We start from the raw sequence: 72,089 nt of genomic DNA on the forward strand, positions 1-72,089 counted from the left end.
AAATGACCTGTGTAATACACTCTCCTGTCCCTTGTGGTGAGGAGTGGCTGGGGAGGCACATGGTGATTTACAAGAACCGTGAGATCAAAGCAAGCTGGAATTCTAAGGCTGGAGAACTGCCAAGATTCAGTTCTTGCCAAGGTCAAGAACTGCCAAGATTCAGTTCTCGCCAAGGTCAAGAACTGCTGAGATTCAACTGCCAAGGTCAGTAGACTGGGTGAAGACTGAGATTGGGGGTTCTTTGTAATCAAAGCATAGAAGCATGACCTAATCTATCTTGACCAATCTCTGTTTCAACTTCATTGTGCCTTTCTTTTTGACTGCACCGTGCAGGATCTTAGTTCCCTACTGCCACTGCTACTGCTAAGTCGCTTCAGTTGTGTCCGACTCTGTGTGGCCCCGTAGACGGCAGCCCACCAGGCTCCCCCGTCCCTGGGATTCTCCAGGCAACAACACTGGAGTGGGTTGCCATTTCCTTCTCCAATGCATGAAGTGAAAAGTGAAAGTGAAGTCGCTCAGTTGTGTCCGACCCTCAGCGACCCCATGGATTGCAGCCTACCAGGCTCCTCCATCCATGGGATTTTCCAGGCAAGAGTACTGGGGTGGGGTGCCATTGCCTTCTCCTCTTAGTTCCTTAACCAGGGATCAAATCCATGTCCTCCGCAGTGGAAACAGAAGTCTTAACCACTGAACCGCCAGGGAAGTCCCCATTTTACCTTAAATGGCTGCTTTGGGACAATAATTTTCCCTCATCAAGACCCATGCATGGCCTTCTCTGAAGCCTGCAGGATTAAGATATCAGATGTTCTAAACATAAGGTAAAAACTTAATATTTCTTAGGTTTGGGATCTCAGACATAGGTGTGTCTCTGTCACAGTGAAAAGAAAAAAAAGAGGAATGAGTTTTACTTTCTTTTCTTTCCCGAGAACAAAAAAAGATAAAGAGAACAGTGAGCAGACTTGGTCACTTCTAGTTTTTACTTTAACTATTCTTAATCTGTAGACTGTAACTAAATTTGCTTTTCTCAAAATTAACCTACTATGTAAATTACATCCGGCACCTATCACTCCCTAACTCTGCATGAGCTACGTTCTGTGCCTATTATTGACTCTATGCTAATTACATCCTGTACCTGGTGCTTACCTTTACCACAGACCACCCTTTGTAATTTTCTATTTGCATTTCAGAAAAAAGGCCATAGTACAATAAACCAGGACAAATGGACTCAATGACTGGGCTACTGGACTGCCAGGCCCAATTACCAGGCTACCTGATGCCTGTTTTGAAACAAAGCAGGAAGAATGCAAGACCTTTTTTTACTGTGAACCCTAAGACTATGAGACCCAGTTTATATAAAGTCTCTCGGTTCCCCTGGCAGGGGATTGGAGATGGGGGAGTTGGGGAGAGCAAGTTCTTGAGGCTCTAGCCTGCTGTTTCCCCTCAGGCTGGCTGAGGATTGAAGCCATTCTATTTCCTCTAAACTCTGTCTCCATATTTTTTATTCAGCTTCAGTGTACAGAGAAAGCCGATATCTTTGCAGCAACACCTCTGTTATATTTTACCTTATTTACTTCAATAACTATAACCTAAGTGATAAAGGTTAAGTCTTCCCAAACAATTCTGGGTTCCCAATATCTTTCACGATGTCACTCAGAAAACAGTCAATCAGAGATAATGCCCTTAAGACCTGTGTTTTGGCCTGTGCTTCTTGTGAAGAATCCAAAAAGCTTTCCTATGTTTTAGCATATTCTGAACTGGAGCTACGGCCACCCAAAGCTTAATATGTATTTAGCAGGGAAGAGGATACACAACATTCATCTTCATCTGGCTTTTTAAATTTCAGTGCAGCCCCTTGGAAGCAGAACCAATAATATAATTCCCATGGTGCTTAGCATTACCTTGACTTAAACCAGGATTTCTCAACCTCACTACTACTGACATTTTGGGCAGGGAAATTCTTGTTGTGAGGGACTGTCCCGTGTATCGTGGAACGTTGAGTAGCATCCGTGGCCTTGACCCACATCCTGGGCAATAGCACATCCCCGTTATGACAACCCCAAATGCCTTTAGACGTTGTCAAATGTTCCGAGAGGCACAATTGCCTCTGACCAGGAACTACTGGCCTAAACGAAGGTGTATTTCTGCGATATTGTTGAATGATGACAATTTAAAAATATCAGGTTTAAAAGCATGAAAAGGGTATTAAATGTAAAACATTATCAAGATCCGTATTTAAGAACAGTCACAGTAGAGGGCTTTCCTGGTGGCTCAGTGGTAAAGAATCTGCTTGCCCATGCAGAAGACGTAGGTTCAATCCCTGATCAGGGAAGATCCCACAAGCAGTGGAGCAACAAAACTCGTGCGCAACTATTAAGCTTGTGCTCTAGAGCCCGTGCTCTAAAAGAAGCCACCACAATGAGAAGAAATCTGTGCACTGCAACCAGACCCATGGACTGTAGCCTGCCAGGCTCTTCTGTCCATGAGATTTTCCAGGCAAGAATACTGGAGTGGGTTGCCATTTCCTTCTCCAGAGAATCTTCCCAACCCAGGTCTCCTGCCCTGCAGGGAGACTCTTTACCAACTGAGTTATCAGAGAAGCCCATAGAGTAGCTTGGCTCCCCATAACTAGAGAAAAGTCCTTAAAGCAATGAAGACCCAGCATAGCCAAAAAAAGAAAACGTACACTGTAGATATTTTAATGAAAGCAATGGTCCTGCCATTCTTTATTTCTCACAATAATACATATTTACAGAAGAAAAAGAATTGTATGTTTTAAATTCTGATCATTATACAGAGTTTTTGCAGTTGAATAAAAGGATGAATCTCTTAGTGACCTTTAAAAGTAACTTCAATGCTAATCGAAGGTACTAATTATATGTTAAACACGTTTAATAACTGTTGTTAAGCTCACTTGAAAACACAAGACATTTAGCACCCAGTAAAAGTAATAAAGCAATATCATTTGAGCTAAGACCTTTTCAGAGATCTGACTTAGAAGTATCTTCATCATAGACTCGCAATCCAATTTCTCAACATACATTTTAGAAACTTGGGAGAAAAAACACGTTAAAGGAAAATCTCCATAGCTTTTTGTAGGATTTAAAGACTTTAGCCTTTTAAGAATCACATGTGAATCAGTTTTTCCCTCAAAAGGCCTTGAAACATTAAAAAAAAAAAAAGGAACAAGATTTTTGTTATTAATCAAAAGCTTCAAATACTGGTTTTCATTTTTTAAAAACACTGTCTTATAAATTTTTTTAATAAAAGTTAAAGGCACAGTGAAACAATGAATAAGAGTTGCACATCACTATTTTAGAACTCAAAATAATGCAAAAGATAAAATAATTTTGGCGGCCAGCACCTCATTTGTCCTGTAGGGGGCAAACTTCAGAAAATAGTGAAGGAAGGGAAGCCTGGAGAACTGCACTCCATGGGGTGGCAGAGTCAGAGGTAAACCAGCGGCTGAACAAGGGGGTAAACTTATCATAAGAGGAACCAAAAGACAGGAGGCAGAATTGCTGTACTGAGGTTTAACAGTGGCAGGTGACTTAAAGCTTTACTCACAATACAGTTTTTAAGTTTGGAAGTTTTTTCATGTTTTACAGATTTAAGGATACCTTTGTATTGCTCAGAATTAACCAAAATTTATTTTCTGGTTAGTAAGTACTCATACTCGGAAATATATTCTTTTATTTTTCAGGGACGAGATTTTTTCAATCTAATGATTATCTCTGGGAAGTTCCTCTCCTTTTGTCTTTGTTGCCCAATAGGTTTTGCATTATTGGATAACCCATCCAAACTGCAGGAAGAGATGTCATGAAACTTCAAATCCGTTGTCAGTTGTTAGCAGCTGTGAAAAGCAAGCTTGGAGCCAGTATCTAAAATAGGAGGAAGTGACTTCCCTGGCGGTAGCTGAGACTCTGTGCTCTCAATGCAGAGGGCCCAGGTTTGATCCTTGGTCAGGGAGCTAGATCCCACATTCTGCAACTAAGAGTTCAAATGTTGCAACTAGAGAGTCTGTGTGCTGCCGCTAAGACCCAGTGCAGCCAAATAAGTTAAAGGAAAAAAGCAAAAGGGAGGAAAGCAAGCCTGTAGATTTCATCCAGGTTTATGCTTTTCTCATCATCTTGTTGTGGATGGCAGAACAGTAAACAAGGTTTTGAAGAAGTAATGGAAAATTTACTACAGAAAATTTAGGGGAACGTGACTATGACTACATTTATAAACAAAGAAGTTTATAAACAATTACAATTAAGAAACTAACTATAATCAAAGAATGTTTTATCCTCATGAGTTGAAATCACTAGTCTTTATAACTTCTTTGCTTGCTTTCAAGATGGAAATATTCCATATCCAGACTTGTTGTTAAAGAGCCAAATATGAAAAATGGAACCATCAAAGGAGTGGTGGCAAGCACTAAGCATATAGTTACTTGAAGAACTAAAGACTAGATGGAGGGTAGAAGGGAGAGAGTATTGTAGATTACACCAGCATATTCTGAGTTTTTTTTTTTTTGGCTGTGCCATGTGGCTTATGGGATTTTAGTTTCCCAAACAGGAACTGAACAAGGGTCCCTGGCAGTGGAAGCACAGAATCCTAAGCACTGGACCACCAGAGAATTGCCTGAAAACGTTAATATCATACAACTTTATTTATTTATTTTTTAGTACAACTTTAAAAATAGAAGATTGGGGAGAACAAATGAAAAACATTTTTAATTGTTCCGGCTATCATAATGGTGGTGGTTTATTAGTATTATTATTTTGAGACTGTTGCATTTGTAAGGCAGTTGAAGAAAACAATAATTGTGGTATATTCCTATGTCCTTGAAAATCTGGACTCTCAGTACAGAAAAATAAAAGACACAACTGTAATAGAAAGGATTAGGCAAAAACCTTGCAGTACTTAATTTGATTTGGAAATATCAAAATAACTCATAAAGTGTTCTTAGAGAAAAAAAGGTATTTCTTAGCTCTCTCCTAGAAACAATAACCAATCCAGCGACAACAAATCTGACAGTCCCAAATAAGGTGTTGAAGCACCGTTTCTCACTGAAGGAACCAGGCTTCTTAAGAGAAATGGCCGATTCCAGATCTGGTGCAAAAACATACAAGTTGAGCCTGGAGACTTGTCACAGGAGACTACAGGAAGCCATTAAAGACTGCTAGAGTAGTGTCGAAAGGACTCAGAGTCAACTTGATAAGGCTCCCACTGACCAAAAACAGGACAATTTGAGCTTTAATAGGGCAATACTCAACATGGATTAAAGTCCATCAAGTATGTTTAAATCCATGAGTTCACTACACTTAAAAAAGTGATGTACAGAAGATGATAGAAAACAAGTTTATAAGCCTGAAAATTGATAAATCAAGGAGAAGATTCAAGTATTTATTTTTCTTTTCCTCTATGAACTTGACCACTGGTTAAACAAACAGTAGACAGGGGGAACATCTCTTTATATATAAAAATCTTCCAACTAATAAATGAAAAAGAAATGACAGAAACTCTAACCCACAACAAATCAGTGGATCTAGGCATATCCATTTCAGCTGACATCAGAAAAAGAGCAAACCAGACATTCTCTGCCCTCTGTTGAAATAATACACCATGCTCTATATAGTCTGGTCAAAAGGTTGAACCTGAGTCTGCTCAAACCTCTGGATCCATGTATCATATCCAGATGACAGAAGAACATGCTGAATTGAGCCATGAGTATGCTATTAACAAAATACAGATAGTTGGGTATGTATAAGACCAGGTTCTTCAACAGATAAATTTTAAGGGAAAGAAAGAAGGGGGAACCCATAGATTAAAAACAGACATTAAGAGATATAGCTAACAAAGCAATTTTAAGTGAGTAAGATTAAAAGCTAGTATAGAGATACAGACTTGGGGGATGAACTAAGAAATACAAGGAAGTGAGTACTGTTAAAATCAATGTAGTGGTTACTTCTGCGGGGCTGGGGAAGAGGGTTATTAACTTTGACAGGACACACAGAGGACATCCAAGGTGACTGGCAGAGTTCTAAAACACTGTTTCCTTACGATAATGAAATAAGCTATACATCTTCTGTTTGGTTTTCAGTATTTGTTTAATTTTTCTAAAAGATAAAACTAAGAAAAAAAAATCAAAGCCCTTAGGATTTTCCACTAAAATTATGGATGGGAATACTTCTGCTGTAAATCTCAGCTGATGGTTCTTAAGAAGTTGCCTATATTATAGAAATATTTCTAAATAATAAGCTACAAATATTTGAAAAATATAATATTAAATTCTTATATGTGCATAGTTATAAAAAGTCAAAGCACTAAGTATACATTCCTAACATGAAATTACAGTATTGTTACAGTATTATGTTATAGATTTGGTTAAATGATCATTGTTGACTTCCAAAATTTTCCTTTCCTACTCCCATACAAGGTTATGGGTGTCATTCTATTAGTTGTTAGAACATGAGCACTGGAACAGATCTCACATTTCCTTGAGTATCCACACTTTGTTTCACTCTCCACAGAACAAAGATTAATTATCTTGTCCAATCATAAGAGTAGTTATCAGTATGTAACATTACACACAATGTCATCCGATTTGCAAATAAAGATCCTTCACCCACATACTCAGCCTTATATTCTCTTTCATGTATTAATGGCAGATGAAGACTTTTTTGCTGTTAAGTGTCTCAGAAACTAAAGAACATAAAACAGACCTAAGTCATCAAAGTGAAAGCAGTTTTAAAATGCAATACAACAATAAACATGGACAAACATATAATGTGTTGTACTCTTTTCTGCTCATCAGACATTGACAGCTCCCCTACAATTTTTCAAGCAGCATCTTAAAAAAAATGGTGCAATTGTACGATATCCTCTTTTCTTTTAATACAGTTATGCAGTATTCGAGTGATTCACGTATTCCAGAAGTGACCGGTCTAAGACCCTTTGGATAAGAGCTTCCTCAATTATATTGAAATCCTACAATAAAGAAAAAAAATTAGAAACATACAGTCAGACATGACAGTTTTCAGCAACTGGCAGACGAATGTTAAGACAATGCCTCATTTTGCCAAGTAAAGCCCTGAATTCAATCCCCAAGTTTCAATACACACGCAAAAAAAACTCATAGAACCCAAGACTTTTGCTCTGGGGCTTGTGCATTTTCTATTTCATTTCCACTGTCTATCAGTTAACTAGCTATCATTATTAATAAAATAATCTTGATCTGGAATTTAAAGTTTTTTATCTGATCTAACTATGATAGTTTTTAGCCAATATTACAAATCTGGGTCAGAGTGCTATGCTCCACATAAACATATAATATGGAGTGAAGTTAACACACTCTCATATGATTCACCATTCCCAGCAGTACTACTGAATATCTAGTTCTGAAAAAAAAAACTGTTGGAAACAAAACGCTCTTTCTCCTTGCCTCCTTAAGTCAAAACTGAATTCAAAACTTTAGGTCAGCACATTCTCTAAGTAAAACAAAAACTAAGAGCCCCATCTTCTGCAACCCATCTCCTCTTCACCAGTAAACTAAGAAAATAAAATCTTTATTGGAAGTTCACTCTAAAACACAAAAGCAAACAAATAAAGCCCACAAGAAAGTCATAAAACAGACCAGAGTACAATATTTGGACTTAATGCCAGGTTGCTGTTCAGTAGGTAAGTCATGTCCAACTCTTTGCAACCCCATGGACGACAGCATGCCCGGCTTTCCTGTCCTTCACTATCTCCTGGAGTCTGCTCAAACTCATGTCCATTGAGTTGGTGATGCCATCCAACCATTTCATTCTCTGTCTCCCTTTCTCCTCCTGCCTTCCATCTTTCCCAGCATCAGGGTCTTTTTCAATGCCAGGTGGTTCTGAGGCAATTTATTAACTTTTGAGCATCAGATACTTCATAGCTAAGTAAGGATAATCATAAAGTATGTATTTCACAGAAGTTGCTATAAGGAATGAAATGAGACAACTTGCATAAAATGCCTAGCATAGTAGTTGGTAGTTGAGGAAACACAAAAGTCAAAAGAACACTGTTTTGACCTCACTTCCACATCCAAGAATGTGATTTTGAGGGGGTGGACAGTATTCTCACCAAGGTGACCTCTTCCTGGCCAGCCCCAGGTCATACTGTAAATGATCTTGAAGAGAATGGATTGAACAATGAAGAATCAGAACAGGTATGGAACCAACCTGGCTTTTAGAACATCTCATGGAGCTATGATAAATACAGGAGCCCCTACGTTTTATGAAAAAATGATGACACGTGGCTCTCGCGAGGGCTTGTGTGCCTTAGTGGCCAGAAAAGACATTATTTGAGAGATGGAGGAGAGATTATGAAGCCTGTGGTGTGGTCTGTTCATTCTTCAAGTGGTCCTAATATTTCCATTTAGTCTCTTGCCATCTCCAGTTTGCTTAACATCCACGCCCAAACTGAGTAAATCACTTGACGTGCATCATCTCATTTAATCCCCATGAGAGCGTTTGGAAACAGTATGTACTTTGCATAGACCTTACTTTAACAAATGAACAAACAGAGACTCCAAAGTTAAATACATTGCCCAAGGTCACAAGCTGTGACAGGACTGTTACTGAAACCCAGCTTCCTTGTGTTGAATCTGGATAATCAGAATGCATGGAGAAAATTTCCAAATGATAGCCTTCAACAATTATTAAATTCCATTTAAACTGCATAAAAAGAAAATAGTCAAAATCATGTGAAAATTATATGCAAATTCAAATTTAACTTTTAACACTTCATGAATTTTAATAGACGTAACAATATAATGTACCATTTAGAACATGGCTATGAATGTCCCCATGATAAGCAATCCCATTTGCTGAAAGGGACTCATGGAACAATGCATCACTCTCACAGGAAAATGCATGGACCAAAGCAGAACAAAAGCTATGCTAAATGCAAAAAAGCAAAATGGCTGTCTAAGAGGCCTTACAAATAACTGAGAAAAGAAGAGAAGTGAAAAGCAAAGAAGAAAAGGAAAGATATAAGCATCTGAATGCAGAGTTCCAAAGAATACCAAGGAGAGATAAGAAAGCCTTCCTCAGTGATCAATGCAAAGAAATAGAGGAAAACAACAGAATGAGAAAGACTAGAAATCTCTTCAAGAAAATTAGAGATTCCAAGGGAACATTTCATGCAAAGATGGGCTCGATAAAGGACAGAAATGGTATGGACCTAACAGAAGCAGAAGTTATTAAGAAGAGGTGGCAAGAATACACAGAAGAACTGTACAAAAAAGATCTTCACGACCAAGATAATCATGATGGTGTGATCACTCACCTAGAGCCAGACATCCTGGAATGTGAAGTCAAGTGGGCCTTAGAAAGCATCACTACAAACAAAGCTAGTGGAGATGATGGAATTCCAGTTGAGCTATTTCAAATCCTGGAAGATGATGCTGTGAAAGTGCTGCACTCAATATGCCAGCACATTTGGAAAACTCAGCAGTGGCCACAGGACTGGAACAGGTCAGTTTTCATTCCAATCCCAAAGAAAGGCAATGTCAAAGAATGCTCAAAGTACTGCACAATTGCACTCATCTCACACGCTAGTAAAGTAATGCTCAAAATCCTCCAAGCCAGGCTTCAGCAATATGTGAACCGTAAACTTCCAGATGTTCAAGCTGGTTTTAGAAAAGGCAGAGGAACCAGAGATCAAATTGCCAGCATCTGCTGGATCATGGAAAAAGCAAGAGTTCCAGAAAAACATCTATTTCTGCTTTATTGACTATGCCAAAGCCTTTGACTGTGTGGATCACAATAAACTGGAAAATTCTGAAAGAGATGGGAATACCAGACCACCTGACTTGCCTCTTGAGAAACCTATATGCAGGTTAGGGAGCAACAGTTAGAACTGGACATGGAACAACAGACTGGTTCCAAATAGGAAAAGGAGTACATCCAGGCTGTATATTGTCACCCTGCTTATTTAACTTCTATGCAGAGTACATCATGAGAAATGCTGGGCTGGAAGAAGCACAAGCTGGAATCAAGATTGCCAGGAGAAATATCAATCACCTCAGATATGCAGATGACATCACCCTATGGCAGAAAGTGAAGAGGAACTAAAAAGGTTCTTGATGAAAGTGAAAGAAGAGAGTGGAAAAGTTGGCTTAAAGCTCAACATTCAGAAAACAAAGATCATGGCATCCGGTCCCATCAGTTCATGGGAAATAGACGGGGAAACAGTGTCAGACTTTATTTTGGGGGGCTCCAAAATCACTGCAGATGGTGATTGTAGCCATGAAATTAAAAGATGCTTACTCCTTGGAAGGAAAGTTATGACCAACCTAAATAGCATATTCAAAAGCAGAGACATTACTTTGCCAACAAAGGTCTGTCTAGTCAAGGCTATGGCTTTTCCAGTGGTCATGTATGGATATGAGAGTTGGACTGTGAAGAAAGCTGAGTGCCAAAGAATTGATGCTTTTGAACTGTGGTGTTGGAGAAGACTCTTGAGAGTCCCTTGGACTGCAAGGAGATCCAACCAGTCCATTCTAAAGGAGATTAGTCCTGGGTGTTCTTTGGAAGGAACGATGCTAAAGCTGAAACTCCAGTACTTTGGCCACCTCATGAGAAGAGTTGACTCATTGGAAAAGACTCTGATACTGGGAGGAATTGGGGGCAGGAGGAGAAGGGGATGACAGAGGATGAGATGGCTGAATGGCATCACTGACTCGACGGACGTGAGTTTGAGTGAACTCCGGGAGTTGGTCACGGACAGGGAGGCCTGGTATGCTGTGATTCATGGGGGTTGCAAAGAGTCGGACACGACGGAGCGACTGAACTGAAGTGAACCTTTAGCTTGTTTTATCATTTCTGATAATGGGAAATTGAGTCATAAGTATCAGAACTATCCATACTATATCAGATTTTTCTTTCATCTTAAAAAAAATTCTGACTATAATGAGAATGGCTATGAGTTGGCCATTATTAATGGGTAGCTGATCAGTATACAGAGGTTCATTATATAATTCTGTCTACTTCTGTATATGTCTAAAATTTGCTCATAATAATTTAAGTTGAAAACATTAAATAAACATGAGTTTTGTATTTTATAAAATTTAAATTAAAAATAGAGCCCATGTGTCTCACTACATTGATAATGTTGTATCTGTTATTGGCCATTCAGTGTATTATAAAATGACTGCAAATTCTCTGAGCCATTTCATTACTGATATGATCTTCTCTCAGTTAATATGTTTTTAACTTTATAAAAATTATAACTATTTAGTGGGCGGCATTTGGAGAAGGCAATGGCAACCCACTCTAGTACTCTTGCCTGGAAAATCCCATGGATGGAGGAGCCTGGTAGGCTGCAGTCCATGGGGTCGTGAAGAGTTCGGCACTACTGAGCAACTTCACTTTCAGTTTTCACTTTCACGCATTGGAGAAGGAAATGGCAACCCACTCCAGTATTCTTGCCTGGAGAATCCCAGGGATGGGGGAGCCTAGTGGGCTGCCGTCTATGGGGTCGCACAGAGTTGGACGCGACTGAAGCGACTTAGCAGCAGAGCAGCAGTGGGAGGCATTAAAGTAGAAATTAAAATAACTGGAAAGTGAAATCTGGGTCTTTATACAATGGCTAATTATTCACATCACAAAGAAAATGATTTTGTCTAAAGCAGGTAACTACTCTTAAAGTAGTTATATAAAATATATATATTTATAAAACACAATTTATAAAAGTTTTTATGTGTCTTCTTTAATACTAATACTTAACACTGCAGCTATATATGCATTTTTCCTCTATAATCTTATAGTAAGACTTCTTATATTAAGAAAGGTAAGCTTAATTCAGCATAAAAACACAATGTAGAAGAAAATATACTTACTAAGAAATCATCATAAAACAAAGTGTGACTGACTTGCAAATGTCTTATTAAGCTGCCACTGAAGCTGCTTCGATTCTCATTAGGTACTAAACGGCAAAGCGGACAGAACTGGAAATAAACAATATCAAGAGTTCAAGAAAGAATTTTAAATAATCATTAGTGTCAGTGATAAAAAATTAAATAACCATTCAACAAAGTTAATTTTAATTTTATGAATCTATTGGCCATACCTTGGTATTATGTTTTAGAATTATATAAATATTAAAGCAATATAAACAAATAAAATTGCACTTCTTTCTTTATACACATTTCTTGTATATAAAGAGTATAACTATTTGTTTCATACTTACCACTTTATTATTTAAATAATATTACAGTCAGGAGGTGTGCCATAATTTAATTAGTTACCTACCTCTTGCAATACTAAAGTTTTCCTAGGTATGTGGATATTTTGCTATTACAAATTACATTATCTACATTGCTATTGTTATTACAAATTATATTATCTATAGTTATATATCAAATTACATTTTTGAGGGGATTATTTTCTTAGGATAAATGACTATAAATGGAGATTAGAAGGTCAAAGTTATGAACATTCATGGTTCATAATATACACTACATATGATACATGATTATAGTTTTATATTACCACCAGCAATATAGATTATAATATACCAGCATCAGATATTAGTATTTACACATATTTTCCTAATTTAATAGCCATGAATGGCCATCTACAAAACCTTCTCATTTTGAAATATTTATAAGCTCAAAAGAAATGGCAAAATAATGCAGAGAGGTACATGTCACCATCACCCAGCTTCCCCAAAATGTTACTTCTTACATAACTATGGCATATTATCAAAACCAGGAAATTGGCAATTAACTAGACAACATCTGACTTAAGATTTCACCAGCTTTTGCATGAACTCATTTTCTGGGGTGTGTATATATATTCTATGAAATTTTATCATACATACAGTCATATAACTACCAACACAATCAAGAAGCAGAACTGTTCTCTCACTACAAGAAACTCCCTTGTACTATCCCTTAACTTCTCTCCTGAACCCTGGCAACCATGGATTTGTTCTCTAGATCGGCCTTTTTTTTCTCTCTTTGCCTTACTGCCTGTCATGCAGGATCTTAGCTCTCTACCAGTATCCAGAGCGTGCCCCTTGCAGTAAGCTGAGTCTTAACCACTCGACCCCTAGAGAAGTCCCACAAATGGATACCACTCTTATCACCTAAGCAGATACTGCCAGTACAGCATAGCAAGTGCTGTAATCAAGATCTGAACAGATAACTGTTAAAGACTGATAAGGGAATCATTATTTTTTTTCTGAGAAGTCAGGAAAGGATTCAGCCAAGTTGCATGCAGCTGGTGTGAATCTTGAAGAACGAGTCAGCCATAGCAGAGGAAAAGCACCACAGGCAGGGAAAGCAAAGTGGAAAAAGGCAGGAAACCCTAAAAGGACCGGGCCTGCTTAGGCAATGGGAAAATGCTCAGTGAAGCTGGAGACAGGGCATGTTGGGGGCAGCCGGGGGAGGAGAGTTTGGAACAGTAAGTTGGAACCAGTACTAATCGACATACACTCTTCTGAGCAGCTCATGTGATTTCTGTTCTCCCCGTATCGAGTCAGAGGAACAGAGATGACTAAGCCTTGGTCCCATGACTAAGGAGCTTTGAGCCCAGTGGACGGGAAATCTACAGAAAACCTGGAATTTCAAGCAAAGTAGTTTTTCTTTTCAGTCTGATGTTAAGAGAACTAGTGAAGGCATCAGACTTCAGGTGTATAGACAATTTAGTTGTGTGACTGAAGAGACTTTCACCAGAAAGACACTACAAAACAATGGGTGACAGTCTACACTACTTTAAAAATTTCTTCTGTTTCTTGAATTGGGGAATTTGACATAAGGAAGGAGAGAGTAAGAATAGGAAAGGGAAAGAAATGGTAAAGTGAGAGACTGATGATCATGACCTAAGTACTTAAGTGTTCACCTACACTCTCCCTAAGGTGGTTGTTGTTTAGTTGCTTGATTGTGTCTGACTCTTTGCAACCCCGTGGACTGCAGCACTCCAGGCTTCTCTGTCCTTCACCATCACTTGGAGCTTGCTCAAACTCATGTCCATTGAGTCGGTGATGCCATCCAACCATCTCATCTTCTGTCATCTCCTTCTCCTCCTGCCTTCAATCTTTCCCAGCATCAGGGTCTTTTCTAATGAGTCAGCTCTTCACATCAGGTAATCCAAGTATTGGAGCTCCAGCTTCAGCATCAGTCCTTCCAATGAATATTCAGAACTGCTTTTCTTTAGGATTGACTGGTTTGATCTCCTTGCAGTCCAAGAGACTCTCAAGAGTCTTCTCCAACACCACAGTTCGAAAGCATCAGTCCTTCGGTGCTCAGCCTTCTTTATGGACCAACTCTCACATCCATACATGACTGCTGGAAAAACCATAGCTCTGACTGTACAGACCTTTGTTGGCAAAGTAATCTCTCTGCTTTTTAATATGCTGTCTAGATTTGTCATAGCTTGTCTTCCAAGGAGCAAACGTCTCTTAATTTGATGGCTGCAGTCACCATCTGCAGTGATTTTGGAGCCCAAGAAAATAGAGTCTATCACTGTTTCCCCATCTATTTACCATGAAGTGATGGGACCAGATGCCATGATCTTCATTTTCTGAATGTTGAGTTTTAAGTCAACATTTTCACTCTCTTCTTTCACTTTCATCAAGAAGCTCTTTAGTTCCTCTTCACTTTCTGCCATAAGGGTGGTCATATGCATATCTGAGATTATTGGTATTTCTTCTGGCAATCTTGATTCCAGCTTGTGCTTCATCCAGTCTCGCATTTCGCATAATGTACTCTGCATAGAAGTTAAATAAGCAGGGTGACAATATACAGCCTTGACGTACTCCTTTCGCAATTTGTAACCAGTCCGTTGTTCCATGTCCAGTTCTAACTGTTGCTTCTTTACCTGCAAACAGATTTCTCAGGAGGCAGGTAAGGTGGTCTAGTATTCCCATCTCTTGAAGAATTTTCCAGTTTGTTGTGATCCACACAGTCAAAGGCATAGCCAATGAAGCAGAGATAGATATTTTTCTGGAACTCTCTTGCTTTTTCTATGATCCAACGGATGTTGGCAATTTGATCTCTGGTTCCTCTGCCTTTTCTAAATCCAGCCTGAACATTTGGAAGTTCTTGGTAAATGTACTGTTGAAGCCTGACTTGGAGAATTTTCAGCATTATTTTGCTAGCATAATAAATGAGTACAATTTTGTGGTAGTTTGAGCATTCTTTGGCATTGCCTTTCTTTGGGATGGAATGAAAACTGACCTTTTTCAGTCCTGTGGCCACTGCTGAGTTTTCCAAATTTGCTGGCATACAGATTGCAGGACTTCCACAGCATCATCTTTTAGGATGTGAAATAGCTCAGCTGAATACAATCACCTCCACTAGCTTTGTTCGTAGTGATGCTTCCTAAGGCCCACTTGACTTCGCATTCCAGGATGTCTGGCTCTAGGTGAGTGATCACACCATTGTGGTTATCTGGGTCATGAAGATCTTCTTTGTATAGTTCTTCTGTGTATTCTTGCCACCTCTTCTTAATATCTTCTGCTTCTGGTAGGTCCATACCATTTCTGTCCTTTACTGTGTCCATCTTTGCATGAAATATTCCCTTGGAATCTCTAATTTTCTTGAAGAGATCTCTAGTCTTTCCAATCTATTGTTTTCCTCTATTTCTTTGCATTGATCACTGAAGACGGCTTTCTTATCTCTCCTTGCAATTTTTTGGAACTCTGCATTCATATGGGTATATCTTTCCTTTTCTCCCTTGCCTTTCACTTCTTTTCTCTTGTAAAGCCTCCTTACAAGAAAGGAGGCTATTTGTAAGGCTACTTGTAAGGCCTCGTCAGACAACCATTGCCAATTTCCTAATGTCAGCTCATCCTTTACTATCTCTCTTTATTCAGATATGCTCCCAGACCATACTACCATTCAGTTCAGTTCAGTCGTTCAGTTGTGTCCGACTCTTTGCGACCCCATGAATTGCAGCACGCCAGGCCTCCCTCTCCATCACCAACTCCCAGAGTTCACTCAAACTCACGTCCATAGAGTTGGTGATGCCATCCAGCCGTCTCATCCTCTGTCGTCCCCTTCTCCTCCTGCCCCTAATCCCTCCCAGCATCAGAGTCTTTTCCAATGAATCAACTCTTCGCGTGAGGTGGCCAAAGTACTGGAGTTTCAGCTTTAGCATCATTCCTTCCAAAGAACACCCAGGGCTGATGTCCTTTAGAATGGACTGGTTGGACCTCCTTGCAGTCCAAGGGACTCTCCAGAGTCTTCTCCAACACCACAGTTCAAAAGCATCAATTCTTTGGCACTCAGCTTTCTTCACAGTCCAACTCTCACATCCATACATGACCATTGGAAAAACCATAGCCTTGACGAGACTGTCCTTCGTTGGCAAAGTAATGTCTGCTTTTCAATATGCTATCTAAGTTGGTCATAACTTTTCTTCTAAGGAGTAAGCGTCTTTTAATTTCATGGCTGCAGTCACCATCTGCAGTGATTTTGGAGCCCCCAAAAATAAAGTCTGACACTGTTTCCCCATCTATTTCCCATGAAGTGATGGGACCAGATGCCATGATCTTTGTTTTCTGAATGTTGAGCTTTAAGCCAACTTTTTCACTCTCCACTTTCACTTTCATCAAGAGGCTTTTTAGTTCCTCTTCACTTTCTGCCATAAGGGTGGTGTCATCTGCATATCTGAGGTTATTGATATTTCTCGCGGCAATCTTGATTCCAGCTTGTGCTTCTTGCAGACCAACAATTTTACAGCATACATCAAAAGATACTGGCCTCAAAAAAAATAGATTCATAGATAATAACTTACTGGTTACTAGTGGGGAGAAGGAAGCGGGGAGGGGCAACATAGAGGTAGGGGATTAAGAGATACAAACTATTATGTATGAAATAAGCTACAAGGATATATTGTATAACACAGGGAATATAGCTAATATTTTATAATAACTATAAATGGGTACAACCTTTACAAGTTGTGAATCACTATATTGTATACCTATACTTGTAACTTACATAACATTGTACAACAACTATACTTCAATTTAAAAAAAAAAAACAGACGTTGGCCTCATCTCAGTATGGACTTGATCTGATGGTGAACGCAATGGGTAAATAACAGCCACCATATTAGAAGCTACCACCAATTTCAGTCTTTTGGAACGTCTGTTATGATGGATACCCAGCTCTGTCTGTGGTTTAGATTAATCCCCATGGCAGCTCAGTCAATTGAAGAACACTTTTTATATAATGGTAAATACCATTTGAGGAAGAAATTAAAGATAACTGAATCCAATACCAAAAGAAAAGAGTCATGCATTGAAAATAATTATGGGCAAATGTTCCACCAAAATTAAGGTACCAGATTGAACACCTAATAATAGGAGTTTGGAAGCAAATCTAATGAAGATTTTCTTCCTTCCAAAACATTTATGCATGTATGTTCCCACTGCTCCATAAAGCTACAGATATTCTGAATACCCACGGAAATAAATTGCTGTGGGGATTAGGGCTCAGCTTCTGTCAATACAGTTTTTAATTTCAAACCAAATGAAGTCCTGTCCCTTCTCACAAAGAATGAATCTCAGGATCAAGGCAGAAAATAAAACTACCTTTGAACTTGGGTGGATGGAACTATGATTTTTACAATATCCTATTTTTCATATCACTATATCTATCCTACTGTAGCTAAGTTCTCCACCAAGAGCTGGGCCTGCAATGTTGAACTAAGAAATTATTAATAAGTTCTATGGCTTCATGAACCTATTAATTTGGAGGGAGAGACAGATACAAAATAAACACACAACATACAACTGTGATAAATGAGAAAAAAAAGCAAGAGCTGAAAATAATTTTGGTGTCAGGGAACTGAGATTTAAGGTGAGTTCTAAAGGATAAATAAGAACCAACCACTGAAAGAAAACACTGGACAAAGAGGATAGCCAGAAAGTCAGGTTCTTGCTGAAATATCTTCCCTTAATATGATAAAATACTAAATTTCTCTTGAGTGGTCTCATAATTCAATCTGAAGCATGCTGTATCATTTGCCTCTTTTAAGTCTAATATTATATAGATATACTTTAAAAAAATGCAGCAGAATATAGTTAATTACTGTACTATGAAAAGGACTTGTTGAAACTTCTTGATGTTCTTAACCTACTACCCTAGTTTGCTTGAGCAACTCAGAAATAAAGGATTAGTTGCTTGTGGCTTGATTTTTGAATTATCTAATTCTATCTGGAAGGCAGAATCCTTTGCTCAAATCTCTATCTAGAGACTACTTATATCTGTTAAGTCAGATGACATCACTGACCTTCTCTGCAGGCAAACCTAGCAATTCAGTCCTTTAAAGCAGTAATCCCTCACTACATTCCATGCCAATCCAGAGGCAGTCTTAGACTCAACCCTCCTTGTCCAAGGACTTCCTTGAGGTATTTTCACATATGTGTTCCCATTAGTGCTGCGTAAATGCTGCCACAGGATCTGCCTCCAGCCTTTTCATAACCACAGGTTTAATCTGACTTCTAGTGGCAAACTGAAAGTCACTCAGTCGTGTCCGACTCTTTGCGACCCCATGTGCGATAGCCCACCAGGCTCCTCCAAGCAAGAATACTGGAGTCGGTTGCCATTCCCTTCTCCAGGGGATTTTGCCAATCCAGGGATCAAACCTTCATGTCCCAACTGCAAGCAGATTCTCTACTGTCTGAGCCACCAGGGAGTGGGGCTTGTCTTAAGCTTGTACACTCAATCAAGCATGAAACACTAACGGAGGAAACCTGAAGATATTCTGTTCCAGTAACCACTTTTACACAGCCCTAGTGTTTTACAGAACCATGACTTTTCTGAACAATCTGCTCCTGCCTTAAGCCAAGACAGCATCCTTCCCAGCTTGGGTTCCCCAACTGTGAGAGTACGCAGCTTCCTCTAGGAAATGTGCTCTAGCCTTGATTTGATATGGCTGCAAACATCACCCAGTACCCAAGCATTACCACCTGATTCTTTTACTACCCTGCAATGCGGGATACCTGGGTTCAGTCCCTGGGTTGGGAAGATCCCCTGGAGAAGGGAATGGCTACCCACTCCAGTATTCTGGCCTGGAGAATTTTATGGACTGTATAGTCCATGGGGTCCACAAAGAGTTGGACACGACTGAGCGACTTTCACTTAGGCTTTTTAACTACTAAATTCCACAGGCAGTCTGATCCCATGATTCCTGATTTACTTCTATCCTTTTGGCAGTTTTCTTCAGTGACTTCTATGATCTCTAAATAATAGAAGACCCAGCTTCCACAGGTGACCTTCAATCTGATGGCCAAACTGAGCAGCACATGGACAGGATTTCTGCTGGAAATGTGCCAATGGATACATCCAGTACCAATGGATAGACACGTAAGGTGCCTGCCCTGGATGGATGCTATAGTGCTGCCCATAGTCCAGAATGCCTAGTGTTCCTCCAGCCAGACCAGCACCTGGGCACTACTAGTCACGGCTCAGGCTGCGTTGATGATATCTCCTTCATAGGGTTGCTGGGAGAAGTTAAAGAGGCACTTGGTCAGTTCTGTTCAGTCGCTCAGTCATGTCTGACTCTTTTTGACCCCAAGGACTGCAGAATGCCAGGCTTCCCTGTCCATCACCAACTCCCAGAGCGTATTCATGTCCATCAAGTCGGTGATGCCATCCAACCATCTCATCCGCTGTCGTCCCCTTCTCCTCCTGCCTTCAATCTTTCCCAGCATCAGGGTCTTTGGCACTCAGCTTTCTTTATAGTCCAAATCACATCCATACATGACTACTAGAAAAACCATAGCCTTGACTAGACGGACCTTTGTTGGCAAAGTACTGTCTCTGCTTTTTAATATACTGTCTAGGTTAATCATAGCTTTTCTTCCAAGGAGCAAGTGTCTTTTAATTTCATGGCTGCAGTCAACATCTGCAGTGATTCTGGAGCCCCCTAAAATAAAGTCTACCACTGTTTCCATTGTTTCCCCATCCATTTGCCATGAAGTGATGGGACCGGATGCCATGATCTTCATTTTCTGAATGTTGAGTTTTAAGCCAACTTTTTCACTCTCCTCTTTCACTTTCATCAAGAGGCTCTTGTAGAGTCTTCTCTTGTGTTGTTGGAGAGTGTGTTTGCTATGACCAGTGTGTTCTCTTAGCAAAACTCTGTTAGCCTTTGCCCTGCTTCATTTTGTGCTCCAAGGCCAAATTTGCCTGTTACTCCAGGTATCTCTTGACTTCCTACTTTCGCATTCCAGCCGCCTATAATGCAAAGGACATCTTTTGGGGGTGTTAGTTCTAGAAGGTCTTGTAGGTCTACATAGAATCGTTCAACTTCAGCTTCTTCAGGATTACTGGTTGGGGCATAGACTTGGACTACTGTGATATTGAATGGTTTGCCTTGGAAACAAACAGAGATCATTTTGTTGTTTTTGAGCTTGCATCCAAGTACTGCATTTTGGACTCTTTTGTTCACTATGAAGGCTATTCCATTTCTTCTAAGGGATTCTTGCCCACAGTAGTAGATATAATAGACATCTAAGTTAAATTTCACTGAGTTCAAGAGGCACCCAGAATTCAGTGTATCGGGAATCCCCCTGCAGTCCAGTGGTTATGACTCGGCACTTTCACTGCAGGGGCCCAGGTTTGTTCCCTGGTTGGAGAACTGAGATCCTGCAAGCTGTGCACGTGACCAAAACAAACCAAAAGACAAACCAAGAAAACTCAGTATGTGGTAGTCATTATTATGCCATCTTAATGTTTTCTTTCTTCTTTTTTTAAATATTTACTTATTTATTTGGCTGTACCAGCTCTTAGTTGTGGCATGTGGGACCTAGTTCCCTGACTAGGGATTGAACGTAGGTCCCCTACATTGGGAGCTCGGAGTCTTAGCCACTGGACCACCAGGGAAGTCCCCCAATGCTTTCTTCAAGCTTCCTCTAGGAAGGTACCCCAGGGACCAATCGTAAAACACTTCCTTACCTCAGTTCCTCCAAGGGCAACTTAAACAGGAAAAGCCCATGACAATCTCCGCTGCTCCCCCAACACATATCAAGCTCCTAGCTAGCCATTCCAAGAACCAAACCCCTGGATCATTAGGGTAAATAAAAAAAGACCTTTGACTGTGCTGTGGGGCTTTTCTCTTGAACTTGCTAGTAGAGCACAGGTGTTTATGCCCCAGAGCTAGACAGACACTGGGCTTCAAACTATAGCTCTGCTTACTTACCAGCTGTAAGACTTAACCTCTCTGAGTCTGAGTTTACCGTTGGTAAAATAATAATCATCTCTATCTCATAGTATTGTTGTAAGTGCTATCTATCAATCATCTAATAAACTTACATTTCAACCTCATCCACCTTCCAAAAGGATTTTATTAAAAAAAAAAAAAACTTTAAAACTCAAAAACCCCCCAAACTTTTACATATATGAAACACACACACACACACATACATATTTTAGTTCTGTTTCAGTTCAGTTCAGTTCAGTTCATAAAATCCAAAATAATCTTCAAGGTATCATTTTACATCTGTCAATTTAAAAATAAATGTAACCCAATTTTGGCCAGTTACGGTGAAAGCAGTTTACTCAACAATTGCTGACACAAATATAAACTGACTCAAACTTTTTAGAATACGTTTTGAGTGTTAATTAAAACTTGCACTCTTGGGCCCCAAAATATCAATTTATGGAATTTCCTCTTAAGAAAAAAACGATATAGAAAGTTTAAACCTACATGAACGTGAATGCAAATCCTAAAAACTGGCAGCAATCCAAATTTTAAAAACAAGTAAAATGGCCAAGTAGATGATGATGATCCATCATCACCCTGCCTTACCTCTCAACTATACAAAAATGAAAATTGTAAGAGCCACACTGCAAAGCAGAACTAAGAAAGGCAGCATTCACAATAGATCAAGGAAATAATAAACAATATGCATTTTAATCTGTGAGCCTATTGATGAATATTCAGACTCTGAAATAAATTAATGAATTGATTAATAAAGGTGAATGACTTCCTACTTTTCATGTCTAGTGTATTATTGCCTTGATAACCATATTTGCATTATTAAAAAATGTTTCTCACTTAGGATGTGAGCACAGTTAGCATACTAACATTAAATCTTAACTATGCATTTTTGATCTGCTTAGTTGATTACGCCCATGATTATCTGTAAGAGACAATGTTGTCTAATTCCATAAATGAAAGAGTAATTGCGCACTGGTAATTCTTGTCAGTTTCAACTAGACACTTTCACATGGTGTTCATAGTCATAGAATCACTGTAACCTTGACATAAATTATCCTTTATGATATATCCATAAATAGAAGCCCATAAATGGATTTTCTAATGTATATCAAATTTAGATACTGCAGGAATATATAGTAACATAATTTCTCACCACAGGTCTCCTTTCTGATCTGTGATGAGTAATGCAATGATCCAGCAAACTGTCTTCATCCAATTCCTTCTGACAAAAAGGACATACACACCTGGAAATTGCATAGAACACAAATATTACTGAAATTACTGATAATTAGACAGCAGTCACTTAACTAGAGATAAAAAACAGAATGTAGGTGGATCTAGTTTCTAGTGCTCATTCCTTCGATTTCATATTCATTTTCCTATCCTGATAATAATCTTGGTGCCTAAATTTTTTCTCATGAGCAATGCAAATGTGTAACCTCACAGGGGCAGGACAGAGACACAGTTATAGTGCATGTGAAGCACTTTATTTTCTTTGGAAGGAAAGTACACTCTGAGTGCTCCATTAACTGAGAAACAGAGGATCATACCACCCAGCTGTATCTATGTTACTTTTTCTGTCTCTTTTACTTCTTTTTCTAATTCAGGTAACATCTGAATTGGGTGTTACTTGTTCTCCAACCAGAATATCTGATGACACTGGCAAATATAACCACAGATGTCAACTCACAGTATTAGCATCCAGTGAAGAAAGAAAAACAGCCCACAACTATCTTGTTACTTCTTTATGCGCATCTAGGAGTACCTGTCCTTCACATCTGTGTTGTCCAGTGGAGTAGCTATTAGGTATGTGTCTACCAGGCACTTGAAATATGGTCAGTCCAAACTGAGATATGCTAGAAGTTTAAAATACACTCTGAAGTTTACAAGCTTTATATATAAAATGTCTCAATAATTTATATATTAATGACATGTTCAAAGGAGAATATTTTAACCAGTTGAATACATACATGAAAAATTAATTTCACTTGTTTTTACTTTTTGAATATTGCTACTAGAGAATTTAAAATTACATGTGTTCTGCATTATATTTCCATTGCATAGTGCTGCCTTAAATTCTTAGGGACAATACAGAGGCTTGGGATTTTTCACTCATTTTCCATTATAGATATAACTTCCTGTTCCCCAAGACATGTATTCTGGATAGTTTCCTTGCATAAGAACTTAAAAAATTTGAATTATGTTATAAGTTCTATAAAGCAAAGATTTCTATATTAAATGCAAATATTAATCTATCTTGTAAGACTAATTAATCAACAACCCTTCTCATTTTGGTTATTTTAACTCTTTGTTGTTTAATTCTAACTAGCAGGATAAATTAGTATTCATATACTTTAAAATTTTCATATCAACTTTCCAATCAAACCACATGCTTCTTTAGCTCGCTTGTTAGCCTTCCTTCCTACTGGTCCCTGGGGCCAGTCTAACAGAATTCAAAACTCTTCTTAGAGCTAAAATACTCACAATTTACAGGAGTATGGAATAAATCTAATCCTATAATGAAAGGTGCATTTGCAAAGTAATCTCTAGAGAAACATTTAGACTTCTGGATTATGAAATTTAAGATATATTGGAGTAGTATTTCTTAAAAAAATTTTTTTTGGCTGCATTGAACACTTATAGGATTTCAGCTCCCCAGTCAGGGATCAAACCTGGGCCCTTGGCAGTGAACGTGTAGAGTCCTAACCACTAGAGTGCTAGGGCATTCCCCTTTTTTATCTTTAAAAAATTTTTTTTATTGAAGTAGAGTAGATTTACACTGTCACGTTAGTTTCAGGCGTATCGCACAATAATTCAGTTGTATATACATGTATATACATTCTTTTTCAGATTCTTTTCCTTGATAGATTATTACAAAATATTAAGTATTTTGTCCTGTGCTAAAGTGAACAGGAATGAAAAAGCCTCTTGCTGGAAGTGAAAGTGGAGAGTGAAAAAGTTGGCTTAAAGCTCAACATTCAGAAAACGAAGATCATGGCATCTGGTCCCACCACTTCATGGGAAATAGATGGGGAAACAGTGGAAACAGTGTCAGACTTTATTTTTGGGGGCTCCAAATTAAAAGACACTTACTCCTTGGAAGGAAAGTTATGACCAACCTAGACAGCATATTCAAAAGCAGAGATATTACTTTGCCAACAAAGGTCCATCTAGTCAAGGCTATGGTTTTTCCAGTGGTCATGTATGGCTGTGAGAGTTGGACTGTGAAGAAAGCTGAGCGCCGAAGAATTGATGCTTTTGAACTGTGGTGTTGGAGAAGACTCCTGAGAGTCCCTTGGACTGCAAGGAGATCCAACCAGTCCATTCTAAAGGAGATCAGTCCTGGGTGTTCATTGAAAGGACTAATGCTAAAGCTGAAACTCTAATACTTTGGCCACCTCATGCAAAAAGTTGACTCATTGGAAAAGATCCTGATGCTGGGAGGGATTGGGGCAGGAGGAGAAGGGGATGACAGAGGATGAGATGGCTGGATGGCATCACTGACTCTATGGACATGAGTTTGAGTGAACTCCGGGAGTTGGTGATGGACAGGGAAGCCTGGCGTGCTGCGATTCACGGGGTCGCAAAGAGTCGGACAGGACTGAGCAACTAAACTGAACTGAACTGATACACGTAATTTCTTAAAATGAGCATAACTAACATTTATCTTCAGGAGAGGAAAATAAATTATACTGAATATCTCTACTGGATAGCTGAATTCATAGGAAGACTTAATGGTTTCAAAGCCATTATCTCCATTCAGTAGTACACAAAGCATTTATCTATTTCTTCAGCAGAGCCAAATGCCAAACTTTGTAATTCCTTTGCCATTCAGAATAGTTGTCCTTCAGTTGCTGAGTTGTATCCAACTCTTTTCCACCCTCTGAACTGCAGCATGCCAAGCTCCCCTATCCTCCACTATCTCCTGGAGTTTTAATGACCTAGATTTGTTTTCTTTTTTTTTTTTTAAGAAAAAATAATGATCAATATCCTCCATTACACCTACTAGCTGTCTCTATCCTTCCTCCAGCCCCACATAAGATTACCCAGCAAACAGGTTGTAGGATTCAGAATGCCTGCCCCATGCGTGTTCTTTCGTGTTAGAATATATACTGAAATGTCACTTTGTCCCTTCTAAAGAGTAAGCAGGAAAATGAGAGGGAATGAGCTGGGAGACTGAGCAGTGGTGATGGAAAACTAAAGACAGTAATCTCATAACCATCATCTCCTTCAGACTCTTAGTCACAACACAGAGCCTAACAGAAACTGAACAGTTCTGCTTTCTATTTTTGGATCTTCCTCCATATAAACTTGTCTGAGGAAGCTTCCTCAATCTCTCCAGGGTCCAGTTGGTTCTCCCAGAAGTTTTTAAAGCAGAGAGAGGAAAATTCTTTTGTAATTACTGCTATTAATCATTGAAAACAAATGTTTACTAATAAGAGGTATTATGATTAGGAGCCAAAACATAACCATATACATATTTTCATAATAAAAATGTTACGCTTTCCAGCCCATTAAATTCTTTATAAGCATGTCAGATTTAGCATTAAAGCAAAGTGTACAGAAGCAAACCTTGTTGTTGTCTCTCCAAGCTCTTGCAGTGGTCCGTACTTATCTATGTACTTCTGGCATGTTCTTATGTGTGCTCTCATTTCACTGAGGCAAACCTGTATGAAAGCAGATCAAAATAAGCTCACTGTTCAAAAGAGGCTCATTTCAATCAATGAAGTCTTCTGTGACCAACTTCACTGCTTTCTTTATTTCAAATAAGGTCATAGCGTGGGGTCAGTTGAGTAAAAGGATGCAGTCAAGGTAATAGTTCAATCAATTTAAGGCATTATCAAGAATAACACTGATTTAAAATTTCTTTATAGTTAGAAGATCCGGGAGCTGAGTTCTTGAATTTGATTCTTTTAGAAAGCATATGTTTTTCAAAGTGAAAAAATATATATTAAATCCAACTTACTTTTTTTGGATACTATTACCTAAATTAGTGATGGAAAGAAGGAAGAAAGAAAAAGAGCAAAAGGAAGGAAAGGGGGAAAAAAGTAAAAAGAAAGAGATAAAAAGAATAAATAAATGGATTTTAGAGATGTCAGGAGTAAGCAAAAAGAAATCCTGTGCTTCAGGGAAAGATATAAATACCATGGCTTTATAATACATCCAGTAGCATTACATGAATTCACAATACAGAGCATACTTAATGGCCCCATTAAGAGCAAATATAAAGGACAGCTCTTGCAGTCCATTTTTATGAAGGCAGAATAAAGAGCCCTTGTCCTTCCAGATATACATTCAGAGATCCTAACCATGAGGGATCTGTTGCTGCATAGCACATATTCTACTAAATGTGTCATTAGAAACTCTGATAAGATCTTGTGCTAAAGGAAGCTTTGTTAGGGTTGTGGTAAGGTAGCTGACCCACCCTGCTTCATTTTGCCCGAGCTACGGAAGTTCAACCTCAAACATGAAATCTGCCATCTCAAAGAAGCAGTCGTAACTGCTTCACAAAAGACAAAAATAAAAGCAAATGGAAACGTTAACAACAAATCCTTGCTTTATCCATCTAAAAAGATGTAAAAGCTAGGACTGATGTAGGCAGCTGTCTTAAAACAGACTGCTTTACAACATTTAACATCCAACTTTGCACATCAGTGCTCTCTCCTCTCCCTGTGACTTTCGTTAAGAACAGTCCTTGATCAACATTCCTCATATAAATGTAGCAATCTGGGGACTGTATCCTGACAAGTGAATTGATAAATTCATAGGGTGTCTACCCCAGACACAAAACTGAAATCAGTTGTCAGCGGTGGCAGGAGTATATAAGCCACTGCGCTTGCCTTAAAGGTGTTTATATTCTAATAGAGGAAAAACAAATGAACAAAGGATGTGAAGACAAGTAGATAGGAAACCGTTCAATACTGGGGACTGGGATACTCATGGAATGGAGATCTGGCCAGGACTCATAGGAAGCAGAGTTGAGAATGCCTAATATCCCAGCAAGAAGAGACAGATACAAAGAAATCTCCCAAAGGAAAGATCAAAATACTTGTGAATAATCAGAAATAAGTAGTGAAAAAAGGAAGCAGATTCTGACCCAGGATAATAGAGAGAATGCTCTTGTTTCTGACAGATACCAAAGAACTGAATAACAGAATAATACGCTGAGTTTGATTTTTTGCATGTTGAATTTTAAACGATGGCAAAATATCAAAATAAAAATAAGCAGTAATGATTACTAAGAATGTGAAAAGCTATTGATTTGAGCATTCATTTCCACAGTGCTAAAATGAATCCTATCCAGTGATGCTAGTGGTAAAGAACCGGCCTGCCAATGCAGGAGATGAAAGGGATGCAATTCAATCCCTGGGTCAGGAAGATTCCCTGGAGAAGGGAATGGCACCCCACTCCACTATTCTTGCCTGTAAAATCCCATGGACAGAGGAGCCTGGTGGGCTACCGTCGATGGGGTTGCAAGAGTCCGACACGACTGAGCATACAATGCTAAAAGCCACTTGTGGTTTGTCTTTCATCTTTACAACCACCCTGTGACACGAACATTATCTTTTCCTTCAATTTACAAAGACTCAAACAATAACTCAGATTAATAATTTGCCCCAAATCACAAACAGTAAGTGAGAGAATTAGTGCTCAACCCTAAGATGTCTGAATCCAAAGACCATGCATAGATTCCATAGTCTCACAGCCATGAACAGATTTAGGTCTTATATAAATATTCAAAAAATGCATTTGAGCATTTACTATGTTCCAGCCACCATTCAAAGTTCTTGATACAGAACCTAATAAAACAGACACAATCCTTACCCTCCTGAAATCTGGTGGGGATAATGGATAATGGACATTAAATTTAAGTCACAAATATGTAATTACAAATGGCGACAAGTTAAAGAGAAAGCACAGACTGCTAAGAGAAAGTGTTTAAGAGATTATAATTTAGATGAACAATCAGGAAAGGTCCTCTAAGAAATTGAGATCTTCAGTATAAGATCGCCCTTTTGATCTCTAGACAGGTAATATCTAGATATATTCCCCATCGCAGTTCAAATGTAATGTATGTAAAACTTAAAACTTAACTCTGTAGATTCTTCTCCAAATTTGCTCCCCAAATTAGCACTTTCACCTACTCATCTCATAAACTTGGAAGCCATCTTTGACACCTCACTCTTATGCACCCCACATCCAGTTACTCACCAGTTTTCTTCAATCCCTCTCTTAAATACACCCTGAAACAACCTCTTATTCCATATCTAATGCTCTTACGCTAACCCAGCTTCCTAACCACTTATCCTAAAGGCCAGTAAACTGACTCCACCACTTCTGCTTTTGCTCCCTCCAAACCATTCTCCGTGCGCATGCCTGAGTGAGAGCTTAAAACTATAAACCTGATCAAAAGCTTACACTTTTTCTATGACACCCTATGGCATTTAAGATAAAATCTAGAATCTTTGACACAGCTTCTAAGACCTCACATGATCTAACCAGACTAGTATAGTATCAACGGTAACAGGGAGGCAGCGGTCAACAGAGATAAAAACTGCCAAGCCCAGAGCACCAGAGATGGAATTACGCCACTGGGCTTGAAAATAAAGCTACTCACTGGGTGGGCTACAATAACATAATAGAGGCCACATAATAAGGGGTGAGGGGAGCAATGGGAAGGGAGGAAACGGAGCTGGTCGATGAAAGCACTTGTTTGAGAAATTAGGTGATGGTGGGCATCAGGTGACGGCTCTCCTGCAGTCCCTACTTATGAAACTGGAGGACAGGAAGAGGAGAGACTGAGACGATCCACTTTGAAATCCGAGTAGGATGAGGTCAAAGGCAGAGGTGAAATGACTAACTGTCTGACAATTTTCTCGGCGGTCTAAGCTGGTAACTATGAGCAAAGGCAGGGTGACGTACCAGAGTGTCACATTCGGTGCAATTCCGGAACTCAGATTTCATTCTCTTGGCGACATCAGCTGCTGGAACGCCTTCGGAAGGAAGGTAGGCCCGGCAGTAAGGACAGGTCCACTTATTGTTCTTTAGACTGGTAGCGATGCAAGAACGGCAGAATCTACAGGACACAAACCAAGAACACGTCACTCTCCTTGACAGGAATTAAGGAGCCACCACTGGGGGTTCATGTGTGGAAACTGTGTTTTAATGACACCTTGCATACTAAGAGCAGTTCTGCCAAGTGGAAGCTCCATCTACACTATTATAAAATAGATAACAGATGAGAACCTATTGAACAGCTCTGGGAACTCTACTCAGTGCTCTGTGGTGATCTAAATGGGAAGGAAATCCCAAAAAGAGGGGATACATGCATACAGATAGCTGATTTACTTTGCTGTATAGCAGAAACTAACATAACACTGTCAATCAACTGTACTCTAATAAAAATTATTAGAGAAAAAAAAGAGCTCCATTTGCATCCTACACTTGCTGGAGAGTCTCTTTCTCTTCCCTGTGGGTCACAGGTTCTCACCACATGTACTAGACACATAAAAGGTGACAGGCAAGGTGGTGAAACAGCCTTCCTACAAACAGAATTCAAACTATAACTCAAATATCACTCAGCCACAAAAAAGAATGAAATAATGCCATTTGCAGCAACATGGGTGGATCTAGAGGTGATCCTACTAAGTCAGACAGAGAAAGACAAATATCATATAATACCATTTAAATGTGGAATCTAAAAAAAATGATACAGATAACTTATTTGAGCAGACTCACAGACAGAGAAAACAAACTTATGGTTACCAAAGGGGAAAGGGAGAGGGAAGGACAAATTAGGAGTTTGGGATTAACAGATAAAAACTACTACACACAAAATAGATAAGCAACAAGGATTTATTGTATAGCACAGGGAATTATATCAATATCTTATAATAACCTATTCATATAATAGAAAATCATCTGAAAAAGAATCTATATATCTATATGTATCTATGTACAAATGAATCACTTTGCCTACACCTGCCATTTCCTTCTTCAAAAGTGAGAATTGCTCAGTTGTGTCCAACTCTTTGCAACCCCATGGACTATACAGTCCATGGAATTCTCCAGGCCAGAATACTGGAGTGGGTAGCCTTCCCCTTCTCCAGGGGATCTTCCCAACTCAGGGATCGAACCCAGGTCTCCTGCATTGCAGGTGGATTTTTTACCAGCAGAGACACAAGGGAAGCCCCCTGAGAGTAACACATTATAAATCAACTACATTGAAAAAAAAAAACCCTATAACTCAAAGGATATCTAACATACTCTTTTCTTTAATCTTATTTTACCTTAAAATTTGTGTGTCGGGGGAAGGGGGGTAATAGGTCTTTGTTCTCTGGGTTTTTGTGTGTCAGACAAAAAACTAACAAGTTGAGGAGGTAAGACACATTATAAGTGTTCATAATTTTAAACTCATCCTCAGATATAGAAAATTACCTAATCAAAATTACCACTATTAGGAATGTCCTCCATGTCAATAAATACATTCTCTGGTTTTCTCAAAGATAATCTTGACAAAATATTAACATAATCAACAGAATTCACACAAAATCTTGACCTGTTTACGGGAACTGTTGAAAATTAAGTGCACACAGTAAAAGTGAGCATTTCAATAGGCTATACATATTAGCATAATTTGCTAGCTCTTGAAAAGTTCATCTATCATAGGTACACAATTCAAGGAAATTTCACAAACAAAATTCGCAAATAGCCATTGTGCGTGTGTGCTTAGTTGTGTCCGACTCTTTGTGACTCCATGGACCATAGCCCACAAAGTTCCTCTGTCCGTGGGATTTCCCAGGCAAGGATGTTGGAGTTGGCTGCCATTTCCTTTTCCAGGAGATCTTCCTGACCCAGGGAGCAAACCCACGTCTCCTGTATTGGCAGGTGGATTCTGTGCCACCCGGGAAGTCCCCTATTAGTCATTGTGATTAGCCATTACTGATTCTTGAAAGTATTCTCTTCTCCCTCTGTGATAAAACCCTTAATACACATAGAGGATACTTATGTCTGGCATTTGCTTGATGCTTTTCCAGTGGTCATTTATGGATGTGAGAGGTAACTATAAAGAAAGCTGAGCACCTAAGAACTGATGCTTTTGAACTGTGGTGTTGGAGAAGACTCTTGAGAGTCCCTTGGACTGCAAGGAGATCCAACCAGTCCATTCTGAAGGAGATCAACCCTGGGATTTCTTTGGAAGGAATGATCCTAAAGCTGAAACTCCAGTACTTTGGCCACCTCATGCGAAGAGTTGACTCATTGGAAAAGACTCTGATGCTGGGAGGGATTGGGGCAGGAGGAGAAGGGGACAACAGAGGATGAGATGGCTGGATGGCATCACTGACTCGATGGATCTGAGTTTGAGTGAACTCTGGGAGATGGTGATGGACAGGGAGGCCTGGTGTGCTGCAGTTCATGGGGTTGCAAAGAGTTGGACATGACTGAGTGACTGAACTGAACTGAACTATGTCTGCCCAGCACCCATTTCCCCTTACTCTTGCCACAGTATCCTGATTTTGCTCTGCAGGACCCACCCCTCTTATATGAGATGCAAACTGGTGGGACCCCAATTCAGGTGCCCACAATCCTTTGCTGAAGGCAGAGCACGTGATGTCGACCAGACTGAGTGAGTAAACCGTCTCCCTGGGAGACGCATGCTAAACAGTGACACAAGAGCAGATTCAGCAATAACTTGATGGGACTGCCCTGCTCTTTGTATACAACCCTGGATCTGCCTGGGTTCCTACCCTTTTCTTCTTTTTGTTACTAATGTTGTTTGGAAACTTTATGTTTTGATATAATTTCAAACAAAACTTTTTTTAATCCTGTGCCGTGAGGCATGCAAGATGTTAGTTCACCAACCAGGGATTGAACCGGTGACCCCTGCATTGGGAGCCTGGAGTATTAACCACTGGACCGCCAGGGAAGTCCCCATAATTTCAGATTTGATACACTGCTTTTTATTTACAAAGTTCATAACAGACCTTAACTCATTTAACCTTAACAACCCCCTAAGAAAGATCATTATTTCGTTTACAGATGAGCAAACCGTGGTACATACTGGTTGTTACTTCTGCAAAGTCACAGCTACAGAAAGTGCCTGAACTTGGTTAGTCTTAAGGTAGGTTTTCTTTTTCTTTTTTCTATTAAGTGGCAGTGTTCAGTGCTATAGAATTCTACTATTTTCTGTTGACCAATCATGATATGATAGTATTAAATGAGTAACAGTTATATAATCACAACAGTAAAAGATGTTTAGGTGTTTACCAGTTTTCACAACCAACAATCAGACAAAAAAAATAAAAGATAATTACAATTGGGAGCCATAAGGGAAACATGGTTAACCTAACAATATAAAATAATTATATACAATTTTGGGGGTGAAATAGAATGATGTGGTAAGTAGAAGTGCATACATGCATAAGTTTTCATCCACACAGCCAGTCTATGTCTTTTGGTTGGTGCATTTACTTAATTTACATCTAAGGTAATTACTGATATGTATGATCCTATTACCATTTTCTCAATTGTTTTGGTTTTATTTTTTGCAGGTATTTTCCTTGGTTTTCTGACTCAAAAATTCAGTAACCTGTCTTTCCACAGCCACAGTTGCCCTTGTTGGAAACAGCAATACTTCCAGAATCAAAAGATCTAAGTCCTCTGCTGTCTTTTACTTCTGTATGCTTCAGGTGATTAACTGTAAGTTCTACGGCACAATGTTCTTACGTTTCCTTGTGTCCCTAAGGATTGGTTCTCAAAGTGTAAGAGTATTTATTACAAACAACAGTCCAAATGCTCAACTCGTAATTAACATTTCTAATGAACACTTAAGGTTCTGGCAGGAATTCTTTGTCTACATGATTTAGGAGCAAACAGGTAACACTGTGTTTCTTGTCAACTAAAAGTCACCCCCTCTTTGCTCACACTGATTTGAGTTTTGCACAAATAGAAGACAAACAGAAGATGAATACTGGTGCAAAGCTCCATGGTGGGCACTGGTCACATTACCTCACTTCACTCTTGCAGTAATGCTAAATGCTCCTCTTTCTCTCTACCCTGACTGATGGCAAACTGAGGTTCAGAGAGGTGTTAACAATTTGCTGAGGTCACACAGCTGTGAAGACAATAGTGAGCTGTTTGTTGGGTGTTTTTTGCCAGTCGCTCACAGCTTGTGGGATCTTAGTTCCCTGACCAGGGATTGAACCAGAGACCTTGGCAGTGAAAAGACTGAGTCCTAACCACCAAACCACCAGGGAATTCCTAAGATAGTAATGTTTTTTATCCTCAAGCAGTTTTGGGAGAGGCTCAAAGTTTGCAGTCTTTTTAAAGACCCTTGGGCTTCCTAGGTGGCATTAGTGTAAAGAACCCACCTGCCACTGCAGGAGATATAAGAGATGTGGGTTCGATCTCTTGGTCATCCCCTGGAGAAGGAAATGGCAACTCACTCTGGTATCCTGGCCTGGAGAATCCCATGAACAAAGGAGCCTGGTGGGCTACAGTCCAGTCAGACATGACTGAAGCGACTTAGCATGCATGACAAGTAGAAGCAGCAAAGCAATGAGATCACTGACTGCTGTACCTGCATAAGCCAGGTGGGCTTTACCTAGAGTATATTTCTGCTGTTATTTTGTAAATACTTCGTACATGTTTTTGTAACTATGATCAATAACCACAATAATGGAAATTCCTAGTAGATATTCATGAAAAAGAGCACATTTGAGGCATGTTTAAAACCAAGTCTCTCTCTATAACCCATTCAAGTCTGTACAGTGGTATTACCTGCGGCACGAAACTCTCACATGAGCCTGATACAGACACTGTTGCATTATATGAGAATATTAGCAGCAAATCTGGTAGATGAGTCCATTAACTGTACTCCTTTTAAGAGAAGTGTTTATCAAGTGGAGAAAACACATCAAGATCAAGGTGTTTTGGAACAGATTGAATTTACTGATTATGAGTACATAAAAACCACAACATTGTCACCATGCAAACATGCTGGATGCTGCTGCAGCTCAAGTCTCACTTTCTGGGCTGCAGAAGCAAGACTGTAGAACTGCTGAGTTCAAAAGATTTGAGGGGAACATTCTCTCCTTAAAGGTGTAGCTATCAAATTCAAGTCATGAGTGCTAGAGTTTCTACCATCCCTACCCTGGTATCTTGCCATGAAAAGTGTACAAGTGATTGGGACTTCCCTGCTGGTCCAGTGGTTAAGAATCTGCCGACCAATGCAAAGGACACAGGTTCAACCCCTGCTTGGGGAACTAAGATCCCACATACCACAGAACAACAAAGCCCATACCACAGACCCTGCGAATCACAACTAGTGTCCCTGCCTGCAACAAAAGATGCCACACGACACAACAAATGTCCCTCATACTGCAACAAAGACCCAACGCAGCCAAATATAGAAATGTTTGGAAAAAGTATACAATGATCAACCATTTTCTGAGGGGCCTAATCAGAAACCACTGAGGTTATTCAGCTTTATGTAGTATATACTACATAACAGGGAATACAGACAGAAAGTATTAGTCGCTCAGTCGTGTCCTACTCTTTGCGACCGCATGGACTTGCCAGGCTCCTTCATCCATAGGATTTTCCAGGCAAGAATACTGGAGTGGGTTGCCATTTCCTTCTCCAAGGGATCTTGCTGACCCAGGGATCGAACCTGGATCTTTCTCATTGCAGGCAGCATCTGAGCCACCAAGGAATACAGACAAGATAACTCAAAACTAAAATGTCTCAGAAAGCAAAGTGTAGAACTATATACACACAGTGTGAGCTTCCTGCAGGCTTGTAGGTATATAAGAATATCTGGGGTAAAGAACATAAGAACATTTACTTACCCATTGAAAAGACGGCAACTGGAAAGAAAGGGTGTGTGGTAGAAGAAGGGTATTTTCATTGTCAAATTTTAAGTGTGAACCACATCAACTTATTACCAACATTAACAAACAATTCTTTTAAAAAGTAAATCATCTGCAACCTCTTGGGATCAATGGTCTGCTAATGTCTGATAACACGAAACTTGCAGGTACCCCTTGACTCAGCCATACCAAGCCCATGTATTCTCTCAAAAGGAATTCTTTAAAATGTCCATTTGTACAAGAATATTCAGAAGGAATGTTTTCATAATAGCCCCAAACTGGAAATAACCCAGATATATATCAATAAAAAAGTGAATAAACAACCTGTGGCATAATCATACAATGAAATTCTACATAGCAATACAAAAAGAACAAATTTCTGATACAAGCAATAATATGGATGAAATTCAAAGACATACTGAGTGAGGAAACCAGACACAAGTGACCATATTTCACTTTTGATGAAGTTCTTGAACAGGCAAAACTGATCTATGATAGAAAAAAAAAGTTTCAATAATGACTGTCTACAAGGGTACAAGGACAGGCATGGCTGGGAAGGGGCATGAGAGAACCATATGGGGGCAATGAGACTATTCTATATCTTAATAGGGGTTTGGGCTAAACACAGGTCTAAGGGCAAATGTTATACCTAGAACGGATGCATTTTACTATGTGTAATTTACTTTTAAAAATCCCATAAATATTGAACTCTGGTTAATATTAATATAATGCATGCTCATATGAGAAGCGGTAGAGTGTGCTAATGTTTTTAACCCACTCTGAAATGCATTTAAAAAATCAGATGGATTGATGGATAAGTATGTGATAGAGAGATAAGTGCAAATATAGCAAAATGAACAACTGAATACAGATAGTGGATCTATGGATATTCACTGTACAATTCTTTAAAATTAGCTGTATGCTTGACATTTTTTCATAATAAAATGTTAGGGGAAATTAATCATCTTACTATGATGATTTACTTAAATTACTTAATTATATTTTTTTTACTTCTGAGAAAATTTAGTTGGAAAATTAAGAAGGGAAATGTTCAGAGGATGAGAGGTCTGAATTTTTTTTTTAACAGAATGTGATTTGAAGAGAAAAATAGTTTTTAAAATATATTTTTAAGAGCACTGAAATTCAGAGTGAGGAAAAGTTTAGCTTGCATTTATGATTATTCAAATAAATTTAAAGAGCGGGAACAATTGAAAAGATAATAAAAGGCTGAAGAGAGAAAACACAAACTGTTAAAAAAAAAACAATTTGTATGGCTTTCAGCAAGAACAATTATTCTATGGTTTATAATGAAGACTTTACAAAACCTGCACAAATCTCCCCAGACTCAACCAAATAAGCACAGACTCACTAACGAAATTTTTAATAACAGCTTATGATTGCCAGACAGTGTTCGACATGCCAGGGGTGAAACCATGGCAGTGCCTGAGGTCCCTGCTCTCAAGAGTTCCAGGATGAAGAGAGAGGATATAAGCAGGTAAACAAAAGGACGGGCAAAGGATGAATGCCCTGAGAAGAAAACAGTTGGCAATAAAAATAGAGCGGGTGGGGCAGAGGGAGACGTAAGATGGGTGGTCCCTGGGATGACATTTGAAGACACCAGACTTCAGAAGACCCGGGAATGGTTTTCCAAGCTGAACACAGAAGGTACAAAAAATAGGGACTGTTTTGCTGAGATACGGAAAGCCAGTGTGGCTGAAATGCAGGGGGCCCAGGGTCTACCTGTGTAGGATACAGATCATAAAGCCAGAGCTAAGAGTGATGGGCAGGCATTGGAGGGTTTTAAGTGGGAGTGATATGACCTGATTTACATTACAGAGATCACTGGGGTTCCTCTGTGAAGAATGGATTGGAGGTATGAGAGCCATAGCTCAGAGTTCAGCGTTAAGTCCACCATACAAGTTGGTTCAAGAGAGAGTGGTGGGGCTTCCCTGGTGGCTCAGTGGTAAAGAATCCACCTGCCAGTGCAGTTGAGTCCCTGATCCCGGAAGATTCCATATGCCGCAGAGCAACTAAGCCCAAACTGCCACAACCACTGAGACCGTGCTTTAGAGCCTGGGAGCTGCAACTACTGAGCCCGTGCGGCACAACCACTAAAGTCTGTGCGCCCTAGAGCCTGTGCTCCGCAACAAGAGAAGCCACTGCAAGGAGAAGCCCGAGCACCATAGCTAGAGAGCTGCACCTGTTCATCACAACTAGAGAGAAGTCTACACAGCAACGAAGACTCCAGCAGAGCCAAAAATAAACACAATTATTTCAACAAAGAGAGAGGGTGGAGGCTCAGACCAGCAAAGTAGCAGTAGACAGTGTAGGCGGATAGACAGATTTAGGATCGATTTGGAAAGCAGAGGCAAAGGGTTTAGGATTGACCAAATGACAATAAATATATGCCCCGTTACTAAGTGAAAGAAGTCAAATACAAAAGACTATTTACTGTATGATTCCAGAACTCAGTGACAGAAAGCAGATGGTGTTATGTGGGGCGTGGATTGACTGCAAAGGATTCGAGGGGATTTTTTTTTTTTTTTTTCTGATGTTGTTAGGTCTTTTCACTTAGTCTTTTTTTTTTTGTAATTGAAATATAGTTGATTAACAATGCTGTGTTAGCTTCAGGTATACAGCAAAGTGATTCAGTCATACCTATGTATTTACATATTAATATATATATTGTTTTTCAGATTCTTTTCCATTATATTACAAGATACTGAATAGTGTTGCTTGTCATATCATAGATCCTCGTGGTCTGCCTATTTTGTATATAGCAGTGTGTACCTGTTCGAGGGAAGTTTTAAGGTAAAGGAACTAACTGTCCTAGACCTTGTTTGAGATGGTGGTTATAGAATTGTATACAATTATGTACCGTGTTACCTCAATAAAGCTGAAAAACAGAACCCCACGAAACAAAAAATGCCTCAGTAAAAACACTGCATGAAAACCACAGAAATATACACTGCATGGAACCATTCAGAGTCCTGTAAGCGTCCCTCCCACAGAGCCCCAGGCCCTGAGTAGTAGCTACTCAGTCAATGGTCAGCAGATTGAAACAACTAAATCGGTTATGAGGAATGGGCCAAAGAGGAATTTTCAGGGCAGGGGCAAATGTTCTCGCTAATAACTAAGTGTTTTACTCCTTCTGGGAAAAACCCATGGAGTAAAAATGAACACAAGCCCAAGGAGGTAAGGAATTTCCATGTCTGCCCTCCTTCTCCCCTCCGTAAGACTGTATGATGACTCACAACAGACATGATCTGAATGAGGAGAATGTAGGTGAAAGCTGAGGATGGATGTCAATAGCATTTTTTTTTTAAGGTTGAGTTAATGTTTTCAAAAATTCTGAATGAGTTGTCATTGCTTCTCTCTCTCTCTCTTTTTGCCACCCCTGCGGCACACGTGATCTTAGTTCCCGGACCAAGGATGGAACCTGTGCCCCCTGCAGTAGAAGCATGGAATTTTTACCACTGGACCACCAGGGAAGTCCCAAATTGTCATTGCTTTAAACTTCTGGCTTCTCTTGAAAAGCCAAGTCTCCTGCAGCTCTGGACTCATGGGTTGTTGCCCGTTCCTGTTGGCGTTTACCCTCCTCTCTCACTCACACCACTTGCCTCCCCTCTGTTGAGCTTGCAGCTCCTGATGACATCAGTCAAGAACTAGATAATGATTCTAAGAACTTTAAAACTGGTTGGAAACTTAATTATCCCACCCCATTGTGTATTTTATTAACCCCTTTGCTAATCTGTTTCTCTAAGTGATTAGCAATAAAACTCAAACAACAGAAAAGTCGGCAAGGTATTGGAGGAAAATGAGGAAAGGGTTGCTGAGGACCTTGGGTAACTAAAGTTATGTCCACAATCTTAGGAGGGAAAACTGCACCCTTCCTTAGTAGAATCAAGGATGCGTTAGGGATTCCATGGGGCCCAGGGCTAGACAGGCAGAATAAGGAATCAGAAGTGAAGTGAAGTGAAGTCACTCAGTCGTGTCCGACTCTTTGCGACCCATGGACTGTAGCCTACCAGGCTCCTCTGTCCATGGGATTTTCCAGGCAATAGTACTGGAGTGGATTGCCATTTCCTTCTCCAGAGGTGACCCCCAAATGCAGTTCTGGAAGAAGCCCTTGGCAACATGTGGTTGGTCTAACATTTTCTTTACGTTCTCAGCACTGGGGTGGTTCACTGTAGGAAGGCCAATATGAAGCTGAATGAAAATCTTGGGTCCCTTGGGGAACATATAAATAGAATAAGGGGCGTTTCTATTGTTATTCAAAGGGAGGATGAAGGCTTCCCTGGTGGCTCAGTGGAAAAGAATCTGTCTACCAATGCGGATGTGGGTTGATCCCTAGATCAGGAAGATCCCCTGAAGAAGGAAACTGGCAACCCACTCCAGTATTCTTGCCTGGGAAATCCCATGGACAGAGGAGCCTGGTGGGCTACAGCCCATGGGGTCACAAAAGAGTCAGACATGACTTAGCAACTAAACAACAACAACTCCAATATAAGGCAATAAACGCACACACAACCAGTCTCCCTTTTACCACTCATGGATGGATCAGCCTGGACAGGCCCAAGTGCAGTTCTTCTCAGAGCACAGGCCCTCAGCCACCGTTCTTTGAAATTACCTTCAATGTTTTTATGTAGTCAATGAGGTTACTCCATCCTGGAAATCATTTTGCCTCCAAAAACTGACTCTGCCTTCGGAACATTGAATCTACACTCCATTATGAGTTGATTTTTATATTTAACCCCCCTAAGGAAAATTTCACTTCCTTTCACCTGTAATCTTAGAGGGGTGCCTCTCTATAACCCTCAAACACTGTCCTCAATTTGTTGCATCTTACTGTCAGTTAAATAGGGTTATTTGAGGCTGTACTTCTCAAACTCGAAAATGGATAAAAATCACATGGGCTTCTTGTGAAAATACAGTTTGAGATTCAGCAGACCTGAGTTGGGGGCTGAGATTCTGTAGTGCTGCTGGTCCTAGGACCAACCAGTGTTATTCACTCAGTCGTGTCCAACTCTGCGACCCCGTGGACTGTAGCCCACCAGGATCCTCTGTCCATGGGATTTTCTAGGCAAGAATACTGGAGTGGGTAGCCATTCCCTTCTCCAGGGGATCTTCCTGACCCAGGGATCAAAACCCAGGACCAGTGGTCACATTCTCTGGAGAATCTCGTGCAGCATAAAAACTCAATCTGCATCATTATTTATTTAAGTTCTGTTTGTTGGAAAATGTGTAATTTAATAGATCACTAATATTTATCATGCCTATGACAACACTAATGTTGCTAGGTAAACACCAAGCAGTCCAACCGTCAAATGAGGCAAATTTTAGGCCAGTTTAATCACATCTTTCTAAAATTCTCAGTAATATAGGCACAAATGAATAACCCTATAAAAGGAAGGGAGTTCAATAACTATGATGGGACTCCTATCTATGACTCAAACTCCACGGCATCAGTTGGCTGGCACTATGAAGTGGTTGTCCAAAGTGGTGCTCACAGAAGTATTCAAATTTTGTCTTAGAGTCACTCGTTAATTCAAAATACTTAACATTTGCTAAGCTTGGGAACTTAAAGCAGTGGCAATGTAGGAAGTGGCATTCCTTTATTAGAACAACGGCTCTCAAGAGTTACGGGTCTAGATGGAACAAGACTCTAATCATCAAATTCTCCCCCCAACCCTCACTTTTTTTGGGTCACTTTGCTCAGCATATGGGATCTTAGTTCCCCAACCAGGGATCAAACCCAAGCCCTTTGCATTGGAAGCACAGAGTCTTAACCACTGGGTTGCCAGAGCATTCCCAATCATCGTATTTTGAGTGATGCTTACCCAAGTACATTAGAAGGAGGAAGCATTCTATATGCATTTGTTTTAGTATCAGGGGCCTAAAAGGCTCATGTTTAAACTGCAAAGTTTCATCTTAAAATCAAATCACAGGTCAAGAAGCACATGAAAGGATGCTCAAGATTGCTTGAGCATCAGGGAAATGAGGATCAAAATCATGCTATCACCTCACACCTATCAGAATGGCATCACCAAAAAGCACACATAACAAATGTTGGTGAGGATGTGGAGAAGAAGGAAGCCTCATACACTGTTGGTGGGAATGTAGATTGGTTCAGGCACTGTGGAAAACAGTATGGAAGCTTCTCAAAAAATTAACAATAGAGTTACCATATGATCTAGTAATTCCACTCTTGGGTATATATCTGAAAAAAATGAAAACACAAATTCAAAAAGATATACACAACCCCAATGTTCATATCAGCATTATCTACAACAGTCAAGATATGGAAGCAAACTAAGTGTTCATCAAGAGATGAATGGATGGAGATGAATGAAATACTACTCAGCCATAACAAAGAAAGGAATTTTGCCATTTATAGCAACATGGGTGGACTTAGAGGGCATTATGCTAAGTGAAACAAGTCAGAGGAAGACAAATACTATGGGATACAACTTACATGTGGAACCTAAGAAATACAACTAGAGAATAAAAAGGAAGCAGACTCACAGATATAGAAAACAAACTAGTGGTTACTACTGGAGAGGGGGACGGGGGAGGGGCAATTTAGGATTAGGGGATTAAGAGGTACAAACTGTTAAGTAAAAAATAAGCTACAAAGATGTATTATACAACATGGGGAATATAGCCAATATTTTATAATAACTATAAATGGAGTATAACCTTTAAAAATTATGAATGACTGTATCAGACATCTGTAACAGAATATCATACAGCAACTACACTTTAATAAAAAAAAATCAAATCACAGGTCAAATATTACATGAGTGATAATCTGCAATCACATGGGAAACTTCCACAACCTCTCACTACTTCAATTTAACCACCTGCATCTGTGCCCATTTAATATTCTACATCCTCTTACACTGATGAACTGTCCATTTCGCTAACTAAGCCCAGCCCTTCCACTGAAAATCATAGCTCTGGAATTCTCTCTTCTCTACTGTGCATCAAAATTTCCCTCACTAAGAGGAAAACAACAGAATGGGAAAGACTAGAGATCTCTTCAAGAAAATTAGAGATTCCAAGGGAACATTTCATGCAAAGATGGGCTCGATAAAGGACAGAAATGGTATGGACCTAACAGAAGCAGAAGATATTAAGAAGAGGTGGCAAGAATACACAGAAAAACTGTACAAAAAGGATCTTCACGACCCAGATAATCATGATGATGTGATCACTCATCTCGAGCCAGACATCTTGGAATGTGAAGTCAAGTGGGCCTTAGAAAGCATCACTAAGAACAAAGCTAGTAGAGGTGATGGAATTCCAGTGGAGCTGTTTCAAATCCTGGAAGATGATGCTGTGAAAGTGCTGCACTCAATATGCCAGCACATTTAGAAAACTCAGCAGTGGCCACAGGACTGGAAAAGGTCAGTTTTCATTCCAATCCCAAAGAAAGGCAATGCCAAAGAATGCTCAAACTACCGCACAATTGCACTCATCTCACATGCTAGTAAAGTAATGCTCAAAATCCTCCAAGCCAGGCTTCAGCAATATGTGAACCGTGAACTTCCAGATGTTCAAGCTGGTTTTAGAAAAGGCAGAGGAACCAGAGATCAAATTGCCAGCATCCGCTGGATCATGGAAAAAGCAAGAGAGTTCCAGAAAAACATCTATTTCTGCTTTATTGACTATGCCAAAGCCTTTGACTGTGTAGATCACAATAAACTGTGGAAAATTCTGAAAGAGATGGGAATACCAGACCACCTAACCTGCCTCTTGAGAAATCTGTATGCAGATAAGGAAGCAACAGTTAGAACTGGACATGGAACAACAGACTGGTTCCAAATAGGAAAAGGAGTCTGTCAAGGCTGTATACTGTCACCCTGCTTATTTAACTTATATGCAGAGTACATCATGAGAAACGCTGGACTGGAAGAAACACAAGCTGGAATCAAGATTGCCGGGAGAAATATCAATAACTTCAGATATGCAGATGACACCACCCTTATGGCAGAAAGTGAAGAGGAGCTAAAAAGCCTCTTGATGAAAGTGAAAGAGGAGAGTGAAAAAGTTGGCTTAAAGCTCAACATTCAGAAAATGAAGATCATGGCATCCGGTCCCATCACTTCATGGGAAATAGATGGGGAAACAGTGGAAACAGTGTCAGACTTTATTTTTTGGGGCTCCAAAATCACTGCAGATGGTGACTGCAGCCATGAAATTAAAAGACGCTTACTCCTTGGAAGAAAAGTTATGAGCAACCTAGATAGTATATTCAAAAGCAGAGACATTACTTTGCCGACTAAGGTCCGTCTAGTCAAGGCTGTTTTTCCAGTAGTCATGTATGGATGTGATAGTCAGACTGTGAAGAAGGCTGAGGGCCGAAGAATTGATGCTTTTGAACTGTGGTGTTGGAGAAGACTCTCGAGAGCCCCTTGGACTGCAAGGAGATCCAACCAATCCATTCTGAAGGAGATCAACCCTGGGATTTCTTTGGAAGGAATGATGCTAAAGCTGAAGCTCCAGTACTTTGGCCACCTCATGCGAACACCTGACTCATTGCAAAAGACTCTGATCCTGGGAGGGATTGGGGGCAGGGGGAGAAGGGGACGACAGAGGATGAGATGGCTGGATGGCATCACGGAGTCGATGGACGTGAGTCTGAGTGAACTCTGGGAGTTGGTGATGGACAGGGAGGCCTGGCGTGCTGCGATTCATGGGGTTGCAAAGAGTCAGACACGACTGAGCAACTGAACTGAACTGATTGGTTCATTTCCATCCGCAGACAAAACATTTCATTCTTTTTTTAAAGAAGACGCTCCTGATCCCACATCTTTTTCCAGTGATTGCTCCAATCTCTCTCCCCCCTTTGCTTCCCAACTCCATGAAAGGGCTTTTGATACCTTCCATCTCTCACTTGCTTCTCTGATCCCTTGAGAACCCACTCCAATTAGTTTTGGAGCCCACATCCCACTTAAACTACTCTTCACAAGGCCACCCATAGTCTTCACATATAGTAAACCCAGTGGTCAATTCCCAGCCTTCATGCACTTGCCTTTTAAAGCAGCATGGATCATGTGGGTCCCACTTCCCTGGAAAATACTTCTTCTTTTCTAAAATAATTTTTAGTAATTAAAAAAAAATTTTATTTATTTGGCTGCACGGAGTCATAGTTGCCGGCATGTGGGATCTTTGTCGTGGTGCATGGATTCTCTAGTTGGAGCACACAGGCTCAGTGGTTGCCCTGGGCAGGCTTTTAGTTGCTCTGCAGCATGTGGGATCTTAGATACCTGATCAGGGATCCAGTGGGTACCTTCTGCAGTGAAAGCGCCAAGTCTTAAACTCTGGATGACAGGGAAGTCTAAAAGGTACAAACTTTGGGCTATAAAATAAGTAAGTCATAGGAGAGAATATAGAACATGACTGTAGTTAATGATACTGGATTGCTGAAAGATGCCAAGAGAGAAGATCTTAAAAGTTAATCATTATGAGAAATACACATTTTGTTAAGCATATATTCTGACAGATGTTAATTAGACTTTGGGTGGTGATCAATTTGCAGTACTTACAAACATCAAATCATCATGTTATACACCTGAAACTAATGTTACGTATCAATTATGCTGTGCTGCGTGCTATGCTTAGTCACTCAGTCATGTTCGACTCTTTGCCACACCATTGACTGCAGCACACCAGGCTCCTCTGTCCTCCACTATGTCCTGGATCAGTTCAGTTCAGTCACTCAGTCATGTCCAACTCTTTGCGACCCCATGAATCGCAGCGCGCCAGGCCTCCCTATCCATCACCAACTCCCGGAGTTCACTCAGACTCACGTCCATCGACTCCGTGATGCCATCCAGCCATCTCATCCTCTGTCGTCCCCTTCTCCTCCTGCCCCCAATCCCTCCCAGGATCAGAGTCTTTTGCAATGAGTCAGGTGTTCGCATGAGGTGGCCAAAGTACTGGAGCTTCAGCTTTAGCATCATTCCTTCCAAAGAAATCCCAGGGTTGATCTCCTTCAGAATGGATTGGTTGGATCTCCTTGCAGTCCAAGGGGCTCTCGAGAGTCTTCTCCAACACCACAGTTCAAAAGCATCAATTCTTCGGCCCTCAGCTTTCTTCACAGTCTGACTATCACATCCATACATGACTACTGGAAAAACATAGCCTTGACTAGACGGACCTTAGTCGACAAAGTAATGTCTCTGCTTTTGAATATACTATCTAGGTTGCTCATAACTTTTCTTCCAAGGAGTAAGCGTCTTTTAATTTCATGGCTGCAGTCACCATCTGCAGTGATTTTGGAGCCCCAAAAAATAAAGTCTGACACTGTTTCCACTGTTTCCCCATCTATTTCCCATGAAGTGATGGGACCGGATGCCATGATCTTCATTTTCTGAATGTTGAGCTTTAAGCCAACTTTTTCACTCTCCTCTTTCACTTTCACTATCTCCTAGATAGTTTGCTCTAATTCATGTCCATTGAGTCGCTGATGCCATCCAACCATCTCATCCCCTGTCGACCCCTTCTCCCCCTGCCCTCAATCTTTCCCAGCATTAGGGTCTTTTCCAGTGAGTTGGCTCTTCACATCAGGTAGCCAAAGTACTGGAGCTTCAGTATTCAGCATCAGTCCTTCCAATGAATATTCAGGACTGATTTCCTTTAGGACTGACTGGTTTGATCTCCTTGCAGTCCAAGGGAATCTCAAGTTTTCTCCAACACCATAGTTCAAAAGCATCTTGTATTTATTTACTGATTTGCCTGCACCAGGTCTTAGTTGCAGCATATAAAATCTTATATTTACAGCATGCAAACTCTTAGTTGGGGTATTAGTTCCCCTACCAGGGATCGAACTTGGGTCCCTTGCATTGGAAGCTCGGAGTCTTAGCCATTGTACCATCAGGGAAGTTCCAGGACACTTCTGTTTAGATGTCTCCCTATGAGACTACTATACATTCAACAGGCCTAATCATGAGGTCACTAACTTCCTCCTGAGCTAAATTAAACTCTGGTCCCCTTCATCTATCTTCCACATTTGTCTCCCTCTGTATCTACCATATCAAATTTCTCTACTTCTTTTAAATGTTAAATCAGATTTCCTTTTAGTTTCACGTATACAGTTTCAACTCATCTCTTTCCCCAGCTCACTGACAACAGAAGATAGGCAGATGTAGGAAGTCTCAGCCTCCAAATCTATTTTTACAACTGATAGGGCAATACAAATGGCATCAGAACATTAAAATGGAACTTCTTAAAGTCCACCAAAGCAAGAAAGAAGCTAAGAATAAGACTATCTGGGACATCTTGGAAACGTCACAGATTTTATCTTCTTGTGGCCCAGTTTGATTCCGAAAGAAATCCAGAGATGAGAAAACCCATAACTGGGTTTTTGCTTGCTTTATGGAATGACTTTGACGGAACAGAAACTGTTTTGACACGTGAAACTAATACGACATTGTAAATCAACTATACTCCAATTTAAAAATGAACTATGTTTTGAGTATTATGGGCTACTTTTACATTTTTAATACTCATAGAAATTTCATGACTCACTTCATTTTACAAATGAAGAAACTAAGATTCAAAAAGATTAAGCAGAGTGCTGATTACACAGCTGGTTACTGGCAGATAGAACTTCAAATTCTGCTTTCTATCAAGCTCTGCTGTTTTACTCCATCACAGTACATACATACGTGCAACATTACAACATTAATGTGCAACATTACAGTACAACATTCAAGGTATTGTTGCCATATTATATTTGCTCAACTTGAAACTGGTTTATAAACCAAAATTAGCATAAACAACCGAGGTTAATAAGTTTGGAAATTAGCTTAAGTCTGGGATAATATAGCAGTTTCATTTCATTTCCTCATTTTCCAATTTAAGTTCAATGGAAGAGAGTAATTCATTTAGGAAGTACAAATGGCGTTAGGCGGACTCACAATCTCCAGAGCAGAAGGGACTCTAGTTAACACTGACAAAGTGGAAGAGGCCCAAGTAAATTTGCCAAAAGTAGGAATATGGAAATTGTGCCCATAGCCAGAACAATGGACATAGCTTTGTCAAAACAAAGAACAATAAAGTGAGGGAAGGCGATTTGTCCACCCTTGTGCTACTTCATGGCTTTTTTTCCCAGTTGCTGGTTTCCTATTCACCCTAACAAAGAAAAAGATTAAACACAGGATTTAACATTTCACAAGATTTTATTACCCTTTAGCAGAAGCAAAACACTGCACATACTAAGCTGCAGCATTCAAAAATCCAAACTAAGGAAAACCGTCAGATAACAATCTCCAATAGCAATGCTGCCCGGTTCAGTCCCACAAAAGAAAGTCGTCCAGACTTGATGCCACGGTGTGTGTTCCCCGCAACCGAAAAGCTTTAACTCTGATACAGACTAGGGATCGAACCCGCGTCTCTTAGGTTTTCTGCATTGACAGGCAGGTTCTTTACCGCTGAGCCATACAGACTAAATTTAAATGTAACTATCCTGAGGGTTATTACTGCTCTGAGCTAATCAATATATTTCATACATGATACAATAACATCTTGGCTTCTATCTTTACCTCCGGGGAATTATGTCAATGTGGACGGCTAGGAAACTACATCAGGTATCAGGCAGGACGTAAATTAGCCTTGAATTTAAAGGGCAAAGCTGAAACGACAGGCCCTGAAAATACAGCCACAAAATAATGCCCAGGGGCACTCTTGCTTTGAACATTGTGTGGGCAGCAGATTTTTCTCCCTGGCTCTCTGCTGGGCTTTTCGGAGTTGAAAACTGTTTCTCAAATGCTAGGCTATAGGTGTCAAGGACCATCTAAGTCCTTTTAAAGACGTTTTGTGCACTTGCATTCATAATTTATGACACTTCTTTTTTCCCCGGTAAGCCAAAAAAGCACTTACTGCCTCGGAGCTTCATCAAACTAGTCGGTGATCCAAAGAAGACATTAAGTGGGTTTTCACTCAGGCTCTATGAAATCTCCTGCCCCGCCCGCCCCCCGCCAATCTCACCAACACGCCCAGTCACACACCCAATGCATCCACCGGAAGAAAGCTTTTTAAACGAACAGAACACAAACTCACAGACCCAACCCCCAACTACTAGTTACTCAGGCACACGTTAAGGAGGTGCCAATTTTATACAGGGATTTTGTTTTTAAACTCTTCCTAGAAACGACCACAGCTGTGCGCTCCCATAGCGTTTTCGTTACAAAGTGTGCATGTGGTTTTTAAGACAGTTATTTTTATCCCTACTTCCTACCGTGTGAGGGGGCAGTGAGCAACGCAGGTAGTCAGCAACCTCCGTCACTCGGGTGACTGGGCTTTAAAAGGCTGCATTCACAGGCTTGGGGGTAATATTCAAGCCCCAGATCCCACCCTGGCGGCCACAGAAAGTCACTGGGACTGTCCAATCTGACGGTTCTTTGAGAGACCTGGGCGTCTGTGTCGGGAAAGGGAAGTTGGGGTGGAAGGACACTTTGCACAGATCCTTGCCTGCTCAACAGACCAGCCTCGGCAGGCGTTCTGGACCACACGTGCACAGAGCGAGCAAAACAAAACCAACCCCGGCTCCCGGCTGAGAGGGAAGCGCCGCGCGATCAACCGAGGGGAGTGGCCACTGCGCTCCGCCGAGTCCCCGTCTGGGGTCCCCGCGCGTGCCGCTCCTCCACCCCTGCGCACCCTCCTCAGCTCGCCAGCCCTGGATCCGCATCCCGGGGGCTCCACACCTGGGCTGCCGGAGGAGGTGGCTCTCGGGGGCGCTGCAGGACCCGCTGGTTGGTGTTTCTCCCCCCCTGAAATCCTGTGTCACTTTCCGACTGGGCACTTTCCCAGTGGCCCGCCCTCGACGGGCCCAGGTCTCTCCTCACATCAGTCTCCCCCAAGTGCTGTCATCTCAGTCCCCCATCCCCACCGCTCCTCTAGCATCACCCACCGCCCCCCCGACCCCCGACCCAGGGCGGGGAGGGCGCGCAAACCCAGCTCCCCTGGCACTTACACGTGGCCACAGCGGGTCCGAACGGGGTGGTGCAACACCTCCAGGCACACAGAACAGTCGAAGGACGTGACGGGCAGCTCGGGGTCCCCCCGGCGCTCCAGGGCCCGCGGGGTGGCCGAGGCGGGCGCAGATTTCCCGTTATCGCTGCTCAGCACGGAGCCCATCCCTGCACCTCTGGCCCCAGGCAGTCGCGAAAAGCTCGGTGCCTGCGGCCGGCTTGTTTTGTTGTCCTGCGGTGGAGGAAGGAAGTCCCGGCCCAGTTGCGATCACCGCCTCCCCGCGCGCCCAGCCCGCGCAGCCCGGGAGCAGCCTCGGTCGCGGCGCCCAGTCTGGGTCTAAGGCAGGCCGAGTACGCGGCCGCTTTCGGAGTGAACCTCCCTCCGCTCGCTGCCCGAGTCTAGGCTGGGAGGCGGCGGCGGCGGGGCGCACAGTGCACGCCAGACGTCCCCGGGCCCTGGAGGATTGAAATCTGACACCTCAACTGCAGAGCCGAGGACCTGGGCTGGCGGTGAACCTCGGCGGCAATCGCACGACTCCTCCTCCCGAACCACTAGAGCGAGTGAATGAAAGTGCGGGCGTGGTCTTCCCTGAACGCAATTGGAGAACACCCACTTGTAAGGTGATGGTCCTCTCGGTCTTGCAATGTAATGATTACTGCTGTAGCCACAGAGAGGATCTACGAGCGTCTCCGAAGAAAGTGCTAATCACTACTTCCGTCATCTAACCAACACTCCATAAATGGAGAGGTAGCAAGCTGTAGTGGGAAGAGTTCTTGGAGCTGAATTGAGTCCCACCTCTAGGATAGGGATTCCAGCGCTAAGTTCTAGGAACGTCCCCCTCCCCCCACAACCGCCCCTCCCCCCAACCTCCGCTGCCCGCTCCCCGCCAAGTTTCCTCACCTTAGGATCTCTTGCTGTTGTTTGTACTCCTCTCCATCCTCTTTGAATATTTATGACCAAATACATCAGTTATTAATTCACGCATTTAATAAAACTGAGTGCCCACTGCGTGACAGACTCCGTTTTGGTGACTGGGGACACAGTTTCCAACAAGCAAAAATCCCAGTTCTCACAGAACTTACTTAAAAAACATTTTGGGGGAAGATAATCATAGATTCAGGGTTTCCCAGGTGGCGTAGTCGCTAAAGAATCCTCCTGCCAATGTAGGAGAGGCAAGAGATGCCGGGTTCCATCCCTGGGTCGGGAAGATCCCCTGGAATAGGAAATAGCACTCCACTCCAATATTCTTGCCTGGAAAAATCCCATGGACAGAGAAGCCAGGTGAGCTACAGTGCATAGGACTGCAAAGAGTCGGACACAACTGAGCACCCACGCAACAGCAACAATTATAGATTCATATTCTATTAACAGAACCCATAGTAGTACATAGTATGCATATGCAATACACACATACAATAATAAACAATAATCCTATACACTTCAGTTTTGCCCATATTTTACTTTTAATGAGACGATATAAGGAATCAACAAATAAATAAATAAATGAACTTGTTCATTTCAGATAATAAGAGCCAAGAGGAGGATAGAACTGGGAATGAAGATTGGGGCAGTAAGCATAAGAAGGTCAGGGAAGACTTTTTGGTTTTGGTGATATTTGAGTAGAGTCATGAATAATGAAAAGGAGTCAAACACTCCAAGATTTAGGGAGAAACTTGCTAAGCTCTGGGAATGGTGAACCAGGCAAGAACAACAATAACAACCAGCCCAGAAAGAAGGGTGTGGAGCTGGAGAATGGGGGGCTAGGAGTGTAAATGGGATGAGATGAGATGGGAGTCAAACCTGATCATACTCAATCTTTCAGGCCAGGATCAAGAATCTGGGTTTTATTCCAGGTGCCATGTTTGAGTACTCTGACTGCTGAGTGGTTTGGAAAAGACAAAAGCAAAATAAGAATGGAAGCAGAGAAACCAGTTAGGAGGCTACTGAATGAGTCCAGGTGAGGATAATAGTGGCTGAAGCAGGGGATTCTCTGGGTAGTAGGTGAGAGATGGACAGGTTTGGGATATATTTTGACAGAAACCTAAAAGGGCTTGCTGAGAAAATGGATACAGGAGTGAAGGAAAGATAACTATTGTTTTCTGTAAAAGAAAAAACCCTCTTTTGATTCCCACACGCCCCTCAGCTCCTGTCCTATGTCTCGTTGACCGGATTCTCTGCTTTTTTATGTCTTTGTTTCTTAGTTACCTCCTAATGCAGTCCAACCTGGGTTCTGAACTGACCGCCGCTCTACCTTCATCTGTCTGAAAACCACTTCATTACCAACGTCACCAGTGGGTGGCCTTTATGTGGCTCATTTTAGTCCCTTTCTTGCTTCACCTCTCACCCACATTTGTCAGTGTTGGCTTCTGCATCCTTGGAGAAACATGTTTTGGCTTTCCTTCTCTCTTTCTGGCTGCTCTCTCAGTCTTCTTCTTTGGCCTCCCCTGCTCCATGGAAAACCTAAGTGCTGGAGATGGTAGGATTCTGTCTTGGGATCGTCCCCCTTCTGATCATTTATTCCCTACCTAAGAATCTCAAAAATCACATCCATTCTGCTACCATCTAGGTGGCAAAGTCTTTATCTTTACTCTAGGCACTCATATGCCCAACTGCTTACGCAATATAATCAGCCCGTTGCTTCAGACACCTTCAGCTCAACATGGACAGTAACACACTCACCTCCAGCTGTTTATTCCTCTTAGTAAATGGCACCATAATCTACCTAGTAGCTCAGTCCAGATACCTGGAAGTCACCTTTAATTGCTTCCTCTTCTTCATTTACATTGAATCAATCCCAATCATGATTCTGCTTCCAGTAAATCTCTCAATAGTTATTGAATTGTTTCCTTTTTTCTCTATTCCCATGGCCAGCCCCCACTTAACTTTAAATCATTGCATTTTCTTGTGTGACCTGATGCAGTAGTTGCTATATGCTCTGGGCTTCCCTGATGGCTCAGATGGTAAAGAATCCGCCTATGATGTGAGAGACTTGGGTTCAATCCCTGGGTTCGGATCCCCTGGAGAAGTGGATCCACTTGCATTCCCTATTGCCATTGTCCAATTTCTTATCCACATCGCAATTAAAATGACCTTCTGGAAAGCAAGTATCTTACGTCACTCCATGCTCAAAAGACTTAAATGGCTCTCCATAACCCCTAGGATTACATTTCAAATCCTTAGCATGATCTTCAAAGCTCTCCATGATCTTACTCCTTCAATAACTATAATCAGTAGAATACCTCTGCAACAGGGAATAGAAATTCAACAGAAGGCACCTTAATCAATAAAGATATTTATTATCTAATATGTAGATCAGTCCACAGAAAAGAAGTTCCAGAGCTGGCTCAGCAGTTGAAAGATGTCTTCAAGGTCTCAGCCCTTTGCCATCCCATGTCAGCAGTGTCTTCCTTATGCTGAAAGATGGCAGGCAGTGCTCCAATAACCGCATCTACACACAACAATCTTGAAAAACAGAAAGGAAGGATAGAGTTTCCTTCTCCTAGCTCCTTCTCCTTTTAAGTGGGAGGAAAACATTTCCTAGGTGCCTTCTGTAGACTTCCCCTTATATCTTATTGGTTCAAACTGGGCCCCATGACCATTCTTAAACCAGTCACTAGCAGAGAACCATGAGGATATTTTAACTGGTTTAAACTCATAATATACTCCATAGGGCTTGGCACTTCAGTTATCTGAGCAGTACAGTTAGGGGATCCTTATCAGGAAAGAAGATTAAGAAATTGGGTAGGCCCACAATAGGGCCTCCCAAAATAACCATTTTGGCTCCCATCTCCTTTCACTCTCTCCCTTATTCTGTATGGTCCTAAAGTTCTCTACTTCTTTCCGTTCCTTGACTGGGATGGTCAGAAAGCTGTTTCTGATCTCAGGGGTTTTATACATGACTTGTTGCTCTGTTTGAACACTTTCTACCAACATCCACCACTTTCAACTCCCTCTAATTCAAACCTCATGTCTTAGTTTGGTGACTGTAATTCAATACTAATATCACAAGGTAGATATTATTTGTTCCCATTTTATAGGCTCTGAGAATTTAACTTAGCAAAGGGTACACAGCAATTATGTGGCAGATTAATATTTTAATCCTAGATGTTTTATTTGTGCTTTTCACTAAGGCACTTATGTAGAGATGAGAAACACTGAGAATCTTAGAAAAGAATAAGACAAACATTAGATAAATTAAGGCAAGAAACTGGGACCTGGGAGGATAGATGACAATTACACAGCTGATATTATTTATAAGGCTCTTAATAAACATAAAATGGACAGTAATGATGATGATGAAATTAGGCAGAGAATAAATTTATAATCTAGACTCTAGGCCCTGAAAGGGATCAGAAGCATACATTAGTAAAAAAGAAATTTGACAGCCCTGTAATCAACATCTCTGGTATCAAGAAGTCTGAGAATCTTAAACCTAAAACGAGAATACAACTGCCAGGAAAAATACATGATTTACTTATCAATTTATTTGTAGGAGTGATGAAAAGAAATGAATTTACAATTTCAAGTGGTGTTGAAGATATGAGAAAGACATGTCTATACTCATTTTTTTTGGTAAAATTTTTGTTATAGGTTTTATTTATTTGATATTGGAGTATAGGCAATTGTGTTGCCTATCACAATGCCTATGCAATGGTGTTGTGATAGTTTTAGGTGGACAGCAAAGGGCCTCAACCATACATATACATGTATCCATTCTCCCCCAAACTCCTCTCCCATCCAAGCTGCCACATAACAGAGATCCCTGTACTATATGGTAGGTCCTTGTTGGTTATCCACTTTAAACACAGCAGTGTGTGACATGTATATATTCTTTGCAGTTTGTTGTTAGTACCAAAAACTTAGAGAAAACATAAATATCCACAATAGGAAAATATTTTCATAAAGTATGGTACATTTACTTAACAAACAGATAAAACAACATTTAAAAATGTGGAGCTTGCTATTTTTAGGCCTGTTTGCAGTATTTAATTTAAAAAATGCATGTAGGCGAAATGACATGGATGTTTATTACAGTATTATTTGTAATAGCAAAATACAAGAAATACTTTGAATATTCACCAATAAATGACGAGTAAATACATTATAGTACATTTTACAATGGAATACTATGCAGTCATTGAAAAAGAACAACAGGACTTCCCTGGTGGTCCAGAGGTTAGGACTTGGTGAAGTCACTGTGATGACCAATCCTCAGTTGGGGAACTAAGATCCTACAAGTAGCGTGGTGTGACCAAAAAAGAAAAGAAAAATAGAAGGAAAAGCACTTCTATAACTCTCCTCAAAGGAAGCATTCCAACATGTATTACTGTGTGAAAAAGACTTTAGGAGCACAATTATACATACTGAATACTATCATTTATATATTTTAAAGGTCTTTAGGCATACACTCACACATACATATGCACACATATATGGACTAATATAAACATATTGATTTTTAAAAAATATACACAAGAAATGAGTAAGTGTGGATGCCTTGAGAGAGGGGAACTAATTACTGAGGAACTGGAGTGGGAAGAGATAATTTTACTTCATGATCTATTGATTGTTTTGACATGTTGAACTGCAATAGGTAAAAATTAATCATTTTAACATACAAATATCCTTAAACTCAACAATTCAAATCCTTGAACCAACATGTGGACAAATGTGCACAAAAAGGCACAAACAGGAATGTTCCCTGAAGCATTGTCTATAATATCAAAAAATGCAGGCACAAAATTTCCATGGGGAATGATGGAATATAGTATGATACACACATACTGTGGAAGGCAATGCAGTAATAAAGAGACTATTACTAAAATACTAAAATGCTATTACTAAAATAGTAAAATTTTTTAGCCTATAACTATGTAACAGGTATTAATCTAAGTGATTTGTTACCTAATTTAATCATCATAATAACACAAGGTAGTGTGAATAAATGTTAGTTGTCTCCGGCTTCATTCATCCAGCAAACATCCAGGGAGAGTCTACCATGCGTCTAGCTCCTCACGAGACACTGAAGACACAGTCAGGAGCAAGACTCAGTGGAGTGGAAGCTAGTGTTTTTGTCTGTCAAGCATCTCCTCACCTCATTCAGTGACAGTACCACATCCTCTTCCTTTGGAGGAACTGACTTTTCTTCATCTCATGTGACTTTGGTGGGGCCACCAGTCATGTGTCTCCTTTGCAGCCCTCAGTGCCCTCCCTTGGCCTGAGCAGGAGTTCCTGTGACTGGGATCTGCAGCCTCTCTGATGTCTGTCCTTCCTAAGTGTAGTGGACAAACCTCCTTTTCATCTCCTAGCCATGCCATATCTTACTAATGCTTCCTTTTTCACTTGACTCATTTATTCAGAGTTGAGTTTTGTGGCTTGCAGCCAAACTCACTCACACATTCATCCTGTGTTCTGAAGGCATGTCATGGTCAAGTAGGTTAAGTTGGACAGAAAAAGAACATTACATTTATAATTCAATATAAGACCAATCTATTCAGAGAAAGAGCATTACTGGTGATGACTTAACCCAGGTGGAAGGTAATGAAGGGGAGGAGTGAAAAAGAGGATTTCAAATAGAGGGAATCTGAAATGAAAGAAAGATGGGCAGAACATTGCAGATAGACAATCTAGTGGGCACAGATAAGGTGAGAAGTGGCATGCTCTGTCCTTTGTTGTTGCAATTTTAAGCACACAGCAGATGTTAAAGAGAGAAAAACCCAGAGACCTACGCAGAGGTGATATCATGAAAGCTGTATTTGACAAGTGAAAAAAATTTCCACTTGCTTCTATGCCTTAGTGGAGCCAATTAAGAATTTAGGTAGAAGAGCGACATGGCCATACCATGATTTTGACAAGTCACTCTGTCCATGTCAAGGGTTCTCAAACTTTATGTATCATCAGAATTACCTGAGGAGTTTATTCAAATAGCCTCATTCCAAGACATTTCAAGTCAGGGAACCAGGAGTAAGTTATGGAAGCTGCATTTTTAACAGTCCCCCAATGGTTCTGATGCAGGGCTCGATGGACCATTCATTCCTTGTGAAATGTGGTTCCACATAATGGGAAAGCAGTAGAACCTTCGGGTTACTGTGACAGAGGCATCAGTTTCCAGGAGAGAGTTACTTACATGCGTCCCTAACATAATCTGTTCTTCACCTTGTGTGCCTCCTCAATACTGGATGAGAGTACACTGGTTAATACCCTGGCACCGAAACATACATATCTCTATTTACAAAGACAGTTTACAAATTCCTAACTATAAACCTATCAAGAGTAATAAAGATTCTTAGTGTTCAACAGAAATATGAGCATCTGATATGCAATCCTGAATGGTGTTAGCACAACCTCCACAATTTGGTGTCATTTGATGACAAAATAGGTACTATTCCCTTTTTTAAAGGGAGAAGAACATTATAAAGAATGAAGCTCTGCTGAATGAAAGACTTATGAGTTCCCTCCAGATGAGGACCCAAATCTTTGGCTCTGGTTTCAGCATAATTGGTTTTTCACTCTTGGAATATTGTTCTCAGTTTTACTGCTAAGAAATCACACTGCTGTCTGTTGCTAGGTTTCCCAAGTAACATGTTAGGGGCAGCTGTCACCGTGCCATTCTAACCATCGCCATTTTCTGCAATCACAGTCACATTACGGCCTATCCTCAAAACATGCGGTTTGATTCCAGGAATAACTCGGTGAAATATTTCTATAATTTTCAGTGGGCAGCACAACTGGCTAATGTTTGGAGCAAATCCACATTTGAGGTGTTCTACCTCAACGAACATGAAATCATAGTATGCCTAGAGTGGGAAAGGACCCTAGAGGCTATCTGACCCTGTTCTCTCATTTTGCAGGTTAGTAAACCGATTTCCACTGAAGTGAAAGCAGTCACACTGCACATTCTTCAGCATTTCAAATGGACATATTTAGAGGAAAAATTAAGTCATTAAGTACCTGGAAAGCACTGGCCAACCCAATACAGGTGACATAATCTATTCTGGGAGGCAAGATCACACATGATGAAAAGTGACAATAAATGATTTTTTAAATAGTAGTTTAAAACAAAAATAGAATCACTATTAAGAAAGTAGTCTATGATTCAGTTCAGTTCAGTTCAGTCGCTCAGTCATGTCCGACTCTTTGCAACCCCATGAATCGCAGCATGCCAGGCCTCCCTGTCCATCACCAACTCCCGGAATTCACTCAGACTCGCATCCATCGAATCAGTGATGCCATCCAGCCATCTCATCCTCTGTCATCCCCTTCTTCTCCTGCCCCCAATCCCTCCCAGCATCAAAGTCTTTTCCAATGAATCAACTCTTCACATGAGGTGGCCAAAGTACTGGAGTTTCACCTTTAGCATGATTCCTTCCAAAGAAATCCCAGGGTTGATCTCCTTCAGAATGGACTGGTTGGATTAGTTGCACACAAATACAAGATCTTTTTGTGATTTTGTGCAACACTAACCTTTATATACGGAGAAGGCAATGGCAACCCACTCCATTACTCTTGCCTGGAGAATCCCAGGGACAGGGGAGCCAGGTAGGCTGCCGTCTATGGGGTCGCACAGAGTCGGACATGACTGAAGCGACTTAGCAGCTTAGCAGCAACCTTCATATAAATAGTTTACTGTTGGACATTCTTCTACTACCTACACAACTAGCCATCTTTTACCACAGCACAATATCAATGCTTCAGGGTTTAATTCCAAAAATTGTCATTGCTTTCTGTGCTGCCATTATAAGCAAATATTGGATTGGCCAAAAAGATCATTTGGTTTTTCCTTAAGATGTTACAGAAAACCCTAACAAACTTTTTGACCAACACAATACTATAGCTAAATTATGTCTTTTCATCTGGGGAAGGCAAAAATATAGTTTGCCATTATGTATGAGTATATATAAATGTAATTCCATTATGGAAGTCTTTAAGCTGGCAGATAATAAAAATAACAACAGATACTATTTTGATTGATTACTGTGGATCATGCACAATGTTTAATGCCAAGTATTGATAGATATGGGCTTTCCTGATAGTCCAGTTGGTAAAGAATCTGCCTGCAATGCAGGAGACCCCAGTTCGATTCCTGGGTTTGGAAGATCCGCTGGAGAAGGGATAGGCTAACCATTTCAGTATACTTGGGCTTTCCTTGTGGCTCAGCTTGTAAAGAATCTGCCTGCAAAGCGGGAGACCTGGGTTCAATCTCTGGGTTGGGAAGATCCCTGGAGATGGGAAAGGCTACCCACTTCCGTATTTTGGCCTAGAGAATTCCATGGACTGTATAGTCCATGGACTTTCACTTTCATTGATACATATAAGAATGTGTGTGTCAGTATTAAAACAAAAAGTCATGTATATATTAATATACATTGCTGTTGTTTAGTCCTTAAAGTTGTGTGTGACTCTTTTGCAACCCCATTGACTGCAGCTCACCAGGCTCCTCTGTCCATGAGATTCTCCAGGCAAGAATACTGGAATAGGTTGCCATTTCCTTCTCCAAGGGATCTTCCTGACTCAGGGATTATACTAATGTCTGCTGTGTCTCCTGCATTGGCAGGCGGATTCTTTACCACTGGGCCCCCAGGGAAGTCCATATTCCTATATATACATGTACATTTATACACATGTATGTGTATAGTTGAATGTTTACAATGACACATTTCTTTCGGATTCCCTTTTACAAATTTAGACTAAGAGGGTAACTTGCCCAAAGTCAAACAATCCCCATGTGGCAGAGCCAGAATTTGGCACCACTTAGTTTAGCCTCCTATGTTTCTGGCCACTATACAAGTATATATGTCCACAGTACCATTTTCCCCCATTATACCATCAGATACATAGGTAGGACTGAGTCTGTCCTGTTTATGCTGCTTATTTCCTCTAATGCATTAAAAGGTTAGCACTCTGAGTTCCCAAATCCAGAAAATAATACAGGATATGGTGAAAACAGGCAGACTTGATTTTTTGAAGGCATAACATGGGTTATTCAAAGTATTTTATAGTATTAAAGATGTCCCTAGAATAAAGCAGATGTAAACTTTATTACTCCCATTTTATTCAATACAAATGGAAAACTCAAGCATACAAATAGGCCTAAAACACCACTTATTTCTAGGCTTTGTTGTTGTTTAATCACTAAGCAATGTCTGACTCTTTGTGATCCCATGGACTGTAGCTTGCTAGGCTCCTCTGTCCATGGAATTTCCCAGGCAAGAATATTGGAGTGGGTTGCCATTCCCTTCTCCAGGGGATCTTCCCCACCCAGTGATGGAACCTGTGTCTCCTGGGTTGGCAGGCGGGTTCTTTACCACTGAGCCACTTAGAAAGCCCATTCCTGGCTTATGCTGTCACAATTTGGAAGGTAAGTCAGTTGAAAAATATACACACACAGAAATTAAGGGAGAGGTTAAATTCCAATGATCTGGAGTGGCACCCACAGCAAGTATATGGATTTTATGCAGAAATTTCTGGGGAAATCAATGGTAAGAGCTCTTGCTCCGTGCCTCAAAAAACAGGCACTTTCTCCTTTTAAAAAACAGCATAGCAGTGAGGGTTGTGGTGTCATTTTTTGACAGTATATCCAGATTCATGTTGGTTGCAACATGCAAAAGAGCCATGGTGTCCTCAGGTGTTGAAATAAACAACTACCGCCTATAAGAAAGTGCTCAAATAAACACGTTGTGTTCGGTGTCTGTGTTCCTCTCTCCCTTCCTCTGTTTGTTTTTGGTCTTCTGACCTTTTGTAGAAGCAACAAGAAAAGTGGGACAGTGTGGAGAGCCACAGTCCACCTGGGAAGTAGGTGCATGCCCTTGGGCCAGGGTGACAATGATCTCCAGATGCCATACTAAATATACAGAGCTTTTTTTTCCAGCTGGTGCCCGACCAAGTTAGGTGAGGTGCTGGCTCAGTGGAATCACTGTGTCCCTTTATGATGAGCAGTGGCAGCTGCTGGAAAAAAAATGCTGTGGGTCAGTGGACAATGGAGTACGTTTATTAATTTTAAGACTGCAGCTGGGATTACTGACAGTGCAGCAGTTCTCCAACTTCAGTAAAAGTCTACCAACATAAACGTCTTCACTGGGAAAGGAAAGTTTATTAAAAACACAAGATCCAAGATTTGTATAAAAGATCATACAAACAGAATGTTAAGTACGTGCCATATTATAAGTATGTGCCATAATTTTTTGTAGTGTAGGTGTAGAATATACCGCTAATGAATTGTATTGGCCTATTTACTTCTTTTCTTGGTCTCAATATAAAACTGGCTTCCCTTCCAATATATTAAACCAGTTACTATTAAAATGTCAACAAGGGTCTAGTAAGCAGTTTTCTTTGTAGTAATTGTGTGATCAGAAACACATCAATCATATGATATCGCTTATATGTGGAATTTTTAAAAATGGTACAAATGAACCTTTTTATATAACAGAAGTAGAGTCACAGATGTAGAAAACAAACCTATGGTTACCAAGATGGGAAGGAGGAGGGAGAGATAAATTGGGAGACTGAGACTGACATATACAAACTACTATATATAAAATAGACAACTAATAAAGATCTACTATACAGAGAACTCTACTCAACACTCTGTACTGACCTGTATGGGAACAGAATCTAAAAAAGAGTGGATACATGTATAACTGGTTCACTGTGCTGTACAGCAGAAACTAACACAACACTGTAAATTAACTATACTCCAATAAAAATTAACTTTAAAAAGAAACACATCAATATAGTTTGTTGATTTTTTAGATTAATTTTTAAATTTACATGTGAGTCTAATCAAAGATGATTCCAGTCAAAAGAAACAACTCTAAGATTGCCTTATATTTAACCTTTGTATTTACGATCGTTAACCATAATACATTAGCACACTCAAAAGATTTAATGGAAATACCGCTTTATCAGATTGGCTTCAGAGAATCATCTGGAACTCTATTGCCAAACGAGAATGAATAGCCAAAAGGTTAGTCAAAAAACTGAAGTTACCAACAGTGATGGTAGAGTAGCAGTGACACAAAGGGCAAGCAAACTTTAAATGGAAAATTTTTAGGTTAGGGCTTTGCTGGTGGCATAGCTCAGGTGGTAAAGAATCTGCCTGCAATGCAAGAGACCCGGGTTCGATCCCAGTGTTGGGAAGATCCCCTGGAGAAGGGAATGGCAACCCACTCCAGTATCCTTCCCTGGAGAATTCTATGGACAGAGGGGCCTGGCCAGTACAGTCCATGGGGTCGCAAAGAGTCTGACACAGACACCCCATATAAAATTAACACTAATTATGAGCTAACTCTATCCTCAACATAAAACTTATAGGTATCAAAACTAAACACAAACTGTAAACTGAAACACAGTGCCCCTGGCCTAACTCAGAAATAATGATCTTCTTTATGGAAGGGCAGTGGCTTCTTCCTAGCTTGTCTTTGTGTCAAAGTGAATAAAGAAAAGTCAGACGATTCCATGTCAGCAGTGCAAAGGCAAGAGAAGGATCAGTGTTTCCTTCACGCTCAGGCTCTGTAGAGTCCTCCTTCAGGAAACAGTGGAAAAATCGATGCCAGATGGCTCTCTAGGAGCCGCTGCTAATGCTTATGCTATTGTCAACTCCCCCGTGGAAATGTTCCCACACAGCAGGGAAGGGCTGCAGACTTCATATCTCATCAACCACTGACCTCCAAGGTAGAGGTGTGGTCTCACCCACAGGTCCTAGCAAAGGCCATTTCTCCCAGTACCAGTGAGTTATGACTTGGCTTTCAGACAAGCAACAGAAATCTCCTCCCTTTTCCACCTTTGATTTGTGTTGAAATAGTATTTTAATCAGTTACAGAAAATTCATAAATAACATTAGCTATCACTTATAGGGCACTTATAAGCGACAGATTTTTATCTTCTTGGGCTCCAAAATCACTGTGGATGGTGACTGCTTGCTCCTTGTCAGGAAAACTATAACAACGTATTGAAAAGCAGAGATATCACTTTACTGACAAAGGCCCATATTGTCAAAGCCATGGTTTTTGTAGTAATCATGTATGGATGCAAGAGTTGGACCATAAAGGCTGAGAACTGAAGAATTGATGCTTTTGAATTATGGTGCTGGAGAAGACCCTTGAGAGTCATTTGGACTGTAAGGAGACCAAATCAGTCAATCCTAAAGGAAATCAACCCTGAATATTTGGAAGGACTGATGCTGAAACTGAAGCTCAATACTTTGGCCACCTGATACAAAGAGCCAACTCATTTGAAAAGACCCTGATGCTAGGAAAGATTGAGGGCAGGAGGAGAAGAGGGCAACAGAGAATGAGATCGTTGGATGGCATCACCGACTCAATGGACATGAGCTTCAGCAAACTCTGGAAGACAGTGAAGGACAGAAAGCCCAGCGTGCTGCAGTCCATGGGTTGCAAAGAGTCGGACACAACTCAAGAGACTGAATAACAACAAAAATAAGGCACTTATCATGTGACGTTAAAGTGTGAAGTGCATTACACAGGTTAACTCATTTCACCCTTAACTCTTAAACCAGTATTATTACCTCCATTTGAAGTTAAATAACTGGCATACAGCCATGAAGCTTGTAAGTGGTAGAGCTGGAATGTAGCCACGGGTCTGGATGACAATGAAGTTTCAGTTTTAATTGCTGCTCTGTTTTCTATTCTAAAGAAAATAATTTAAAAGAATGACTTCATAAATAATCCCATAACCCTGGTAAAACTGCTTTCATTTCCTTGTATTCCCTTTCATTATTCATAGGAATATTACTGGGAACTTCTTTTTCCATTTATTGTTCCCTCCCCCTACTCTATCCTTTCAATTTAGCAAGAATAACCACTTTCCTAGAAATGACCTTGCACTCAACACCTCGCTCCCAGCCACCCGCCACTGTTTGTTAGTTCAGGATGGCTAGCTGACCCAAGCTGGGCTGAGAAGTCGGTTTCGCACACATTTCGAAATTCAGGCAGAGAGATTTCAAAATATAGATAAGCGAAGCAGAAGGGAGGGAGGGAGCGGGGAGAGAGGGAAGGAAAAATGAATCAATTTATCTCTGCATTGGCGGTAAGTTGTAAAATTCTGAAGCTACGTGCCATTATGTTCTTCATCGTGGACTGCAAAATAGAGAGCGTTTAGTGATAAGAAAAAGGCAAAAGCATTGGAGAGAGATGGAGAATGAGGAAGACCTTGGGACTCTACAGTGCTTCAGGCTTTAATTTATTCCAGTGGGGACTCAGTCCTTGGATTCTGGGACATGTCCTGATTGTCCAGAAAGTTCTTTCTTTTGCATAAGATAGCTAAAGTTTGTTCTTGTCAGTTGCAACCAAGAGTCTGAACTATTAACAATACTTTATAAAAAATAAATGCTTTTTTAATAATAAAAAAATAAAAAGTTTCCCAATAATCTGTCTGGTAAGAACACTGATAGATCTGAAGGAGAGGTGGTATGAGTGAAGGCTGGAGACGCCTCTGCTGTCAGCTGCAGGCAAAGGCAGTTTAACTCACACCTACCAGCAAGGAGGGTGTACTGGCTTCTGCAGCTACAAGCCCAGTGGAAATGCAGGCTTCGGGGCTGACCTAATTCAAGGCCATCAGCATTATTTCCTTTTATCTTGCCAGTTCCATGCCCACCTCCCACTTAGGCAAGTGGTGAGATAACCACCTGTGAGTTGAAGGAAGCTTTCCTAATGTCCTTAACACATTTCACATTAATGCTTGTTATTATAACCCTTGTGACCAGGGCAATATTATATGCTGAGTTGAGGCCCAAGTTCTTGAACTAGCACATGGAAAGCAGGATGGTGATTCATCAAGGTTACCTTCCTGAAAAACATGATTGCATACCACCCAGCAATCCCATGCCTGGGTATATATCCAGAGATAATCATGATTCAAAACTATACTTGTACCCCAGTGTTCACTGCAGTACTCTTTACAATAGCCAGGAAATGGAAGCAACCTAAAAGCCCATTGATAGATGAATGGATAAAGAAGATGTGGGACATATATGTTTTTGTTGTTGTTTAGTCACTAGGGTCATGTCTGACTCTTTTGGGACCTCATGGACCATAGCCCACCAGGCCCCTCTGTTCATGGGATTCCCCAGCCAAGAATACTAGACTGGGATGCCATTTCCTTCTCCAGGGGATATTCCTGACTCAGGGTTCGAAACCACATCTTCTGCATTGGCAGGTGGATTCTTTACCACTGAACCACCAAGGAAGCCTGTGGTACATATATATAATGGAATATTACTCAGCCATAAAAGAGAATGAAATAATGCCATATTCAGCAACATAGATGGACCTGGAGATTATCATACTAAGTAAAGTAAGTCAGACAAGAGAAACAAATATCATATGTTATCACTTACATGTGGAATTTTAAAAATGATACAAGTAAACTTATTTATAAGCTTGTATGAGTATAACTGAATCACTCTGCTTTACACCCGCAACTAACCATCATTGTTAATCAACTATACTCCAATATAAAACAAAAACCAAAAAGAAAGAACCTGGTTGCTACTGCAGGCAGAGTAGGAGGATGATGGAGTTTACTCTAGACACTCTTTGGGCTTGCTAGCATCCTTGCCGAGAGACAATGGGTAGAGTGTGAACAGCACTGAATGTGGAGCCAGGCTGTCTGAGATTTTTCAGGTTCTTGGCTTCCCTGTGAGTCTTCTTCTTGTCCTTAGCTGCCACTGGTGCTGTCATATTCTTTGCTTAAAGAAGGCAATGGAGTCTTTAGTCTGCACTGAGGAGCCTTTGTTCTCTAGTGTCCTTGATATGGCTGATGACTGCTCCTTCTTGAGACTGCCAGTGGGGCTAGAGATGATCCGGAGATCGCCAAAAGTGGGTGAGCCCACCACCAAACCTATCTGGACTGCAGCTGCTTCCTGTGACAGCTCAGTATTTTTCTCGGCCTTGAATTGATCCGCAGTGGTACTGGGTGTGGAAGTGCTCAGCACATGGTAAGCACTATCCCAAATGTATAAGAGGCCGCACAGTTAAGAGCACAGAATTCTCAAAACGGAAGGCCTAAGCTTAGACCCCAGCTTTGGCACGTAACAGCTGTGTGATCTTGGATAACTTGCTTAACCTCTCATGCTTGATTTTGTTTCATCTGTAAAACAAGGTTAGTAATGGCACCTACCGCAGGGGGTTGTGAGAATTGAGTTTATAACGTGAAACGCTTTGAAGAGTGACTGGTACATGTAATAAGTCGGTTCTAAGTATTTCCTAATGTTATTATCATTATTTATTATCTTAGGTTGAATTTCCAGGAAATAGAGTCTGAGATAGGAATTTTGGTGCAGGAAGGTTTTTGGTAGTACGCTTGGGATAAACCACTCTGAGTGAGGTTAGGGCTGGGCAGAGGGAGAAGCTCAACCGCGATACCACTGTAACAAAGCCTGGCGGGGTGAGGTGGGCAGGCAGTTGTCCTACATTGAGGCCTTTGCACCATCCCTCATTCCACACCCCTGCCTCCCTGTGAGTAACGTTGGAGGTAGCCTCCCCCTGACGACAGGTCTAATTCAGAGGGAGGACAATCTCTAGGGTGGGACTTGGTCATGAGGTACTAACAGACAACACTTGGGGAAGCTGGTCGAGGAAGAGTACCTTGGTCATGGAGGGGAGTCTGGGTGGTACACTGCAGCATCCAGTACATACACCTTCATGCACAACCCCCTTTTATGAGATACATTCACTCAGGAGTCATGCCAAGTTCAGCAATCTGGGCGTTATGTTGTCATCTTTATCAATTCTAGCTATAGCTCGCCAGGAGGGCTATGTCTGGATGATAATTAACCTCCAATATCCCAGTATAATCAGAGAAGAAGAAAAGTGACTAAAGGGTTGGAAAATGCGAGGCTGGGCAACAACATACAGTTTCAAACACACATCACATCCTGTTGCACAGGAATATTGGGCTCTCAATGCCATGTGGAGATTTGAGGATTTGGTTAACCACACTGGCAGTCTGCACCCTTTCTCTTGCCCTGACTGAGCCCTGGTTCCATCCTCTGGGATGATCACTTTTATCCAATGTCCTCTTTGGCTGTATGTGGGGTGAGCATTAGCACAGAATCCTCTCCTAAGGGTTATATTTAATATTACACAACTGATTTCGTGATGGTAGGCTCTCCAGGTCATGGGGATTGCATAGTCATCACATGTTCAAAGTGAGGACATTTCCAAAAAGTCCTGAACAAACTTCCCTTATTGGTCTGAATCAGGTGATGCCCATTCTCAAAACAAGAATGGTTTCAATAACTTAGGTCTGGGATACTGAAGTAATAATTGGGGAAGGGGGTGACTTTGTCAGGTTGGGGAATATCTCTATTGCTGTCATCAATTTCTCATCTGTTTGGCTGCTACTCGATGGGAAATGAAGTCATTGATGTTTGGGAGTGATCCAGTCATTGCTCTGTCAGTAGTTCAGCTGGATCCACTGGCTGAGTAGGCAAGATATATAAAGCACTAACAAACTGAAATTTTTGCAAGCTAATCTCCTCCAATTACACTCAAGAATCCCAAACTATACTTTTAGCCTACAGAATTGCCTAAGGGGATGATCTATTCTAGAATACAATGGAGGTTGACAACTTAACAGGGGGTTGTGTCAGCAACAGAGAAGAACAAGGAGCAAATTATTTGACCTTACTTGTATTGCTATTATAAGGGTGGCTCATTGTTGATTTACATTAGGTGTTCTGGTTTTGAAATCATAACGTCAAGGGATACCTAAAAATGCAGTAATCAATTGTCTTATCTTCCTCCCCAATTAGGGATCTCATTCAACCTACAGACTCAGTATATGAGGTCTTAAACATGGTAGGAACATCATGAAGGTTTGTTAAATGCCAGGTGAAATTCCTTGTAACTAGTCATTTACAGTTACTCCATATTTACTGATAATTTCAAAATGAGCTCTGCTTGGAATGAAACTTTTACTTCTTTCATCTATCTGCATGCCTAGCATAAAATACAGGAATATAGGGAGTTCTTAAGAAATTGAATTATTGTTATTAATGTCAACGTAACTTTATAAGCAAGTATTTGAAAGTAGTTGAAAACAATTTGCTTAAGATGTATAAATGTCATTTATATTTATTTAGTGAAAACTATTCTTTATGGGAAAAAAATGAGCCACTTTGCCCAAGGCTTTGTCCATGTGCAGAACACACACAAATATAATAGCAAGCATCATTTACATGTCAGTGATTCTCTGTGCCGGTCACTGAAGCAGGGCTTCTACTTTCGTCCAGTTCGACCACAGCTATTTCTGGGAGTTATCAGGAGGTATCCCACATATGCTTGCAAAAGAGTCCTTTCCCATTGGGCATTGTCATGGCTCTACAGTAACACCTTCATCAAATTCTATTACCCTTTCCTGGGTGCTGCTGCAGACCATTGCAGGGGTGCCTCGATTCTCTGCCTGACACAGGGTTATTTGCCTGCTTCCCCTACAATTAAAAAACTATTTTTATTTATGTATTTGGCTGCGCTGGGTCTTACTTGCAGCATGCAGGATCTTTAGTTGCAGCATGTGGGATCTAGATCCTTGACCAGGGACGAACCCTGACCCCCTGAATTGGGAGCATAGAGTCTTAGCTACTGGACCACCGGGGAAGTCCCTCCCCTACAATTTCAATAGGCACCACTGTCTCTGAGTATCTTTCCATACTAATAAATAAGATTATATCAAGTATTTTTGTTAACTCATATTGTTCTCAGTATACATAAAAATTTATATAATTTACTATATATTTTAATAGTATTTTATGCATTATACCATAACTGATTAAGTTCAGTTTGGTTCAGTTCAGTTCAGTCGCTCAGTCGTGTCAGAATCTTTGCGACCCCATGGACTGCAGCATGCCAAGCCTCCCTGTCCATCACCAACTCTCGGAGTTTACTCAAACTCATGTCCATTGAGTCAGTGATGCCATCCAACCATCTCATCCTCTGTTGTCCCCTTCTACTCCTGCCTTCAATCTTTCCAGTATTAGGGTCTTTTCAAATGAGTCACCTCTTCATATCAGGTGGCCGAAGTACTGGACTTTCAGCTTCAACATCAGTCCTTCCAATGAACATTCAGGACTGATTTCCTTTAGGATGGACTGGTTGGATCTCCTTGCACTCCAAGGGACTCTCAAGAGTCTTCTCCAACACCACAGTTCAAAAGCATCAATTCTTCAGTGCTCAGCTTTCTTTATAGTCCAACTCTCACATCCATACATGACCACTGGAAAAACCATAGCCTTGACTAGACAGGCCTTTGTTGACAAAGTAACATCTCTGCTTTTTAATATGCTGTCTAGGATGGTCATAACTTTTCTTCCAAGGAATAAGTGTCTTTTAATTTCATGGCTGCAATCACCATCTGCAGTAATTTTGGAGACCAGAAAAATAAAGTCTGACACTGTTTCCACTGTTTCCCCATCTATTTCCCATGAAGTGATGGGACCGGATGCCATGATCTTTGTTTTCTGAATGTTGAGCTTTAAGCCAACTTTTTCACTCTCCTCCTTCACTTTCATCAAGAGGCTTTTTAGCTCCTCTTCACTTTCTGCCATAAGGGTGGTGTCATCTGCATATCTGAGGTTACTGATATTTCTCCCAGCAATCTTGATTCCAGCTTGTGTTTCTTCCAGCCCAGCATTTCTCATGATGTACTCTGCATAGAAGTTAAATAAGCAGGGTAACAATATACAGCCTTGACATACTCCTTTTCCTATTTGGAACCAGTCTGTTGTTCCATGTCCAGTTCTAACTGCTGCTTCCTAACCTGCATACAGATTTCTCAAGAGGCAGGTCAGGTGGTCTGGTATTCCCATCTCTTTCAGAATTTTCCACAGTTTATTGTGATCCACACAGTCAAAGACTTTGGCGTAGGCAATAAAGCAGAAATAGATGTTTTTCTGGAACTCTCCTGCTTTTTCGATGATCCAGCAGATGTTGGGAATTTGATCTCTAGTTCCTCTGCCTTTTCTAAAACCAGCTTGAACATCTGGAAGTTCACGGTTCACGTATTGCTGAAGCCTGGCTTGGAGAATTTTGAGCATGACTTTACTAGCGTGTGAGATAACTGATTAAACCAATCCCCAATTATTGGACTTTGGCTATTTTGGTTTTTATTACTACAAATGATGCTGTCATGAACATCCTTGTAGTAAAAACCTGCACATTTCTTTGATTTTTGTTTTAGGATCATAATAGCTAATTTAATATTTTGCCCTATGTGCTCAGCTGCTCAGTTGGGTCCTACCCTTTGCGACCCCATGGACTGTAGCCTGCCAGGCTCCTCTGTCCATGGCATTTTACAGCCAAGAATACTGGAGCAGGTTGCCATTTTCTCCTCCAGGGGATCTTCCTGACCCAGGGATCGAACCCAAGTCTCCTGCACTATCAGGTGGATTCTTTGCCACTGAGCCACCTGGGAAACCTGCTTCTTGAAAACAAGGAAATGATTTCATAAGTAGTTCAAGGACTGAAGAGTTTTCAGCATTTAGAAGAACTACTGATAAAAATAGAAAACTCTAACAATCATACCATGTATACCAGCTTAATTACCAGCTACAACAATTCAAGGAAGAGCTGTCCAGTGGCTCAGAGCAGCCTTCCTGGCTACGTTGGTTTTGTTTAGAAACTGCTCATCATCAAGTAAACAATGGTTTTGGAATAATTTTCAGACATTTTTATTGTTTTGCTTTAAATATGCAACTGAGTCATTTGAATCCAAAGAAGAGTACTGTAATATGAGAACTAAATGAACTCCTTTAATTTGACTGTTTTTTAACCTGTTTAAGTACTATAAGAACTTTAACAGGAGAAGTAGAGTTTACATAAGAGCACATTCCAGAGAAATTAATAATGGGAGTGCAAATGAGGGTGAGGAAAGGACCTAAGGAAGTTCCTAAAGCAGAGCCAACTGTTTGATAAGCCAAGTTTTTCATAGGAAAACTTGTAGCTGAAAAATGGAAATTAGGAAGGAGACTGTAGTTCCTAACATTTATGTCAGTTCTGCTTTGTTTCTTCTGCTGGTTTCTTCACTGTCAGCCAGAATCTAAATCTGGTTTGCTACGGGCAAATCCCAGGTCAATTCTGTACCTCTTATTCTAGTCTTCTCTCTTTTCTCAGAGACTGGTTCTCTTCATCATAATCCTTACTCAATGATAGTAGATTTCTCTATATCCAGGTAAGTCACCCAGTCATGATGATTGATTTGAGTGACTCATAAATCAGCTGCTTGCCTGAAATAATAATAGCTATCATTTACATATGCCACCTTACTTTCATTATTTGATTTTGTCCTCCAGAAACTCTGTGTGCACGCGTGCTAAGTTGCTTTAGGTGTGTCGGACTCTATGCAACCTTATGGACTTGCAGCCCTCCAGGCTCCTCTGTCCATGAGATTCTCCAGGTAAGAATGCTGGAGTGGGCTGCCATGCCCTCCTCCAGGGGATCTTCCAGACCCAGGGATGGAGCCCATGTCTTTTAGGTCCACCTGCAGGTGGGTTCTTTACCACTAGCGCCACCTGGGAAGCCCTCTGATAACCCTAAATTACAGTAATCTACAAGGAATAGAAACTGGACTCAAGACCACATAAAGACTAAGAACTTGCACTGGCTTATAGAACAGGAAGCACACACACAATGTTGGCTTCCAGGCAAGGTTTCATCAGGATTCTGACTCCATTTTCTTACAATTCTGTCCAATTCTATGTATCAACTGTGTTCTGAAGCTGATTCCCTGGTGGTGTGGAATGGGTTCACTATGTGCTTTGAGGGGTTCCTTGCGTGCTTTTTGATGTATGCAGTGAGCAAAAGATTTCCTTGAGACTTCCCCGATGGTCCAGTGGTTAAGAATCTGCCTTATATTGCAGGGGATCCAGGTTCAATCCGTGGTTCGGGAGCTAAGATCCTGCATGACTTGAGGTAACTAGAGTCGGTGCACCACAACTAGAGAAAGTCCACATGCCACAACAAAGAGCCAGCACAGCCAAAAATAAAAATGAATAAATCATTTTTTTTTTTTTTTTACAAAAAGAGATTTCCTGTCCTTCCACTAGCAGAGAAAGGAAAACCTTTCCCAGAATCCTCTACTAAGTCCTTTGTGCTACAGTGGGCTGCCATAACTAAATATCATAGACTGAATGGCTTAAAGAAATTTGTTTTCTCACAGTCTGGAGGCTGGAAGTCTAAGATCAGAGTGCTGCTATAGTCAGGTTCTGGTAAGTACTTTCTTCTTGGCTTATAGACTGTGGCCTGCTCTTTGTGTTCTCACATTGCAGAGAGAGAGAGATGTGTGTTTTTCGATGATCCAGCGGATGTTGGCAATTTGATCTCTGGTTCCTCTGCCCTTTCTAGCTGTCTGGTGTTTCTTCTAATAAAGGCACTAATTCCATCTTGAGGCCCCACCCTCATGATCTCATCTAACCCTAACTACCTTCCAAAGGCACCATCTCCAAATACAAATACCATAGCACTCAGAGTTAGGGCTTCACTATATGAATTTTGTGGGGACAAAACTCAGTCCATAGTGTCCTTCTTTGTATTTTCCTAGCCATTCTGGCTTAATAATTTGCATGGAGAATGAGATCTCATGATTGGCTTGGCTGGATCAGCTGAAGTGAAAAGAATCTGGGGGAGTTGACCACCAAGTCCATGGTTGTGCACTGTGCTCAGTTGCTCAGCTGTGTCCAACTCTTTGCAACCCCATGGACTGTAGCCTGCCAGGGTTTTCTGTTCATCAGATTTCCCAGGCAAGAATACTGGAGTGGGTTGCCATTTCCTTCAAGCCTGAGTCTCCTGCATTAGCAAGTGGGTTCTTTACCACTGAGCCACTTGGGAAGCCCAAGTCTGTAGTTAAGTAGGTACATTTCACAAATCAGAAGACTGAATCTGAGAGAAGTTAAGCCAAGGTCATGCATATAATGAGTGGGAGAGTCAAGATTTAAACTCAACTGACTCCAAAGCTCTCGTTTTTTGTATTATATGATGTTAACATCACTTGTTTGCTTTTCTAGTTTGTAGCTTACCTGTCCCTTCTAGTTTTAGACTGT

At 40.8% G+C, this 72,089-nt stretch overlaps 1 protein-coding gene across 1 annotated transcript; it reads right to left on the reverse strand.

The window, feature by feature from the left end:
- Window positions 1-6,885: 6,885 nt before the first annotated feature.
- On the reverse strand, window positions 6,886-49,204 carry RNF125 (ring finger protein 125). Its single transcript, XM_052660601.1, has 6 exons — window positions 49,041-49,204; window positions 29,112-29,265; window positions 25,761-25,855; window positions 22,342-22,432; window positions 11,852-11,959; window positions 6,886-6,972 (listed from the first exon to the last, which is right to left on the reverse strand). Exons 1-6 carry the CDS (start codon window positions 49,202-49,204, stop codon window positions 6,886-6,888), a joined length of 699 nt encoding a protein of 232 aa, XP_052516561.1.
- Between the last annotated feature and the right edge of the window lie 22,885 nt (window positions 49,205-72,089).

This window comes from Budorcas taxicolor, chromosome 22, assembly GCF_023091745.1.
Source record: "Budorcas taxicolor isolate Tak-1 chromosome 22, Takin1.1, whole genome shotgun sequence".
In the NCBI taxonomy this organism is placed as follows: Eukaryota; Metazoa; Chordata; class Mammalia; order Artiodactyla; family Bovidae; genus Budorcas; species Budorcas taxicolor.

What these genes read in the sequence shown, in the direction of transcription:
- RNF125 (XM_052660601.1), bottom strand. Translation starts at nt 49,204, where the DNA reads ATGGGCTCCGTGCTGAGCAGCGATAACGGGAAATCTGCGCCCGCCTCG. An exon ending in CGGACCCGCTGTGGCCACGT is followed by an intron (nt 29,266 to 49,040) that starts GTAAGTGCCAGG and finishes TGTGTCCTGTAG; the next exon opens with ATTCTGCCGTTCTTGCATCG. An exon ending in TGTTTTATGATGATTTCTTA is followed by an intron (nt 6,973 to 11,851) that starts GTAAGTATATTT and finishes TCTTTATTGTAG; the next exon opens with GATTTCAATATAATTGAGGA.